This window comes from Oryza glaberrima, chromosome 6 (assembly GCF_000147395.1).
Source record: "Oryza glaberrima chromosome 6, OglaRS2, whole genome shotgun sequence".
In the NCBI taxonomy this organism is placed as follows: domain Eukaryota; kingdom Viridiplantae; phylum Streptophyta; class Magnoliopsida; order Poales; family Poaceae; genus Oryza; species Oryza glaberrima.
Window position 1 is genome coordinate 11,112,175 of NC_068331.1, and position 71,672 is coordinate 11,183,846.

Below are 71,672 nucleotides of genomic sequence, written 5' to 3' on the forward strand. Positions count from 1 at the left end.
GAGATGTGCATATTACATACAAAGAACATGACAGTTAACAAACACCTTAACGTGGTTCTGCCGCTCCATCGTTGCACATTTCAAAGGTTGTTTGCTCAAGATAAAAAAGATGGAAACTCAAAAGCGAATCGTGATTCTGGTGCTACCTGTCTACTTGAAATATATGATGCGTGTAAATAAGCATTTTATCAAACAGGGAAAAACATTGTTTGGAGAAATTTACCTCAGAATTGATTCACTTAGTTCAGCTGTTTGGGGAGCAGACAACCTGAGCGCTTATCAGTCTTGATCATACTCAAGCGAGGAAGCAAGAACACAAATGCTCATGGTATCCATCTCAATCCAAGCAACCGTAGTCGACCAATATATAGCCGGCTGAATTAAAGATCTTGATTTGCTTCTTGAAAGACTGGGGGAACAGTTTGGGGCAAAGAAGGCGAACCGGATGATTGGCTTCCATGCAGCTGCAGGAGTCCATGCGGTGGTCGACAGTTAAAAGCTGGGAGGCGGTTTAAATGCTGTGGGAGTTTTGACAGCCATGAAGTCTGCTCTTCATGGGCGTCGACGGTTCCGTTCCTCCTTAGTCCTGACATGCCAAGGAGGCAAACAGGCTGCAAGGCAGCTGGTGGTAGGCGCGCTTGGCTCGACGTAGGAGGGAGAGAGACGGGCGTCGCATGCTCCGGTGCAGCGCTGGGGACAGGGGAGGCGATGCGGCTGAGGAGGGGCGACCTCGCGCGTCGCGCGGCGTGGGAGAGGGAAAGATGCGGCGCCGTGGGAGGAGGCGATACAGATGCTGCGATGTGCGGATTAACGGTGAAGAACTCACTGCTGTGTTGGGCTTGGGCTATATGTTCTTTTTGGCCCAGTAAGCAAATCGATTGGAAGTATCTTTGGACGCTTGACTTTGATCCAACGGTTGGAAGAAAAAAAAGGTGACGTGGAAGCACCAAAACTCAGAGAATTGCTATTAGTGGGGATGATTTGTATAGGTATGTAGGATAAAAGTTTGTTTCCTATTCTATTTTCTAATTAGTTGTAAATCAAAACTTTTCCCGCCATTACCATTAAAACGTTACATATTTACATATTTATTAAGTTCTTCTGATCCCTGCTTTGACACAAAGCGATACGCGTACATGTTTTAGTCGTGTCGTGCATGAGACACATAGGTAGAAAATACACAAGAAACTCGATTAAGTACTCGATCGATCAATGATAATATAATATATTTATCATGATCATGCGTCGAGTCCGCCGCTATATCTTTGATCGGTTCCTCCGCGTGTCCATTTACATCACCTGCGCCCATTGTCACTCGCACTCCTCCAGCACAATTTCATGATTTCTTTGTGTTGCAATCCCATGGATCTCTCTATTGATTTTTTAATGGATTAGAGTGCAATTTGTTGACAGATCAAAGTCCTTTTCCCTCCGTGCTCAAGTTGGAAATTTGGAAACGGTCCACAGTTGCAGGCATGGTCAGACCCCTAGCTAACCCCATCCTTCTATGTTCATCACACTGTCTGTGACTGAGGCCTGGTTTAGTTCCTAACTTTTTCTTCGAACTTTCAACTTTTTCATCACATCAAAACTTTCCTACACACAAACTTCCAACTTTACCGTCACATCGTTCCAATTTCTATCAAACTTTCAATTTTAACGTGAACTAAACACACCCTGACAAAGGGCGGGCGAGGGAGGGACGATTGGGTTATAAACATCCTGATTTTTTTAAGTAGCTACTAAATATTTAGTTTCTTTCGAATACCCGTTGCAACGCACGAACATTTTTCTAGTAATACTAAATGTAGATAATAAAATTGACCAAAAATGCAATAAGATATATTAATAAGTCATCTTAGGCCCCGTTCCTAAGATGATTAATTAAGTATTAATTATTATAAATGGTGGATATTTTCAACGCACGCGAAACGAGAAAACTCATTAGCACATGCTTAATTAAGTATTAATTATTATAAAATTGAAAAGTGGATTTATTTGATTTTTTCAAACAACTTCTATGTTTAGTTCCCTTCAAACTTCAAACTTTTTCGTCACATCAAATGTTTGGATACATATATAGAGCATTAAATGTAGACGAAAAAAAATCAATTGTACAGTTTACATGTAAATTGCGAGACGAATCTTTTGAGCCTAATTACACCATAATTTGACAATGTGTTGCTACAGTAAACATTTGCTAATGACGAATTAATTAAGCTCAATGGATTCGTCTCGCAGTTTACAGGCGGAATCTGTAATTTGTTTTTGTTATTAATCTACGTTTAATACTTAAAATGTGTGTCCGTATACGTTTAAAAAAATTGGACGGGGAACTAAATACGGCCATATTTTTTTTTTTGTCAAAAACGCACCTTGAAAAGTGTGCTAATGAAAAACGATGAAGTTAAAGTTTTGAGTTGAGAAAAAGAACTAGGCCTTAGAAACATCTTAAAATTAACAATGAAGTAAAACTTTATCTTGAAAAATCTTTTTTTATATGACTAGGTTGCTATATTATATCTTGTTGGGTCTAGGCTTTCTAATGGCGATAAAATGTGTCCATTATCTATCTTCATATTTCAACCATCTATATTAATACAATAGTACAGTAAGATGTGAAGGATCGAAACTGAGAATTAAAAAGAACAGTACAGGCTCTAATCATTAAAAAGAACATACTAAGTGAATTTGTATAAATGAATCATGAATGTGAATATATCAATGAAGGAGAGACTATGTACATTTATCTTAATGTACAGATGTATATGTACAAGTGTGCACTTACTATTATGCCCAAGGCCCTTTTTGGCCCAAACGTGAGGGACACATATACCCTATAAAACCCGAGGGGATCTCAAAATTGGTAAAGTTGCCAGGCTGCTTGCGTTAGCGAAGGCAACATCAGAACAAAGCGTCAACTGCTCAGGAGAAGTAAGAACGTAGATGTCTTTGAGTGTGAAACCATGGACCACAGGTAAGATAACTCCATGCCCCAGCCGTGAGTTCAAATAGGGCATGCAAACCGTGTTCAAGAAAACACGAATCACTCCCTGCAAGTAGAAACTTGTTATCTTTTGGTATTAAGCATGAATCGAGAAAACAAAAACCTTCACTGATAAAGTGATAATGGTGTCCTGCACATGGATAGAATAAGCATCTAGCTATATCACTATAATAGACCGTTGAAACAAAATGATCAGAAATAGCCACTTAGCCAGGCCCAGTAGTTAACTAACAGACTAATTAAGCTCGCTATAATGCTGATAAAAAGCAAACTAGGAAAAATAAATTTGTATAAAGAAAGCTGATCTTTTATTACCTGAATCAATGACATGTGGAAGTTCCCAATTTTGCTCCACTTCAAGGCAAGGGAGAAATTTTCCAATTCAACCTTACCATATAATTTATTGCCTGCTGCCTCTGCGACACCTGAGGCACTTACTACCTACCAAGAAAAAAAATGATTCAAGTAGTTAGAATCGCACCCAGGAATACAGATATATGATCTGGAAGACACAAAAAGAGTTGTTGAAGTAGTGCAAGCAGGGTCAGTCAAATCGTCCGCAGGTACATAAACCGGGCCTTGTACACACCACCCGTCATACTATAGGAGCTTTTCAAGTCATTACCGATCTATAGGGCCTACGCGAACACATACTTCACAAGCAATAAATTTATCAAATTCAAAGTGGATTTGCCCCCGGCCAAGTTCAATCTAGAAGAGTATGGCCTAACTATTCTAGAGGATTGTGCGATAGTATTGTAGAATACTGAGCAAACTTAATTATTTCCAGCCTGATAGATGGCGTCCATTTTCTTATAAGCACCTCTCTATTCAAGATGCATTCAACATGGGCTGCGACTAAAAAGATTGCATTTTTTGCACTTCGTTCAAATAAGAGTTGTAGTAATGGCAGAATCTTCTCTCCTTAGCAATGAACATCATCAAAAGCACAACATCATAAATGAAGTTTAGCAGTTGAGGATTCTTACTACAGAGATGCATGCAACTGGAATTGTCTCTTTGTCATGTAAAACATCAATTATCATGTCCGCATTTATAGTAGCACCAATCTTTTCAGACGCAATCCTCATCACCGGGGGTGAAGCCATTGAAATGTTTAACAGCATGTCATCATTGGGATAGCTCCAGTACAAGCGAGGAATGATAAATTTCCAACTAGCTGTATTTAGTAGAGATTGATCGGGAATTTTGTCAACTACCCAATGCATTGAACCTGCCTGAAGAAAAAAAAAATGGCTGACGCAAAATCCAAGAAACAAGCAACAACACAAGTGAAAAGTAAATATTCATGAATTATTGTTTTAACACAGAAATGTTTTGATTACCTTGAAGTAAACCTCTAATGCAGAATTGAAAACAGCTTCATCAAGTGAAAGCAGAAGCATTTTGGATGCCCCACCACATGATAATGAAAGTTGGGGATGCTTCTGCGAATTGCTAAGCTTAGCAGTTGCAGAAGAGAATAATCCATTGATATCAAACTCAATTGAGGAATTGCCATACTGCGGATCGTTAACAAAAGTCATGTTCAAAGCAGAAATATTGTCCAGATTGACACTCCTAGGAAGACTTTGAAGCAACGAGTCAAGTTTGGATGTGCCGTCAATAATATTTTCTGGTATTGCCTTCTCAACTGCAGCTCTAATATGGTCCTCGAAAGCATTTATTAACCTTCAAGGAAGGAGGGGAATAAGGCACAGTGATTAATCTAGGAGTATAGACATTTGGCTATTGACATGCTTCAGAATTAAAAAGAATAACACGGGATCATTTATCTGAATATACATGTGTACCAGCAAATAGTAATATAGTGAAATGAAATCTTATCTCTATCAATCAACCCCAAAGGAAAGACTCAAACAAAACCACCAAAGCACCAAACAGAAGAGACGTTTTATTTGATATATTAGCTCTGACTTCACAAACATGCCATGACTCCAAAATTCATGTTATAGTAGAAATAATGAAGCAGATACAAAGGAAAGGTTGCCATCACTGTCAGAATGCTCAGACATATGCCAATTTTGTACAGAAGTCTGAACATTGCAATATGTAATTTCCTCGACAAAGGACCCAGTGTAGGCAGAAATCATGGGTTAAAGGAGGCCTCGAATCATCAAAACAAGTATTTCAGATCTTAAACTTCAAAGCAAAGGCTCAGATGGAAAATCGACTTGCCATAATTTAAAAAGTAACATTTATGGATTATTTAACACAAGAGATACATACCCTTGATAAAACCAAGATGCTCCACCATCCAGGGATATCACTAGGTCCTTGACATTACATCCACATTGCAACACAGACAAAGACAAACTCCCATTACAATTCTTAATTTGCATGGTTATACCAACTTCCATTCCTTGAACCTTAGACACAGAAAGCACTTATGAGTTACTAACAAAGAACAAAAGTAAAAGATAGAGCAGAAAATTACCTAAAACAGCTTGTTCACCCTATGATATTTACACAATACATGAATGATACAACATCACATTTCATAAATCACAGCTATATGCATCATTTGCCAATGGGATCAACAGCCCCATCAAGTTGAGCAAACTGTGATAGATGTCTAAATCTGGAGGGTGATCCATGCAGGAAAGAGTGGACAGGGAAGCCACAAAGATGTTGTCCCCCATGAAATTGCAATTAACTATGCAATTTTTTCACTCCTGACCCTTATTACTTAAGACATTACAAATATGAGATTGCTTCAAGAATTAATCAATGGTTCAGTATTACCACGGACCTAATACCTAGCTAAATTTATAAGGTACTATACCAACATACAAATGCCCACCTAAAGATTTAATAAAACAAGTTGCTTATCAAACTCCCGCACAATTCATCGAACTAGTGTCACAGTTCTTTTTTAAGGGAAAAAAAAACATTCATCATGAGCAATTTTTCCTACAAAAGCAACAAAACTAGCAGCATTTGCAGCAAATGCACCACAATTTAATTTTCTACCATGATGCTAAACCAAATCTTGCCCAATCCACATCGAATTGAATCCTTTTCGTAGGCAACAATCAACACAGAAGTGACTAAGGGAGAATTAGGCAATACTAAGTTAGTACTACCAGGATAGAAGCGGTGCCCCTGTCGGAGATCTCGATGGGGAAGAGCCAGGAATCGTAGTAGTAGCTCCATGCCATGCTGAGGTTGGCGCTGACGCCGGAGGCGACGACGACGAGGGCGGAGTCCCCGGGGTGGATGGCGGAGTCGTCGCCGACGTCGAGGTGGAAGAGCGTGATGTTGGTGGCGGCGACGCGGATGGCGCCCAGGAAGGGCACCCGCACGGCCTTCTCCACGCCGGGGAGGCGCAGCGGGGTCAGCGACCGCACCGCCTCCCCGATCAGCACGCCCTTGGCGAAGTCCAGGCCCTTCTCTGCCACCACCGCGGAGGCGTGCACCTCGCCGGAGGCCGCGCCGGCGGGGGAGAGGAGGGCGAGGAGGAGGAGGGGGAGGAGATGGAGGTTGGCCATGGCGGCGGGTGGAGGAGTGGAGAGGCGGGCGGCCGAAGGAAGGAGAAGGCTGAAGGCTGGCGTGCTACTGGTTGAGTCGAGACGACGGCTGCCAATTTTCCGCAAGTATTTGGATTTGTTTTTATGAAAATTTACTAAGACTGTGTTTGGCACTACACTATTTTAATTTCAGTTTCAACTACCTTCTCATTTATTTTTCTCATTTTTCTCAGTAGACTTCCATACTATTATGCGATATGTTTTTTCTAAAAAAAATATTAATCTATTTTTAATATTTTTAACTAATACTTAATTAATCATGAGAGAGAGGGTTCACAACCCGTTGATTCAAGCACACTCTAGTTCAGGTACATGTATAGTTTTCAATAATTTATTACTATGGTTAGTTTCTTTTAGGCCGAGGGCCAACATTTTGTGTAGAAAATTAATGAATGGATCCAACATGCAATCATTGTAGCGTAGGTCGAACTAGTACTCCCTCCATTCTATTTTAATTGTAGCTATCATGAAAATTCCATGCGTAACTTTGACCGTCCGTCTTATTTAATTTTTTTTTAAAAAAATAAAAAACATAAGTCACGTATAAAGTATTATTCATGTTTTATCATCTCATAACAATAAAAATACTAATTAAAAAAATCAAATAAGATAAACTGTTCAAGTTGGATACATAAACTTATGGTTGCATTTAAAATGGGACGGAGGGAGTAGTTATGTGCATAATTAATCATGTGGTTTTAACTTTTATTTATTAATTAAGTGATTGGTAGGAGTACTACATTGGAGTACTAAATTTCATCTCATGATCGATTTACATATTCAAAACTAAAATATCAAATACGTTACATATTTCCTTGTTTAAATACAATAATGCTACGTCACCATCGTGGTGTGGCAATTATATCGTCTTTTTTGGCATATTTGGGTGAAACTTGCACGTTATTCCTTTTCAAGCATGACAGAGGTGATACTTCTAAAGCTAAACAATCTTTGTTTGCATGAGAATGATAAAGTGCTTGAGTGATTGACCAAGGCACTTTTATCACGGAACTTACAAATTACACACGCATGATGAAAGTGAAAAGTACCCACTGATAGCTCACATTTTGTTTCCACGAGTTCAAGCTCAAGGGTCCTTTAAGAAGATAAAACTTTCAAAGATCACGAGTACATATTAATCTAGAAACATGCATAGCTAAAATAATTTTAGATCCATATAGGTCCTGTTTAGTTCCCCTAGCAAAACTTTACACCCATTCACATCGAATGTTTGGACAGATGCATGGAGTATTAAATATAGGCTAAACAAATAACTAATTGTACAGATTGCGACTAATTTGTAAGACGAATATTTTAAGCCTAATTAGTCCATGATTTGACAATGTGGTGCTGCAATAAACATTTGCTAATGACAGATTAATTAGGCTTAATAAATTTGTCTCGCGGTTTACTAACGGATTCTGTAATTAGTTTTTTATTAGTCTACGTTTAATACTTCAAATGTGTGCCAGCATACCCGATGTGACACGCCAAAACTTTACACCACTGAATCTAAACACAGCCATAATACAAGCAAAAATTATCAAATCAAAAATATTTTTTATAATTCAAATTTAAAATCTCAAGTTAAAAGTTTTCAAATCTGAGTAGAAAGTTTTCAAATCTCGAGTTGAAAGTTTTCAAAATTTATCTTGCAAATTTAAATTCCGAGTTGAAAATTTTCAAAGTTTGTGTTGAAAGATTTCAAAATTTGACTTCAAAGTTTAAATCTTAAGTCGAAAGTTTTCAAATCTAACTTGAAAGTTTTCAACTTGAAAGTTTTCAATCTATTAGAAAAAAGAAAAAGTTCTTGTAGGTACTATGATTAGCACTAATCACTAATCACGTCATCATTAGTGCTAATCACATGGTTAGCGACGGGGGCGTAGCGTACGCGTCGGCCTTCGGAGCGCGTAAGCGTTTGGAATCCCCTTCCTTTTCTTCCCAAACTCATTAGTTATGTCCTTGACCATGTCATGGACCTTATCTCCGGACAAATTATTAGCAGCAGACTGAAGTTCTCTCTTACCGTTCGAAATTTTTCTTCTTTCTTCTAAATGCGTGACGTAGTGGGAGCCATCTCCTATGACCCATGTAATCTATCTTTCGTGATTTCTTCAGCCACCTACTACGTGTATCTTCCATACAGTTGGAGCAAGCCTTCTTTCCTTTGACAGTTTGTCTAGAAAGATTACCAAGTACGGAGTACTCATTAATGGTGCAGAACAATAGAACTTGTAGCTTGAAGTACTCCTGACCATACGCATCCAAAGTTTCCACACCTTTCTTCCGAAGAATTTCTTGGTCATCGATAACATGCTCCAAGAACACGTCAATATCATTGCTGGATTGTTTCGGTCCTTGGATTAACAAGCACAACATAATGTATTTTCTTTTTGAAGCACAACCACGGCGGTAGGTTATAATTTGCAATAAGCACTAGCCAAGTGCTATGAGAACTGCTCATGTCTCCAAAAGGATTCATGTCATCCGTACACAAACATATCCTCATGTTTTTAGGGTCGGCTATGAATTCTGGATATTTCTGATCGATATTCCTTCATTGAATCGAATCTGCAGGGTATCTTAGCATACCTTTGTTCAGAACTCCCAAGGGACTTTAGAACTCCCATGTACCTTATCTCTATGGCATGCCAACGTATTAACTCCGCTTCCTTGGGGTTGGCAAAGATTATATTGAAAGAATCAATGATAGGTAATATCACACAACCTTCACCGAACCACCCCGCTTTGAATTCTTTCCTTTGTCAACACTTTTCTTTCGCTTGTGTCAAGAAGTCTTGCAGACAGGACAAGCATCTAAGTTCGCATATTGCTTGAGGTACAATATGTAGTCGTTTGGACAAGCGTGAATTATACGAACCTCTAACCTCAGAGGACACAAAACCTGCTTTGCTTCATATGTTGTCATAGGCAATGTGTTCTCCTCGAGAAGCATGGCTTTAAATATTCCCAAAAGGTCTGTGACTCTTGTCTGTCCATCCACTACTTGCCTCCAGCTTCATTAAGTCCAAGGTAGCTGACAATTTGGTGTATTTTTCCTTGCATCCGACGTTTAGGGGTGTCTCCGAATCACTGATCAACCTGGTGAACTTCATGAAATCTCTCTCGTTGTAAGGCTGTGTTTGCAACCCCTTGTAGCCGAAGCCGGAGCCGAGTATCTCTCCCATCCTTATCTACTTGTAGTCTTGTACCCCCTTCTCGAATAAGCCTCCCATCCCCGTCTCTCTCTCGTCTCGATCTCCCTCCCGGCGCTCTCTCGTCTCTCTCCCTCCCTGGCTCAGATCTGGCGTGAGGGGGCGGGAGGTAGTGGGTGGCGGAGGCGGTAGCCGGCGGTGGTAGCTGTGGAGGCGGTGGCGGAGGCGGAGGCGGCTGCCGGCGGTGGCAGCTGCGGCGCACCACGGCGGCGGTGGCGGCCCCCTCCTCCTCCACCTCACCCTCCGGCGCCCTCCCCTCCCTCTCCCCCTCCCTAGCGCTCTCTCTCGTCTATCTCCCTCCTCGGCTCAGATCTGGCGTGAAGGGGCGGGAGGCGGTAGCCAGCGGTGGTAGCTGCGGAGGCGAAGGCGGAGGCGGCTGCCGGCGGCGGAGGTGGAGGCGGCTGCCGGCGATGGCAGCTGCGGCGCACCACGGATGTTCATATGTGTATGTTCATGTTCATGTTTATGTTCTCTTGTTCATATGTGTGTGTTCATGTTCATGTTTCTCTTGTTCATATGTGTATCGAGAACGAATTGTTGTTGTTATTGACGTGATTTTTCTTTTGGATGTGGGGATATTGATGTGTACCAAGAAGGAATTGTCGTTGTTATTGATGTGATTTTGATTTTGGATGTGGGATATTGTTCTGGATCTGAGGGATTACGAGATGTGGAGGGGTTCTGGATTTGGCTCGGGATTCGGCTCGATTCGAGCCGAAGTTTTTTTTTTTTTTGGCTCGGGTAGACATAATAGGTGCCGGTTCTATTTAACCTATTGGTGCCGGTTCTATGTATTTGTGCTGACCAATTGGAACCGGCCGGGAAACCGGCACCTATTGGCACTTTCCAACCGGCACCTATGACATATTCTGTACTAGTGGGAACTAGTAGTCGGCTATACTATTAAACTTGCTCAGAGGCTAACCGAGCTGGGGCGGTGCAAGGAGGCAGTGATGGGCTTGCATTTTTTGCTGATCGAGCTAGCGTCAATATGTTTTTCTAACCGACTCTTCACCTACAAAGTTTGTTAATTGCTAATTGACTGTGACGATAATAATTACCGACATCCAATTGGTCAATGAAATTGTTGACCGTTGATTCGTCCAAAAGTTATATCACAAAGTCGTAAATCTTTCCCGACTACAGTATGACAACAATAGTGTTTGGACGTGTTTTCGGATACTTTGCAACAGAAATCAGCTTTCAAAACTTGTTTTTATACTGAAGTGAGTAATTTACCTTTGGGTAACAAAGAGCAAAACAAAAGCCAATTAAGAAGAGTAGAAAAAAAAATCATCCATCACATGATCATATTGTGCAATCTATCTCTTTTAAACCGGCGCCGCCGTGATCGACGTGTAGACCTCCGCCATGACCGCCTTGAACCGGTTGACGTCCAAGGTGAGGTTCTGGCCATTGAGGAACGTCGACCAGAGGTGGTTGAAGCCCTTGCGGTGTATGGACACGGGGTCGGCGAACACGGGGTGGTCCATGGGGTACCTCTCCCTGAGCGTCGTCTCGTTGGCCGCCACCTCGTACTCGACGTACCGGAGCCCCATCGCCGGCACCGGCTCGCCGTAGTCGTACCAGCACGGCCACTTCATCCCGCCCCACGGGATGATCTGCACCACGGTGCCGTTCCGCGGGAGGAACACCATGTTGGTGAGCCCGGCCCCGTGCACGCCCACCATCACGTCGCACGAGTTCACCGTCGCCGCGAACCCCGCCACGTCGCCGGCCTCCTCCGGCCCCGCCGCCACCACCTCGAACCCGGCCTCCGCCACCGCCGCCACCACCTCCGCCTCGTTCGTCAGCGCCCTCGACTTCCGCCTCAGCACCATCACCACCCGCGGCCGCCGCGGCGTCGTGCGCGTCACGGCGTGTCGCGGCAGCGAGTAGGCGGAGCGGAGGAAGGCGAGGAAACCGACCATGGTGTAGCCGTTGCTGCCCGTCAGGGGGGTGTCGATGCCGAGGACCCTGTGGCTCTCGACGCCGACGCGGGCCGACGGGAAGCAGCGGACGGCGGCGTCGGCGTCGAGGTCGACGACGGGGTACATGGAGAGCGCGGCGAGGGCGTGCTGGTACTTGGCCGTCCACCGGCGGTCGTAGTTGGCGGCGAGGAGCTGGACGCGGCCGCCGTGCTCGCGCGCCGTGATGTAGAGCGGGAGGAGGATGTCGTTCATGGTGTGGAAGAAGTTGACGCTGTAGCCGCCCGTGGAGAACACCACCGCCGGCATGTCCCGCGCCACCGTGCACCGCAGCGGGATGATGGCGCCGCCGCCGTCCGTGTCCGCGACGGCGGCGCCCGGCGGCGCGGTGGAGCGGATGGTGATCTGGCGGACCCGCTCCATGGTCGCCTGCTCCCACTTGCGCGGGTACGGCCGGATCACCGCCGTGGCGTTCTCCGGCCGGTAGTCCGACGACGCGACGACGTAGACGACGCCGCTCCGGCCGTGGATGCGGATGTCGCCGTCCATGGCGCAGGTGTCCATGTGCGCGCTGCTGAAGTTGCAGCTTAAGTGGCTCGTCTTTGCTGCAGCTACATCTGCATGGATGCATCGATCGATCAGCTAGCTAGCTAGTGATTATAGATCAATCACAGTAGTAATAAGATCGTACGTGATCACGATACTGTTTGTTATCTGGAAAATGCAGATTAATTGCATACCTGAATTTATCAAACGGCTGTCTTTCGACCTGCTCATGGCAAGGATTTGCTGGTTTGGTTGGTTGGAATCTGCAAAACATATTGAAATATAAATGATCCGCATCATGGATCGGTTTCAGAATAAATTCTTATATATATATTTACGACGGTATGTAGAAATTAAACTTCAGAGTCAACATGAAAGCACCAAGTGAAACCAGCTTCCTCCGATTTTTAACCCATCATACCGTTAACTTACGGGTACACATTTGATCATTTTATCTTTTTAAAAAATTTTGTGCTAAACACTTAAGATATAAATCATATTTAAAATTCTTTTAGTGATAGAATAAGTCACAACGATAATTATGTATTTTTTAGATAGGATGAACAATTAAATGCGTGTTTAAAAGTTATTATCGATTAATCGGATTTCATAATTATTGTCAAGTATCTGAAGATCTGACGATACAAACAAGTCAATTGTACAGTACACTTTCATTTGTTTATAATCAAAGGAATGAAAATTGAGATTTTTTTTACTGCATCGATTCGTTGACTCCTTGATTGCGATTGAAACTTTTGTGTGCACATCACGTGCGATCAGTCTTGGAAAAATTAAAAAAATAAATTAACCTTGATTCTGCAGAAAGATTAGTAGTATTTAGTTACCTTCATTATTCGCATCGACGTGGCCGGTCAACTCGTCACTCGTCCCGACAACGGAATCTGAATTTAATGAAGTACACATGGTTAATACTACAAATCAAGGCAGAGTTTACAATGGAAGCTACCATACATAAGATAATTAAGCAACTATAAATATACTAATATTTCCTTGCAGATCTCAATATGCATGCCATACCTTCTAGCTTTGCTACGTCAAGTGTTTGTTGCTGCTGCCATCTTGCTCTGTCTAGACCTGGAAATAATAATGATGAGATCAAACTTCAATGAATTGTTTAATCCCTTAAGAGCTTAATTAACTTCGAGCTGATGAGTAATTAGCGGACCAATGTGTACGTACACGCGATTATTCATGTTGCAACGTACATATGCAATATGCTCACCTAAAGATGAAACCTTCTGAACCATTTCATCTGCAACTTTGGTGAAGCTGGTGTCTCCAACTGCACAACAAACACCAAAGGTGCAAGATTTGTTAGTACGTAAGAGACTCTCTCATCTCCGTCCGGTTACTATAGTACACCTGAACATTAATCTTGCAACACCAATTCAATGTAGTGTAATATATATGATTATTTCTATCCTAAAAAAATGATTATTTCATGCATGGAGGAACACTAATTAACAGAGGATATCGCTGTCTTTGTAATGGAAATAAATTCACATCTTAAGCGCCCATGCCATGTGTTATCTCAACTAATAAGAACAAATATTCTGAAAAATGTTTATAACATTTATATATTATATATGTACTATCATGTTTTGTCCCATAAATATGCATTCAAAATTCAATGTACATAAAAAATAACTAAATTATTGGACTATAAATGAAATTACACATGATTATTACATATGAAATTGCACACGATTATTACATCTTTATTAATTTGGTTTTTGGTTTGTTATTCTACTGTGAATTGTCTTCTATGTGTTTTCATATATGAAGATTGAATTTAACTTTTTATATACATGTTTCTGATTGAAATGTGGCCACTTGGATGGTATACAAGAAATGAGTGCGTATATTTTTAAGGTGTAAAAGTTCATATCTGTTTTAAAATTCAATTCCACTACATAAACTGAAGTGTAAGAAGGGTTTATCCAGTCAAGGGACATCATGGGTCTGAAGATGGAAGAATTCACTGGGTGATACATCCAACACGAAATGGATGGACAATAATGCGAGACGTCAGATGTAAAACACCAACCTTTACAAGAGAATTAGAGATCGAGTAAACAGCCAAAAAGAATACAAATTAAAAATACGAAAGTAATTAATTAACTAAAACGCCAAATTAAGACCAAGAGTGAGTGTGCAGAACAAGACGCAAAACAGTCTCTGATCGAAACTATTGGATTTCTATTTTGCAATGGGCGTGAGACAATTTAACTTACGGCGAGCAACCTGGGGAAGGAAATCGGTCTTGAGGACGATGAGAACGAAGAGAGGCACTAACAGAAGCCACACCGCCGCTGATCCGCTCCAACCCTTCTTGATACGCTCGTGCCTCCCCTTCATATCGATCTCTCTCTCGTTTTGTACTCTAGCTTAATTAGCTAGCTTAGCTTAGCTTGTAGAAGATCGATCTCCTCTCCAATAATCCACTACTCAATTAGATATATACTGTGCACTGTGAGTCTCTTACTAAGCTATACTTAGCGAGTGAGCATCTAAGTTAGCTAGCTACCCAGCCAACGATGCATCAGTGATACATATAGTTTCAGTGCCATCTTCTTTTCAGACGAGTTTCAATGCACAACCTTAGTTTAATCCATCCTTTGTCTTTTTATCGGACTTTATAGGGTTGACCTGCATTAATCAGTAGTTAAATCCCATGCACATGTGCGCTAATCCCATCGATTAGTTTACAGAAAGAGCCAGCTATAGCCGGACTGATTTTGTACGCCAGGCTAGGACTTCAGCCTTTAGATTGCATCGATCATGAGCTAAGCTCGCATCACCGACAGGCTACGCACTATTACTAATACTAATATATACATATCAAATTACATTAACGATCGAGTTAATATTTCAAAAAAATATCGCCGTTAAATTTAGTCTTGGCAGTAAATATTCTCTCTTCTAGTGACTTCAGAATTACACGAGAAAAAACAGTACTACTTAAATATTTTCCCACATTTACTCCCGGTATAGAATGATAATGCAGGGGCATATATCATAGGCTGCGTTTCGAGAAATTTATAAGGATGGAATATCAACCGGTGACACTTGTCATTCTTTAAAAGTAATATTTCTTCACAATTTTCTTCATCAGTATTGCTTAGATAATTTTTTTAATCTATTTGTTAGCTTTAAACTATATAATATTTAATCCATCCCAAGCAATTATGTATAGCCTTCTTCATTATCTAGAAAGAATGTCTTCCTAGACTTAATTTGCTAAGAAAACAAGTCTAGCATATTAACTGTAAATTAAAAGTAAATTGTCCATTAGTTTCAAAAAAAGTAAGGTGTTCTTTTTAATTGAATGTTTAGGGATTTTTTTAACAAATCCTTAATAACTATTATTATTGGTAAATGTATTTTATTTGTACTATCAAGCTAAGGGTCTATGTGGGGACTTCTGATAGCTACAACTTCTTTCAGAATAAGAAACTCTCACAATTCACCTTATCGTTTGGATTTTGAGAAGTTGTAATTGTAGAATCCAGAAAATTAAATGAACTAGAAGCTACCGGAAAACTCAACTTTTCCAAATTGTCAAAAGCAGGCTACTGATCAGCAGCTTCTTAGAATTTTAAGCTCCCCAATAAACCCCTAACCCTTCTTCTAATCGATTCACATTGACACAATTTCTAACATACTTACATATGAATTAACAAAGCGATTCACATTGACAATTTGGTTGAACCACATTAGCCAGTATCGGCATGCATGCTTCTATCTGCATGCATAGATGTTCTCATCATTTTTCATCGATGACGGATCATGCATGGATGCGTGGTTCTAGATCATGAACTTCCTCTGCAAAGTCTTCTAAAGAAAACTGCTGAAACTAATTGGCGCAGAAGTCAGAATGGATCAACGAAAATTATGGATCATGCGGCGAAATCGGATCTCACAGATCATAATGGTTGACTACTGAACAGTAGATTAGCTAGTGGAGAACTGGAACGCCTGCATAAACTAAAGCAGGAACACTAACAACGATGCCAATAGATGGATGCTCCATATATGTTGCACGCATGTACACGAAAATTAACTTTGGATATAGCGAGCATCTCGGGCGGCCCTGTGTGCAGGTATGCTATACCTGTAAGAAAATTGATTATATTATACGCATTTTTATTACTCCAAAAGAGATGTGGTTATAATTGAACCCCATGGCCAGGGATCGTCGAGGGAAACGAGAGCTTTATCGATTGCGCAATAGGATTACTCTCTCCGTCCCAAAATATAAGTCATAATCACTCATAACATAAAAACCAAGAAAATATTTAATCACCTTTTTGATTGGATCACCTTAATTAATGCACGCAAGCAATGTGATTGGAAGGTTTAATGATATAAGATTTAAAACAAATCAATTTTATAGGACCGAGAGATGCTAGTTAATGTATGCATGCATGCACGTCTTATATTATGAGACATGAGAGAAAAATGGTTGTGACTTATATTTTGAGATGGAGGAAGTACAATCTTGCTTCGGATATTGCATAACACAATTCGCTGCATTATCACGCTAAACCGCGCTTTTCCCGATCATTTAGCGAGCTGAGCAAGTTCATGTGCTACACAATTACACTCTCGTCTATAGTGCATCAAACGCACTTCCTGCAGGAATAATGCCATCACCGTCTTTGTCTTGCATAGCAAAAAGGTCCATCTGGACCGCTCTTCTTTCGTAGTCGACAACCTAGCAAGAATTAATGGTGATGCAGTCTGTTTCGACCTCCACTGGCATCGGAATCCATTCGGCCACTAGCTTAAGGCCTTCATAGCAAGCTAGTAATTCTACCTCCTCTCCTCTGCTGCCGCACATTTCCTGACGACTTTCCAAGATGTGAGGAGGGTCTGTCCTGCTGAGTCCCTGACCACCACTACTAGAAAACTCATTTTCGGCGTAGTAGAGGTTTCATTTTCGCAGACGGGCATGTCCTTCGGAGCCAAAACCCCACCAACAAATACTATACCCGGGGTGGAGGGGGCGGTCCGCCTGCGAACATAGGTTATCGCTGGCGGACCATATAAGCGGTGCCTGCGAAGATCAGGCGACGTGCGCCTACGAAGATCAATCTTCGTAGGCGGCGCTTATGTGGTCCGCCTGTGAAGATGCCCCTATATAGTCTTCTTACTCCCGAGCCCTGTTCATTCTCCCTGAAGTTTCTCTCTCCTAAAGTGACTTAAATATAGGGGATAGGTTTTGAACTTCAAATCTTCGGGGGATTTTTCTACGGTGCTTAGATCTACTCATTTTCATCCTAGGTATGCAATTTTTTAAGCTTTTAGACCTTAATTTGTGATGGATCTATGCATGCAAAATTGTGAAGGAAAAGCTCCATGTTTTTTAATTTACTTTCTTTTGATATGTTGATGTTAGATGTATGTGTAATACTTGATGCCTCTTGTTGTAGTGGTTTAATGTGGTAACATAAATTCTCATTTTTTTATTTTGCTATCACATCCACCTCCTAGTCTAGATCTAGATCTAGATCTTGTCATATATATGAGAGAGAATAAAATTTTTAATGTCTATTTATTTGGTGCAATCAAAAAATAATTATATTAGTTTGTAATATGCCGATGGTATGGTTTTGTTAGATTTTCCTAATATACTAATTTGGCATGTCTGTGTAAAAAAATTTGAAATAAACTTTGTTTTTTTATTAATTTACAATTAACCTTCAGTTAGTTTTGAATAACGACATTTTGTTAATAAACCCTACAAATTTGGTATTAATAGTGCAAATATTTTATGTTCATTTTTTTAGAGATATGGAAAGGCGGCAATGGATATATCATTGGCAGAGGTTTTTGTCTCCATATAGGGATGAAGTGTCTAAATTTATTGGTATTGCGAAGGCATACACTGAGAAGAACAATATGAGGAAGATAATTTGTCCATGTGCTGACTGTAAAAATGAAATAGCCTCAGAAGATGCTTCTAAAGTGAAGGAGCACTTAGTAACTCGTGGATTTATGGACAAGTACGAAAAATGGACACGTCATGGCGAAGAACAAGTGGACGGGTGTCACGCCCGGAATTTCTATCCAAAATTCCAAACGCTTACATGTGTGTGAACCCTCGTCCAGGAATCAGCCGAGGCACACAATAACAAATTGATAATAGAGTACAATTATTACTCTAATTAATAAGCGAATAAAATGTCATTACAGAGGTAGATAGTTCCTCTCAATCAATAAAGATCTAAGCAGCGGAAAAAAAAATAAACGGCGCAGACGACTCCACTCCACAGGCAGCTTGACCAAGGCTACACCTAATCCTCCCCACCATCAGCATCACTGTAGAACTCCTCCTCTGATGAATGATTGCAAGGTGAGTATATGACATACTCAGCAAGCCACGCAGCAAATATGCAAGTGCACAGGATAACAAAGGATGGCATAATACGGTTTCATTTGCATAAACAGCATTTAATAAACATTTCAGAATTTAATAAAACAGTTAAGTAATAATTAAACAGTATTAATCCAACGCTATACAACATACCCTGTTGCATAGGCCCAACCATTCTGAACAACCAATCCCGGCTGCACAGTTCTATCTCCAAACCAGGAATATACCATTCCAAACCAGGAGCTAATCAAATTATTACTAGTTATAACATCTTTCATTATGATGAGAGGTGTGAGACTAATCACGAAAGACATTGTTAGACCCGCCCATGACCGCGGGCACGGCTATTCGAATAGTTTTACTCTGACCAGAGGTGTACCACTGTACCCACAAGACACAGCCCCACGACATGTCACCATGCGCCTTGATACCACCACGGTACCTCAGAAAGGAGCTGTGACAGTACCCCTCGCACAACACCATCCACCACAGTGCACCGTTCCTGGATCATAATCACCCCCTTATAAACAAGGCATGGACTCCCCAGCGACCCCCGTGGGCTTATCTCCACCACTTCTCAGTCTGGTGCCCCGCAATGAACCATGCTATACAAAAGGTAAAGCCGTTGCCCACGCTGGCTCGTGGTTGGCACGGTTAATGTTTCACAACCGAAACTCGTGAACCGGTCCTTAATTGTCATGAGCACGACCATCAAAACCATGTGCTCACAACCCACCATTATCAGGTTTTAGTTGGCAAATTAATTAATTAACCAATCATGATTAACCATCATGAGTTATCATTAAGCCATCATTAAATAATAGTGAGTCATAAGTTATCCCAATAGTGTGCTAAAGTTTCTAAGCATGGCTAAGCAATCACATCTAATATCTAGCTGAACCGATATATAAAGCTCAACTAGTCAATTTATAATAACCCAAGGTATCAAGGAATAAAGTAATCAAGAACAAAAGGGCTATAACAAACAATAGGTTAATTCCACCCAATGACATTCGAAAATAATTGCAATAGTTGAATAGAAATAATAGCTTTAAACGGGATCAACATGCTCAAAGGGTTGTTTGGGATTTGTGTGACTTGCCTTGCTGGCCTTGGAACTCCTCAAATTCTTCTCCTGCGAAAGCGGACTCTCCGGAAACGTCGGAATCTAAACAGAAAAGAGCAAAAACACCAAAACAGCACATAAACAAGCATGAACAGTACATGTGGATATTTTTAAAATGTAGATCTCAATTTTAGAAAAATTTAGAGACTTGAACCAACTAAATCCGAGCTAAGATGAATTAGTTATGAATTTTTAAAGATTAAATCGGATTAAAACACTTATATGGATTTTAATTGAATTATGACGCAATAATGAATTATTTTTGAAAAGGAAAAGAGGATTTATTGCGTCAGCGGCTAGGGTTTGCGGTGGACCGGGTGCACGACAGCGGTTCACGAGATTGGACGGCCGAGATCGATCCATCCAAAACGAACGGCCGAGATCGACCGGTCCACGGCCGGACCACGGCGGACGGCATCGATGACGTCGGCGATGACGTCATCTCCGGCGGCGACCGAACCGCGCGAGCTCGCCGGCGAACGACGGCGCGGCGGCGCGAACGGAGAGCACCTACGGGTAGCGGACGGCACGGTGAACTCACCGGTGACCAAAGAAGCGGCGGAAGAACAACGGACGGCGACAGCGGCGAAGAAGAAGCGGCGGCGACCTTCGGCTTGATGACGGCGACGGTGTTCCGGCGGTCGACAGCGACGGCGGAGGGGCGGACGAGGACGGCGACGCGACGGCGACCACGACGGCGGCCTTCCCGAGCGACGGCGACGACCGGAGCGACGACGGCGCACGGCTGGAGCGACGACGGCGACGGCGGCGCTAAGCTACACGGTGCTAGAGCTCTACTGGTGACGAGAGGCGAAGGCGAGGGTGGCGACGGGTAGCGGAGACACCGGGGATCCTTTTATAGGGGCAAGGACACGGCGGCGAAGGCCCACGGCGACCGGCGACGAGAAGGAAAGTCTAGGGTTCGGAGGAGAGAGACCAATCCGATTCGACCTCGAATCCACGAATTTCCAAACGATTTTAGCCGATGATTCCAAAAGAGAAAAGATAGAGGAGATCGAGAAGATCATTTCCCCTCTATCGATTTCATCGGAAACGGAAAGGATCGGCCGGATTTGGAAGGAGACGGCGGCGGCGCGGCGCTAGGGTTTCGGGCGGCGGCGGCGCGAGGAAGACGAAGAGTCCGACAGGTGGGCCCCACCTGTCAGCGAGCGGGAGCGCGCGCGCGAGCGGCGGCTCGGCTGCGGACTGGGCCGGCTTGGGCCAGAGAGAGAGAGAGAGAGAGGGTTTTGGGCCGACTTTCGGCCCAAAGCCAAAAGAGACTTTTTAAAACTTTTTCCAATTTAAATTATTCATGAAATGCAATTCCATTTATTAAAAATACTTCCTTAGCTCAAATAAATCCCAAAAAAATCTAGGAATTATAGAATTAAGCAAAGTATTTAATGAAATTTTATCTGGCCCCATTTTATATTGGAATTTATTATTTAAAATTAGATCTTCTCTTCTAGGCTTTTAAAATCATTTCTAATAATTCCAATTAAACAACAATTTATATATTTAGGATTTTTAGGGTGTGACAACGGGCCTGAAAATGTAGTTCCGACACAAGTAGAAGACATAGTGCACGACGATGGTTCTGTTGAGGACAAAATCGATCTAGAGGAAATGTTACGTCATGCAGAACCCGAGGTGCTGATGGGGTCGGCTAGAGGTTTAAATAACTTTAAAGCTTTACAGAAGGCAGCTAAGAAAGTTTTGTACGATGAGTCGAAGGGCTGTGACAGTGAGTTCACAACACTACGGTCAGTTCTTGAACTTATGAGGTTAAAGGCGAGACATGGATGGTCTGATAGTAGTTTCGATAGTCTGCTGGAACTTCTACAGAAAATGCTCCCAAGGCCTAACTCACTACCATCCAGCACATATCAAGTGAAAAAACTCATATGTCTCCTTTCACTTGGTGTGGAAAAGATTCATATGTGCGTTAATCACTGCATACTACACAAGAAAGAGTACGCTTCTTTAGATGAATGTCCAACATGCGATGCTAGCCGGTACAAATCGAATAGCAACACTGGCCTAGAACGGTCTGACACAACTGATAAAACTCAAAGAAAAATCCCGCAGCTTGTGACATGGTACCTTCCTGTCAAAGACCGCATTAAACGGATATACTCAAATCCGCGAGATGTGGAACTAATGCGTTGGCATCAAGATCGACACCCGGCAGATGCTCGTTAGTGGATAAACTTTGATGCTCAGTATAGAGAGTTTGCTAAAGACCCACGGAATATTAGGTTTGCCCTGAGTACTGATGGAGTTAATCCTTTTGGAGACATGAGCAGCTCACATAGTACTTGGCCAGTGCTTCTCACCATGTATAATCTTCCTACCTGGCTTTGTCAAAAGCGAAAATACGTACTACTCTGTATCCTCATACAAGGACCCCGTCAGCCTGGTATTGATATTGACGTATTTCTTGAACCATTGTTGGAAGATATGACTGATTTATGGAAAGAGGGATTGAAAGTGTGGGATGAGTACTTAAGAGAATACTTCACAGTGAAGGCCATCATCTTTGTGACCATTAACGACTATCCAACAATGTTTTCAGTTTCAGGTCAAATTAAAGGTAAAACAGGATGTGTGATCTGCTTGAATGGAACATACTATAGGTATCTCCCGGGTTCCAACAAGCTTGTGTATATGTGGCACCGGCAGTTCCTACGCATAAATCACAAGTACCGCAAGATGAAGGCGGAGTTCGATGGCACTGAAGAGAGTGAGCCTGCACCAAAACCTACATCCGGGGAGACACTGTGTGCAATGACTGAGAAAATTATTTGTGAATTTGGAAAAGGGACTAAGAAACCATCAAAGGGGACAAAGTGCAAGAAACCCGAGAAGACTACTAAACCAGAGGATAGTAAGAAGCCAGATGATAGTACGAAGCCAGATGATAAACTCCCTCCCCCATTCAAGAAGCATTCCATATTATTTAAGTACCTCCTGTACCGGAAAGATCTGGAGGTTTGGCATGCCATAGACATCATGCATCTAGAGAAGAATGTGTTTGACAATATAGTTGGAACATTGTTGGACATGCCGAAGAAGACTAAAGATGGTCTGCAATCACGGATAGACCTAGTCGAGATGGGATTTAGGGAAGAGTTACACCCTCAAGAAGGAGAGAAGAATGGCAAAGTATATCTTCCACCAGCCTGTTTCACATTGACACCTGAGGAGAAGAAGTCATTTTGCTAATCACTGCGATGTCAGAGTGCTCATAGGTTTCTCATCAAACATCAGTCAACTAGTTTCCATGAAAGATTTGTCGGTATTTGGTTATAATTCACACGACTGTCATGTCTTGCTCACCGTGTTTCTTGCAATTGCAATAAGGGCCATAAAACCGGAGCATTTAAAGGTTGCTATCACAAGGTTGTACTACTTTTTCAACGCAGTGTCACAGAAGGTTACTCACGAAGAGTTAGCAAATCTCCGTACATTCGCACATGAGACACAGTGCCAACTTGAGATGTGTTTCCCTTCATCATTTTTTGATATGATGGAGCACCTCATTGTTCACATAGTGCCACAGATGGTTGCGCTTGGCCCATTGTACCTCCATCAAATGTGGTCATACGAGCGTTACATGGCGGTTTTGAAGGGTTACGTCCGAAATCATGCACATCCGGAGGGATCAATGGTTGAGGGTTATAGTACTGAAGAGGTTGTCGAGTGCTGTATCGATTACCTCAAAGATGGATATGCAATTGGAGTACCTGTGCCCCGACACGAGGGCAGATTGAGTGGCAGGAGAACCATAGGAAAGAAGAGATTCGTCACCCATGATCACAAATCATTTCAAGAAGCTCACTTCAGCGTGCTTCATCAGTTTGCTATTGTTGAGCCTTACATCGATCAACATATCGAACTACTACGAGCTAACAATAAGGGTCGCACCACCGAGTGGATAATGAAAGAACACAAGCGTCTCTTCATAGATTGGTTGCGAGACCTAGACTTACCTGAGGGACAAACTACCGATGAAATAATTATGAAGCGGTTGGCTTGTGGTCCATCAACTACATTAAATTCTTGGCAGGGATATGACATTAATGGATACTCGTTTAGTACAAGAGCCCGAGATAGTATGATCTGTACGCAAAACAACGGTGTTCGTGTGGAGGCAATTGATGAAGCAGGGGAAAAAAATCATACTTCGGGTTTATTAAAGAAATATGGGAAATCGACTATGGGCACACAATGCAATTCACCATATTTAAGTGCAAATACCCGAACGGGGTCAATGTTGATAAGTTTGGTCTTACTGTTGTTGACATTGCGAGTGTGGGTCACAAGGATGACCCTTGGGTACTCGCCAATCGCGTGGCACAAGTGTTTTATGTGAAAGACCCTTTAAATTTGAAGAAAGAGATAGTGCTACAAGGAAAAACAAAAGATATTGGGAGTGGATGGGGTTGAAGATGTCGAAGATTACAATCAACACGATAGTATGCCACTTTATAATCAGTTTGTACAAAAGATTAAGCAGGTCGAGGCATCTACTCAGAAGATGTGCACAGACGGTGTGGGCAAAAATGTTGAAGGGTAATGATTGTTGAGTGGCATGTAAGCATCTAAGAAGTTCTTAGTTATGTAATGATGGTATGTAAGGGGATATGTGTGCTCATATTGCAAATTTGCATGTTATAATTGACGAACAATTGTACTTAACATCTTGCATATTAGTTTGTACTAATTTTTATGTGCACTTACCATTTATAGGGTAAAATTTACAGTTTTTTTTATTTTAAAAGTTTTTTTAAAAGAGGTCTCAAAATTTTATAGCAATTTTTTATGTACACTTACCATTGTTTGAAAACTTTTTTAAAAAAAATTAAAAGTGGTAATATTAATGTTTCAAACATTTAAGTAAGATTAACATTTGAAAGGTAATAATATTAAGGTTTGTATATTTGTATGTACAATTACCATTTTTATTACAACTATTGTAGACATTTTCTAATTACAAAAATAAATTAAAAAAATTTCAAATAAATATAGTCAGGTCTTTAACAATCTTCGCAGGCAGGCCGTTCGCTTGCGAAGATAGTTATGCCGATTAGGGTCTACATCTTCGCAGGCGGACCGTCCGCTTGCGAAGATCGTTTCCCTATATAAGGGCAAGCCCGCGACGCCAAAATTTCTAAGTCCAGGCGGGAACCTTAGAAATTTTGGAGCCGTCAGGCTGCCAAATTTTTTCGCCGCCGCATGCCTCCGCCGTCCTCCGCCGCCGCCTGCCTGCGACCATCGCCCTCCGTCCGTCGTCCTCCTCCGCCGCCGACCATTGTCCTCCGCGCGCCGCCGACCGTCGAGCTCGCGCCGGCCGTTCCACTGCACCAGCCGTCGATCGAGCTCCACCGCCGAGCTCCACTGTCGAGCTCCGCGTGCGCCGCCGCTCCACCGCCGCCGCCGACCGTCGTCCTCCACCACCGCGCGCGAGCTCCACCGCCACCGGCCGCTCCACTGCGTGCGAGCTCCACAGCCGCCGGCCGCTCCACCGCCGCCAAGCGCCACCTCTCTCTCTCTCTCTCTCTCTCTCTCTCTCGCAGTCGTGGTCTCGCAGCCGAACGGCTTCTTCGGCCGGTCATCGTCCACGAGCGAAGTCGTCCTCGGCCGAACGACGTCTTCGGCCGGTCGTCGTCCACGGCCGAACCTCGTCGTCGGCCCTTCCTTCGTCGTCGGCCGTTCATCTGTGCATGTGGGTGTTTGTTTTTATATGTGTGTGCATGTGGCTGTGAGGGGGTTTATATGTGTATCCATGTGGGTGTGAATGGGAATGAGGGGTGGGTGATATGTGAATGAAATTGGGAGGGTATGTTCAATTTTGCAGGATATGTGAATTTGTCAATTTTTTTAATAACATGTGGGAGGGTATGTTCAATTTTTTTATGACATGTGGAGGATATGGTCACCTTATTAATTTTTTTAAACAATATGTCGAGGAAATGTTATTGTGAATTAGTGCACTACTTAATAATAACATATCAAATTTCGTACTAATTTAGCAAATTAGTTAGTACTAATTTATAACATTTTACTATTATGTACACAAGTTTTTATTATAACATTTTGCAATTATGTACACAAGTTTTTATTATAACATTTTGCAATTATGCACACAAGTTTTTAATATACAGTTTCGCAGAGTGTTCATATAGAGTTTATTTTTTTATGTTAGAAGTTTGAAACGATGGCCGATAGTATTAAAGGGATTGAAGAGAAGGGTTTAGAGGAGGAAGAGCCGTCCCTTCCTATTGTGGTTGCTCCGGAACCAACGGTCCCACCGGCATATAGTTCCGACAGCGACGTAGCTGATGAGGACGATGAGTACTCGTCGCCAAGCGATCCTTGTCCAAGCCCGAAGAGAAGGAAAAAGGACGAGGGTGAAAAATGCGACAAGGACTACATTCCCCCTAAAGAAGGGGTAAGTAAACTTAATATGTAAACTATTCGACTGATAGCTATTAGCCCGATCTAATTTGAAACTTTGATATATACCTTGTCGTAGGAAACGGCGCCACGGCGATCAAAACGGAAGTCGAAGAAAAAAGATAAGTTGAAAGACGATGAGGTCCCAGCTAAGACAACCGGCTCAAAGAAAAGCAAATCATCAGCAAAGGCGAAGAAAAGAAGGGGCGAGAGAAGCATGAATAGAAAGGACGAAGGGTTTCGTGTTGTTACCCATGTTGGGCCAAAAGGAGAGCCGCTCGCCCCTAAGACGACACGTGCAAAATTCAGTTCATAGTGTGGCATAATAGTAAGGGAAAAGATCCCCATCACGGTCAAGGACTGGGATCATGTATCAGATGAGGATAAGTAAGTGCTATGGAAAAAAGTTGAAGAAAATCTTCCAGTTCCCGGATGGATCAGAGGCAGCAGTGAGGAATTGTGCACTGCAAACAATGGACAACTCCTGGCGTGGTTGGAAAACCACCTTGAACAAGAATTTCGTGAAGAAGGGCCTTACACCGTTTTCGACGTATGCCAACATAACCGCGAAGTAGTGGGACGACTTTGTGACATTCAAGAACTCATATGAAGAAATTGAAAGGAGCAAAAAGTTCTCAGAGTTGGCCAAGAAGAACAGATTTCCTCATCGCTTAGGCTCCGCGGGATATGCACCAAAGGTGGAGCAGTGGACAAAAGAGGAGGAAATAAGGAAGGCGGGGCTCCCGGTACCAATGGAGGAATGGACACAGAGATCAAGGAACTGGGTAAGAGCTAGAACTCCAAAGATCACCGATGAGGGCAAAGTATCATTTGAAGATCCGGAGCTGCAGGGCGTTGCCGATAAAATAGAGAATTTATCTAGTACACAGAAGAAATGATCTTTCAAGCCTAAGAGGGAGAAAGATGTGCTAAGTACGGCACTGGGTACTCCTGAGAATGGGGGTAGGGTTTGAGGTGTGTCGTCCAAGCTTAGTTGGAAGGAAGGGTTCAAACATGACCCCCACAAGAAGCGTGATGCGTACAAGGACAAACTAAGAGATGAAGGGGCTGCGGATTTTGAAAGGCAAATGATGAATTTCTGTGTCAAACACATGCTTTTGCCTGCCCCCGAAACAGAAGAACCTGAGCCAGATTACCCCTTCGATAACCTCAAGGAGAATACACCCTGCAGATTGCATGTTCCCATTGGACGCTCCGGGAAAACTCTTGAGGCCGCTACAACCATTGCTATCCCTGGGAGAACATATAATGAAGAGTTCATACCCGATGCGTATGCCAAAGTGCAGCTGCAAGTGGTCCACGAAGGGTTTGAGTCCTACGACATTGACTTCCCTTCTCAAGATGGTGTATCCGTACTTGGGGATGCGGTCGATCTTGTAATTCTCTGGCACAAGAATGACATATCATTTGGATTGGGCACCGACGCCACGCGAAAACCTGTGGTGCCAAAACTGGGGTTGGGAAAACCTCTGAGACCTCCTCCGAAGAGGCAGGTGACTGATAAGGCGGAGGAACCCGAGATGCATAAGGAAAATCCAGTGCCGGAAGTGCCACCGGAGATTGTAGTGCCGGAGGTGCCCATGGAGATTGCAGTGCCGGATGTCCTAATGGAGATTACAGTGGCAGAACCAGAGGTGCAATTTGTGGCATAAGTTGGGATAGATATAGAAGAAGTACCAGGATTGGAATGGGATGGTATAGAGCCAGAAATATTAGAAGACCCTTCTCCAGCGAAAGACCCCGAGGTGCAAGAAACCCCGGTCCCTGAGAAAGCCACTGACAATTCTGAGGTGCCTAAAGTGCTTAGGAGTCACGACTCCAAGTCCAAAGATGAGAACAAGGAGAAGTTCACGGTAACCATCTTTAGAGGGGGTAAAGAACGTGCCAAACTCAGAGATGATGACCCCCAGAAGGCCGCTGAACTAGCCGGGCCAACATACTTGCCAACAGATGATTGCCCGGAAAAATATGAACATGGGAAAGCACTCTTGCAGGATTGGGCACTTAACGAATGTCCATGGGAGATGAGAAGGTTACATACCTTCTACATGGATGCCAGCAAGAAAGGCTTGGACAATATAACAGCTCGATCACCAGCAGATTGTTTCGGCGCCGAAGGTTACGTATGGCTAGATTTCAAAGATCTCCACGCCATATATCGTCGGGACGAGATGGACGTCAACTATGTCGCTGTTTGGTGCATGTGAGTATGAGTTTTAATTAATTAAATGAAAAATATGTACAATACAAATCCATGTGATTATTACTAACAAACTTCTTCTGTAGGATGCAATACATGGATGCTATGAAGAAAAATGAACCTATCGGCTTCTTGGATCCAACTCGGATCTGTCAAACACAGCATACCGTGAGACTAGCACCAGGGTCAGACCATCTGAAGGGCAAGACTCCAAAAGAGATAACTGAATACAAGAAGGGCTTGCACAAGGAGAAATTGATTACTGTCGCACAGTACATTGGACAAGCCTTCTTGCACTTTCAAAATAAGAGAGTCGTCATGGCCGCTTATAATTTTAAGTCCGGTGCATTTATCTTCTATACATATGTCTTATTTTAGCTGGTACTAACTAACTAAGCTGTTGTTAATATGTAGTGATCATTATATCTGTTTATTCATCCACTCTAAGGACGGAACCGTGGTAGTCTTGGACCCTCTCAATTTCAGACACTAGTCATACAAAGAATTTCTAACAATCGTACAGTAGTAAGTGATTCTAACTCTTGCATTTTTTATATGAATGTATTATAATTAAATATCCTCCTTAATGTGAAACGGTACGATATCCATATAGTGCGTACAACTACTACAAGTTCAAGGGTGGAGAACAGACCCGAACAAAGGAGAAGCTGCTAGTACGTACCTATTGGCCGGTAATACTCCACTCACTTAATGTATTCCAATTGTTTCACTAATTGCAAAATTTAACTATTTTTTCTATGATATGTTCTGAAGTGTCACAAGCAACCTAGAGGAACTGTCATTTGCGGGTATTACGCGTGCGAATTCCTTAGGGTTAATGGGAGGTACAGGGTTAACGCAGAGGATGTAAGTCTATATACTATGGACTAGACAGCTTCACATATTTATGATACTAATATTTTGTTTATCTTCAATGCATGCAGTTGCCAAGAATAGAATGTCGAACAAGCTTTGACGATACATGCATCACAAATATCCAACGCGATCTGTGCCACTTCATCCACCATGAGTGCTGTCATGTGAAAGGAGATTTCTTCGACCCAGAGGGTGCCCTAGCGACAAGTGACAAATTCAGGCAACTTCGGGAGTGGAACACTGTTATGCCATAATGTAACTAGATGGCGTATTTGAAGTGACAATGTAAAAAAATATTGTAATATATATTTTGGCAGCACTTTTGAGTTATGCAATATATGTAGATTTCTCAGTACCAAATGCTTGATTATCTTGCAATATATGTACATAATAATCTACCTGCAAGAATTTCTGTTAAATAATTTAAATGTAATTTATGGGTAAGTTATTATTGTATCAAATTTTAAAATTTTCTACCTATCTTCGCAGGCGGATGTTTTTTTTTCAGACAGCCACTTCTTATTTTCGCAGGAGGATCGGACTAGCCAACGTCCGCCTGCGAAAACTATCTTCGCAGGCGGACCGCCGGCGATAATGCATTTTCCCTATTGCTCATTTTCCATCCTCTGTGTTGAAAGCATCCGGCGACATTGAGTTTTTCCCAGCCATTTGCCGGTGGACGCCAATGCATCTCATGGCTCCTTGAGGTGCTAGGGAGGCCTGACATCTTTAGCCTTCCAATTTGGCTAATAGCTTTTCCTTTCGGGTCATTTGATTTTTGCCGGACGAGGAACAATATGTTTCTGCCAGCGACTGATAACTGTTCGTTGTTAATAACAATTCGATTCCGCAGATACCAAGGTCGCCATAAGAGCAAGTATAATAATAGGCTATAAATCGGCTAAATGCTAAGGTGGAGGAGAGAAGAGAGGAGAGAGAGGAGAAGCGGGCTGTAAACTTACAGCTGGCTTTGACACAAGAACCAAAAAACTCTGTGAAAGAGATAAATGGACCCTGTATTAATTGTGAAGAGCTAACTATTATATGGATAGGTTAAGAGAATGCTACAAAGAACCTTGTAGCTAACAGGTCGACTATATTATTAACATTGCTCTAAGAGGAGGAGGATTACCGCCCTCCATTCGGGATCAAGCTGGTTTAGAAGGATAGCAGCCAATCAAGTCCCGAACTCCCGATTGAACAAAGTCCTCAGCTGGCAGCCACTATATCTGGTGTAACCCAGAACGTAGGGCTGTAGCCTTCATACAGGTTACCGTCGCATGGAATGCGTCTTCCACATATCTCACTATTTGGTTTCTCCATGATTCGTATACGGTGTTTATTGTGTTGTGTAGCCAGACAGTCTCTTGCTGCTCTGCAAGCAAAGATACTGATATTCCGTGGAACTTGTGTTTTCTGTGGTGTTTGAATCTTCTAAAGATGAAGATGAAGATAAAGATTAAGTGTTGTAAGTAAAAGAGGTAAAATAACATGTGATTAATTGAGTTTTAATTATTACAAACTTGAAAATAGATTAATATGATATTTAGAGCAACTTTCATATAGAAAATTTTCACACAAAACGCACCATTTAGCAGTTTGAAAAACGTGCCACGGTAATCTAAAATTTTATTCTCTGCTACAAGCAGAAATGAACAGGGATCTCCCGTTGAATTGCAAGCTAGAGCACCCTTGGTCCGCGGTGCCATGCTATAAAATCATCGTTGGGCGAATGTGGAACCTGCAGCCTGAGAATTTCGTTAGCATCAGGGGGATAAATTAAGCAGTTGCCGAACTAGCCTTTCATCCCGTTCTTGTTGATTTTTATACTATATTAGCTAACTTGCTCCCTCTTTATACTCAGAGTGATACACTCCAGATCAATACATCTAAACTAAAATAGGGATATTATCGTTTTCGGGGTATCTGAACCAGTATAAAAATCATTGTCCCATGCTGTCTTATTCCATACATGTATATACATTGGTATCAATTGATATAATAATAAATAATTTTTTTTCTCAATTGATATTAGATGAAGAAAAGCTTTATACCAAAATTGTAGTCATCGACAAGGTCTTTCTCTTCTCGTGAGCTCGCCTCTCTAGCTTGCTCCTCCGCACTAGTAGAGCTGGACGAAAAAATAGTGGCTTGTTAGCTTATTCGGGTTGTTATCTTTTGCGAACGAGGCAAGCTATCATTTCTACTTAGCAAACTTAACGTCACAGCTCGATCGAGCTACTCACGAGCCAAACTGAGTCAGGATGCAAAGAAAAACTAGCATCTGACCAGCCATCAGGCCAAACAAGCAAAGCTAGTCCAAGAAAACAATAAGCCCACATAACTAACATAACTCATACTCTTAAAGCCTACTTCACCTATCGGCTTCTTCTTCTCTTTTTCTTTAAAAGAAAGATGTTGACCCGTTGCTATCTCCCTACCGTTTGCCCCACTTCTTGGGTCCTTCCCCATCGTCTTCCACGTCGAGGTCGAGGAGCTTTGCCCCGCCGCCGCCCCATGCTAGGTGCCAAGTATGGAACCGTTGTTACTTGTCGTTCGCCGGCATCCTGCGCCCTAATCACCAACGTGCATCACCACCGACGAACGCGGGCAACACCAGTCACCAGCATCATCGGTGAGCATGGGTGCTTTCCTGAAGCGGCCGACGAGCTCGAGCTCGTGCCATACAGGGATTCGTCGGTCCAGTGAGGTTCCTAGCCACTAGTGAGATCCCCCCCTCTCCTGCTCGTTCCTATGCTTGACTTCGCGCGAGGCGAGCACCATTCTCTCTTGCTCTCTTGCTTCTAGCCATTTGGAAAACTTGAGGTCATCTCCTCCTCTCGACCGAACCACGACTTACTCCCTTGTCTCTAAATATAAAGGATTTTGGTTGAATGTAACGTACCATAATATTGTAAATTTAGACAGGGAGCATATATAGATTCGTAGTTTTAGAATACATCCTATCCACCAAAAATCTCTTATATTTCGGGACGGAGGGTGTACCATCTAAATGAGCTGGCAAATGAGCCAAAAAAGATCCAGAGCCTGTTCACTTTGATGCAAAAAAAACCTTACCAAATTTTGGCATGCCAAAATTTTAGCATAATTGCCAAAATTTTAGTAACTTACCAAAATTTTGGCAGGATTTCTTATATAGTTACCAAAATTTGGCAACAAACTAAATGCAGCGATTTTTTTTAGCAACTTTACTAAAATTTGGTAAGGTTAAAAATGACATCAAATTGAACAGGCCCCCAAGCTTTTAACTTGTTAGGATAACTAGCCGAGCCAAACCAGCTCGGCGCGAGGTTATGGGCTATGGTCCAATTCGCGAGCCCATCAAAACTTGTAAGCCCATTGCTTTTGCTTTTTTGCGTGCTATCGTGGGTAAGCGGATCACTTGCAACAGCTCTCTCTCTCTCTCTCTCTCTGTCTCCCTCCTGTACATTCCCCAATCCATGGCCAAGTTCTCCCTGGACGACGCCGACGACGACCCTCCCGTCGCCACCGCCCGCGACAAGAGGAAGCGCGACGATGGCCCTGCCGACGCCGAGGACGAACCCCCCAGGGCCCGGGGTTCGGCGGTCGCGGGCCGCGAGCCAGCGGCGCCCGGCGCGGAGGCGGAGGCGGCCGGGCGGTGCGGGCCGGCGGAGGAGATGGCCGACGGGGAGGTCGAGGGTGGCCTCAGCGTGCAGATCGACCCTGACGTGCTCGACTGCTCCATCTGCTTCGAGTCCCTCCGCCCTCCCCTCTACCAGGTACTAGTCCAATTCTGCGCAGGAATTTGGTGTTTGCTTGCAATTTGATATGTTGGTTGCTTAATTTGATGTGCCAATTGAACTATGCAAAGGGAATTCCCAGATGGTGTTGGTCAATGCTGTTGTCTCGGGTATGGGTACGAAACTATCAGCTCAACTTAAATAAAAAAAGAACAAAAAAATCTCTAGCATTTTTTGTCTAGCTATGTGTTCAGTACTTTTGGATGCAATAGTACTAGCATCCATGCACTTCCAACGAATTAAGTTGAAACAACTAAAATTACCGTGGAACTAGAATTGGTTAGCACTATGCTTGCAATGCATTGAACTGAAATTAAGCAGCTAGCGCTCTTAGTGTATTTTGATAAAAAATAATGGCCATGGATCACAGACTGAATGGTTTTGTGTTCCAATCATTCTTCAGCTTATACAAAACCAATCATGGTAAGTTATTTCATTACAGTGCGTGGTGATTCAAGACTAATAGGCTTCTGCGTTGTGCTTGTAATTGATGTACTCTGTCAACGGTAGCCTTCCAAACATATTTCCACTGTTTATTTTCCAGGCTTAACTCACAAGTAACCATATTGTTCTGAAAAGTGGCCTACTGGGTCAATTATGGCCTGTTTCAGCACTTGCATGGCTGCATTGTTGGAGTTATAGGCCCTCACATATGAAATTCGATAATTTCACTTGTTTTTTTTTTGGTCGAGAAATCCAAAAAATCCTAACAGGCTTGCATGCGTCGAACTAACCAATGTCATATATAAAAAAGGAGGGAGTATATGAAAAGTTCAGATGACCACAACTGTATACACAATTTTGTAATGAGAAGGGAATTTATTTGTATATATTAGCAGTTTAGCACTCAATTGTTTGAGCAGCAAATAATTGGCTGGTTAGGGTTACACATCTTACCTTGTAATTGCATGTTTCCACCAGTTAATGAAAAGAATTTGAACTGATAGGGAGAGGGGAAGGGAATGTGTAGAGGGTAGATGGAGATGGGAAGAGAGGCAGAGGGATAGGGAGAATAGGAATTGGACGAGGTGAATGCAGCTAATGCGAGTGCGAGTCACTCGGTCACAACTGGGGAGTTGTGAATCTCGCAAGCAGTGACACTCATGAGGAGGAAGGGAATACTAAAGATAGGGATTGAGATGGAGCAGCTCTGGGTTCATGGTAACGGCATGCTAAACCAGTCAGCTTAGGCTGGAGTGGCTTTTCTGGTGGATTGTTCTCCCACCTTGCTTTGTAACTACACCAAGTGTGAACCAAAAAGTAACAAATGTATCCGCTTACCACTGTTAATGGGATATGTTACAAACCACTGAACCAAACACCTCAGAAGCCAGAGGAGCTTTCTCAAGACCATGCTGAACCATATTTGCCCAAAGGTAAACCAATAAAAATAATTTTTCTCAGAAACCAGTTCATTATTGCAACCATGTTTAGTAAACTGTTCCTTTACCTGCTATAGATACAAGCACATAATATTTATTTGACTGAAAACATATGCAGAACTGATGCAAAGAGTTAACACATTGTATCAAAGCAATTCTCTACACTCTTGACAATTTACTACAAACAGACTAACACATTGGATTGGTTTCTGTTGTAATTGTAATCATACTTCACCTGACTATACTTTAAGCAGACTATTTCTGTTATAATAAACATACTCTTATCTTCCCCTTGCATGTTCACAGCTTATTTGTATCATTTTCAGTGCCAAAATGGCCATGTAGCATGCTTTTCCTGCTGGTCCAAGCTCAGCAATAAGTGTCACATTTGTTCTCGCGATGCCAAATTTGCTCGAAATATTGCATTGGAGAAGATAGTTGAGTCAATCAAGTCCTCTTGCTCATATGCAAAGTGGGGTTGCTGCAAATTTATCAACTACGCACAAAGAGATGCTCATGAAGAAGCTTGTCTTTTTGCTCCTTCGATGTGCCCAATCTCTAATTGTGGATATAGAGGATTCACTGGACGTTGGTCAGGACACTTCCTTACCAGCCATAGTTCAGATGTTATGAGGTTCAACTATAGCCAGCCTTTTGAAGTAAATATTGAGGTATCGGTGCCTTTTCTGGTTTTTCTTGGAGAGGATGACCGCCTTTTCCTTCTCCTTAACAATAACCTGACACCCTTCGGGCATGCGTTTTCAGTAGTTTGTCTTAGGAGTGGCAATCTAAATTGGATGTTCTCCTACCAAATTGAAGCAACTAGTAGAAAGAAACCTGAAAATAGACTGCAACTGAAGGCTTCTGTCACAAATACAAGGCAGTGGACAGGTATTTACCCTTCAGAAGCTTTCCTTTTGGTCCCGTTTGACTTCTGCCATTCTAGCAACATAGTACTCAATATCTCCATTGAGAGACATGCCGTTGTATGATTTGAACTTGTTATGTTCTAAATATTTAAAATGTAAATTAGTGTGTAGAAGTGTAAATACAGCGTCTGCTTGTATGTATATAATAAAAAAAATACTGTACAGTAAAAAAATACTTGAGCCCTTTACTGTATGTGAAACATTTTAACATTACTCCTCAAGAAATCTCATAAGCTATGGGCCAAAATAAACTCCCAAGTCTCAACTACTTAAACTAGACTCTTCAACTTCCAAGATGCAGGGCCACCATCTTTAGACGGCAAAATTTGCTACAGGATATTGTTGTCACTTGAGTAAAGTGGATTCATGGTCCCTAAACTTCTCAAATGAACGTGTATAAAACTTTGAAGCTTGTTCTTCCTTTGAATAACCGGACAACATCTTTGGATCTGTTTGGACTGTTATGTAGCATTGACAAGATTAAGCAAGCTTCTTATACCACAAGATGAAGTTTTTGATTGAATCAGCGCTGGGTGGACAAAGTTCTTAAATAAATTGTTCATACTCTCACTCTAGGAGGTGCTTATGAAAGGGAAGAAGCAATCCATGAAAAAACAGGGAACCCACTTATTTTTGTTATCATAGAGGTGCTGCATATACTTGTTCTCATGCAACTCATGCGTATCAATCATCGCATACAACTTGCATTGAATTCTGGTTCATCCAATGAGATATCAATACACGACTTCAAATCAGTTTCAAACCCTTCTTGTTCAACAATACTCCAAGGTTGTGCATGCCACATATAGCGCCTATGAACGGTGTTTGGCATCACATTTGCCATTGTAATCTCCACTGTTTTGTCCTGATCAATCATGATGCGTTGTAGTACTTTCTCATCCATCACTTTCAAGAAATTTTCAAACACCCATTCAAAAGTTTCAACCTTTTAATGTTTCAGGAATACACACCTAAAAAACCACAATTTACCCATGACACCATTGATCGGAGCAAATGGGAGGTTATACTTATTGGTGCAGTATGTTATGTCGAAGATGATACAATCACCAAATTTCTTGTATGCTTCTTTTGAGGCTCCATCCACCCAAAATAAGCTATCAATTTGACCATCTGAGTTCAACTCCATGCTATAAAAATATGACGGGTCTTCTGCTTGCAATTCTTAGATTACTTGACGGTTTCAGTCATGTCTCCATTGGCAATAGTCTGCTTTCTCATGGATGTCCTCGGGTTGCTAACATCTTTCTTCGTGAATGGGATGTTACGCATGATACCATACAGGTCAGATAGGACACACATGATCCTTCGAGTGGGGATGGGGATGTTGTTGTGCAGTAATTCTATCAGCTTTATAGTCTTCCCTTGACACATTACGATGGGATTCTAGGAACCTGAGAGAAGAGGGGTTCAAATGAGGATGGTTGTGATCTAAATCCACTATAGTCACCACCCACTTGTCAGCCCTTTCAACAACCACAATTCTTGCTTTGCAATTAATTTTCCGCAAGCTGTTGCATTTCCTTGATCTTCTACCAATACATAATTTTGCATTTTGCTCCTTACTTGTGCACTCAGAGTAGCCAACGAACTCATTTTTATTGTAATCTTTGATGACATTGCTTTTTTTGCAACCTGAAATTGATGTTACGAAACCCTAACTTTTTGCATAATAATTGTAATAATCACGAGCCTCTTTCTCTGAAAAAAAAATCCCATAGCCTATGATTGGACCCCCTCCACTTCAGTTTCTTTTTCAGTTGCTGCTTCTATTTCAAATCCATCCTAAACATCAACATGAGAAATGCTCATGGCACCTGTAACTACACCAGCTTCAGTCAATGCTGCCCTCAGCAATCATCAATTGCATTTTGCTCCTCATTCATATCATACTTCTTTTAGCAGAAACACCATCCTTCTTGTTTGGAACATCTTCCATTCTTCTTTCAAGAGAACTATCTGAGGAGTCCATACTCGTCCCTGCACAACGGGAAGTACAAAAAATACAACTCATAGTGTTGTGCAACTGAAACAAGCACAATAGAATCAGATCAGCAGAAACAGGCACAACTTTCAGGGGTCTATATCACATCGATACAACAAGCGGCAGGCGGTGGAGGATACGAGACCAATCTAGACAACACAAACGAAAGTATCATGCATGATGAGCTTACTCAAGCGAGGTATCGTATAGGGGGGAGGCGATGACGTACTTGGTGGGCATTCTACAGCTTATCGGAAGATATTGCGGCGCAGAAACAAAGCCGGCGAGGTATCGGGCGAAGACACGTGGTGGAGGAGGTATCGTGTAGATGCAGCGGGGCGATAGCGGAGCTGACAAGGTATTGCGCGTGGAGGCGCGTGATACCGAGGAAGAATCTGGTATTGGGCAAAGTCGAGCATTGGCGGCGCCAGCTAGGTATCGGGTGGAGTCGCGCGACGGAGGAGGAACCTTGTGGGGACACACACAACTTCTTCTTTGGGGTGTAGATGCGGTGACACGTGGGCGGGTAGATGTAGCGCTGCGATGGCAAAGCAAATGAGGTATTGCACACGGATGCGCGTGATACCGAGGAGGAATCTAGTATTGAACGGAGTCGGGCGAAGGTGGCACTGACGAGGTATCGTGCTCCGCGCAAGATATCGAGCATGGGCATGGTCTCAGCGGCAGTTCCGGGGTGGATCGAGCAGTGGCGGCCGGTAGTCGTGGTGTACGGTTGGAATGCGAAGAAATCAGAGGTGCCGAAGCGTTAAACCCCGTTAAGGGCCGCACCTTTGTTTATATGAGGTGATAACAACCATCACCGTGGGATTACAGGTTGTTGGCGCAGTGATAGGATGGATTAGCCGGCAGCTAGCTACGCTAACTAACCTGACCATATCTGATTAGCCAGACTAACTAACTTGATCATATCTAAACAACCTATCCATCCAATCACATGCGCACATACATATACAGAATATGAGACTATTTAACAGCCCCCCTCAATCACAACTTCCCTAAGTTGAGATTGTGTTTAAAATTCTCTAATTGTCGAACAGGCAACACCTTTGTAAAGCCATCTGCAACTTGATCTCCTGTTGGTACAAAATCAATTTCTAAGAGCTTTCTAGAAACTCTCTCACGAACAAAATGATAGTCCACCTCAATGTGCTTTGTCCTGGCATGAAAAACAGGATTAGAAGATAAATATTCTGCACCTAAATTATCACACATAACTTAGTCATTGGAGGACTTGATATTTGCAATTCTGCCAACAAAGTTTGTGCCCACATAATTTCTGCAGTTGCATTTGCCAAAGCTTTATATTCTGACTCTGTACTGGACCTTGAAACTGTAGCTTGTTTGCGTGCACTCCATGACACAAGATTCTCTCCTAAAAATACTGCAAAACCACCTGTTGATCTTCTGTCATCTAAAGAACCAGCCCAGTCTGCATCAGAGTAACCATTGACTAGCAATGACTTGGACTTACATATCCTGAGACCAAGACTGGTACATTGTTTTAAATATCTCAAAATCCCCAGTGGTGTGTAGTTGGAGCATGTAAGAACTGACAAACCTTATTTACTGGAAAAGCTAGGTCAGGTCTTGTTAAAGTAAGATATTGCAAAGCTCCTACTACACTTCTATAATGTGATGCATCATTCTGTCCTAGCAAATCTCCTTCATTTATAGTCAGTTTTTCACTAGTAGACAGAGGTGTACTAACTGGCTTGCAGTCAAACATATTAACTCTTTTCAACAAATCACAGGCATACTTGTCTTGTGTTAATATTAGACCATCACTAGTCTTATTTACCTCAATACCAAGGAAGTAGTGTAGATCTCCTAGATCCTTCAGGGCAAAGTCTTTCTGAAGATCTTGTAGCAATGCTGGCACTGCCTCCTGTCTAGAACTTGTAACAATTATGTCATCCACATAAATCAAGACAAATATGATTAGACCTTCTTTATTATAGAAAAACAAAGAGGTATCAGCTTTAGATCCCTGAAAACCAAGATCATACGATTTTCTGCTAAGTCTAGAATACCAGGCTCTTGGAGCTTGTTTAAGACCATACAGTGCCTTGTCAAGCTTGCACACATAGTTTGGACATGAAGCATCTTCATATCTTGGTGGTTGCCTCATATAAACTTCTTCTTCTAGGATCCCATGGAGAAAAGCATTCTGCACATCTAATTGTCTCATGCACCATCCCCTAGAGACAACAATAGATAACACAATTCTAATAGTAGCTGCCTTGACCACAGGACTAAAAGTATCCTCATAATCTATACCATATCGTTGTTTAAAACCCTTTGCAACCAATCTAGCCTTATATCTGTCCAGACTTCCATCTTGTTTTCTTTTAATTTTATATACCCACTTACAGCCTATAATATTTCTGCCTTTATGAGGAGGAACTAAGTGCAAAGCCTTATTGTTTAGTAATGCCATATACTCTACATCCATAGCCTGTTTCCAATTCTTATCCCACAGTGCATCTTCTAAATTTTCAGGTTCTCCAGTAACAGTAAGAAAAGTAGTTTTATATTTAACAGTACCATCGGTATAAACTTTTTCTTTGTGAATACCATGTTGTAAACGAGTAACTGGTCTGGGTACTACCTGCTGCTGCGGTACCTGATTGTTGTTTTCATCTCCCCCGTCGTCAGCTGTCCCATCATGGCCGCCAGAGTCATCATTGTTGGTGTGGCTGAAGTGCGACGGAACAGGCGAGAACGGCTCGGTGTCAGCAGCTGATTGGAGGATCGGAGATTCCATCCGTACAGAAGGAGCAGGAGATGACACAGGAGAGTGAACGGCTGGTGGCGTGGCGCCCGTGCTATGTCTGCTGGATGATGTGTCGCCGCCGGCAAAGGGATCTGCACCGAATCCCGTGGGATTTTCCGTGGTAATCTCTGCTTCATGTGACGAAGAGTCCCGGGACACATTTTCTTCAACAGATTGATTAGCAGGGTTAGTAGGAATATTAACCACAATGTCACTAGATTGTTGCACCCTGGGATTAAACAGATGTGTGGGTAGAAGGAGGACTTCAGACCGAAGTCGAGCGCCAGCATTTGGATTAAGCTTAGAGAAAGGAAACACCGTTTCATCAAATATTACATCTCGGGAAATATAAACTCGGCCAGTAGCAGGATCTAGACATTTGAATCCCTTATGGAGAGTGCTATAACCTAGAAAGGTGCACTGTTTGGATCTGAATTGAAGTTTATGAGAATTATATGGTCTCAAATGTGGCCAACATGCACACCCAAAAACTCTAAGAGAGTTATAATCAGGAGTTTGATGAAACAATTTTTCCAAAGGTGTTGCAAACTGAAGTAGTTTACTTGGGGTGCGATTTATGAGATAGACTGCAGAGGAAAAAGCTTCATCCCAAAACTTTAAAGGCATGCATGCATATGCAAGAAAAGCAAGGCCAACCTCAACAATATGACGATGTTTTCTTTCGGCGGATCTATTTTGTTGATGGGTATGAGGACATGACACATGGTGTGTGATGCCGATTTTACTGAAGAAAGAGTTGAGTTTTTTATACTCACCTCCCCAGTCGGTCTGCATGGTTAGAATTTTTCTATCGAACAAACGCTCAACAAGAGCCTGAAATTCATGGAATTTTTGGAAGACTTCAAACTTGTTTTTGAGCAAATAAAACCATGTAAACTTACTATAATCATCAATAAAACTGACATAATATTGTTTTCCACCAACAGAGGTAGATGCAGGACCCCAAACATCAGAATAAATAAGTTCCAAAGGATGACTAGACTTGCTAGTAGATCTAGAATAGGGAATTGATGACTCTTTGCCCTTTGACAAGCATCACAGACCGACTGTTTATTTGATTTATCTAAACAAGACATTATTTTTACTAATGACCTTCTCCACAATTGGAGAGGAGGGATGACCAAGACGACTATGCCACCTCTCGAAGGATGGCTTGAAAACTCCATGAGCTTCTTTATTTGGATGCAGATGCGGCGATGCAGGTGGCAGAACATACAGGCGTCCACGGCTGGGTCCTCTAAGCAGAGTTTTCTTCGTGGCCAGATCCTTAAGATTAAAATATTCTTTGTAAAGTTCCATATAAGCAGAATTATCAGAAACAAGACGATGAGCAGAAACAAGGTTTTTGCTGGCTTTAGGAACATAAAGAATATTTTGTAGATGAATATCACGACTCGGGGTTTTAACAATAGAGTGACCAATGTGGCTAATTTCCATACCTGCACCACTCACAGTGTGGATTTGATCTTGTCCCTTGTAGCGATCACGCACGGTGAGTTTATTCAGCTCCCCCGTCACGTGATCTGTTGCTCCAGTATCGACATACCAGTTGGTATCTACTCCATAAGATGCCGCTCCTGCATATTTCTCATCTGGGACAAAATCTTCATCATAACGATACCAACAGTTAATTACCGTGTGTCCCCTCTTGTAGCAGAGTTGACACTTGGGTCTGTTGTCGTTGTAGTTGCCGCCCTGCCGAAAGTTGCTGGAGCCGCCTCCTCGTCCTTTGCCGCGGCCAGGATTGCCGCCGCCGCCGCCATTGTTGCCACGACCGCGGTTAGCAGCAGGATTGCTACCACGCGCCTGCGCTGTTGTCCACCAGACCTGCGCCCCTTGTTGGCCAGATTGACAGACGCATCTCCTGCTTGACGAAGATTCTGACGCTGCTCAAAGCTGAGCAGCTGGGAGTACGCCTCTCCCACGGTCATTGGCTCCGTTTTTCCAACGATGGAGGACACCACTGGCTCAAAAGTTTCATCGAGACCAGCAATGATATAAGAAATTAGATCATCATCATCAACTTTCTTACCAGATGCGCTTATTTCGTCAGCTAGCGCCCTCATCTTGGCGACGTATTCCGTCACGGAGAGATCCCCTTTCTTTGTGTTAGAAAGAGCAATCCTTGTGTTGATGAAGCGCGCCTGCGACATCGAGGAGTACATCTCCCCAATCATCCTCCTTGCAGCAGCTGCGGTTTCACATGCCGCAACCTGTGTCAGGATATCCCTGGACAGGGTTGACAGCAGAAAACCAAGGACTTGCTGATCAGTCGCCATCCATTCTTCATAGTTTGGATTTGGCGCTGAAACCTCCTTCTCGCCTTCCTTGACTGTCGTCGTGGTTGGAGGGATTTTTGTGGCACCGGTGAGATGGCCCTCAAGACGGGCTCCTCAAACCGATGTCAGAACCTGCACTTACCATAGTGTATGGTTGTTCTTCGAGAGCTTCTCCGAGATCACGCTACCGCCGAGCGCGTTGCCGGCCGCCGTCTTCGACGAACTCACCATGAGTCGGTATAGATATGATTTGATAGGTAGGCTCTGATACCATGTAAAGAAATCAGAGGTGCCGAACCGTTAAACCCCGTTAGGGGCCGCACCTTTGTTTATATGAGGTGATAACAACCATCACCGTAGGATTACAGGTTGTTGGCGCAGTGATAGGATGGATTAGCCGGTAGCTTAGCTAGGCTAACTAACCTGACCATATCTGATTAGCCAGACTAACTAACTTGATCATATCTAAACAGCCTATCCATCCAATCACATGCGCACATACATATACAGAATATGAGACTATATTTAACATGGAACACCTTTTTGTTTATCCCGTTTTGATGAGATACCGTTTTGTAGCAGCCGTCTTATTTTAATATCCGTTACAACCTAAAGGCCTTGTTTGGCAGCCTGACCTTTGTTTGGCAGCCTGACAAAATGCCAGGATTGAGGCCAATTTACCGGCCACGAAGTGGAAGCCAACTATGAGAGAAGGAAAATCTCTTGACTGCTTTGAAAGTGCATCTTCTAAATGTGTTTCTGACAACAATAACAATATAATTAGGGGACTAATGGTACGATGAAGTCAAAGTGCTGGTTTTAGTCGGAAAAGCTAGCTCGCGCGCACGGGTCACCAGCGTGCGTTTTCCGGCAAAAGTTAGCTTAACTAATCAGTTAGTTTAGGATAGTGACAGTAATTAAGGGAATAATTTTATTTTTTTGGGAGAATTTTTTTTAACTAATAGATTGAAAAGAAATCTACAGTGAAAGAAACCTTTTACGTAAAATATAAAACTTTCTATCAAAAAAACTAAAAGCCATACATGAAATTTAAAAATTTCAACTAAAAATTTGAAACTCCGAACTCATTTTTTTAAAACTTTTAACTCAAAACTTGAACTTTCAAGTTAAATTTAAAAACTTTCGACTCATGTTTTAAACCTTGAAGTCAAATTTTTAAAACTCTCAACTCAACCTTTAAAAGTTTTCAACTCGAAATTTAAATTAATAAGACAAATTTTAAAAACTTTCAACTCAGATTTAAAAATTTTCGATACGAGATTTGAAACTTTCAATTCGGATTGAAAAATTTTTAAGTCAAGATTTAAAAACACGTGTGCGCTGAAGATTAAAACAAAATCAGCAAAAAGAAAAAAGAGAAAATCGCAAAATAAAAGAAAAAAAAAGAAAAAGCGAGGGAGGGGTGCCAGCTGGCGCGTGCGTGACCTCCGTGTTGTCCCTGGTTTTAGTCCCAGAATAGTTATGAAATAGAAAGAAACCCCATAAATGATTTAATGCTGTTATAGATCTCAATGATGCACTTCTAGACATTAATTTTTGACTTAAGTCCTAGGATCGTCTTACTATTAATAGGGGTTCATGACGTTAGCCAAAGTTGGTGTCAACTGTCAAGTACTCAAACCACGAACAAACATCGACAAGTTGGTCAGAACGTACATACAAAGTTCCATAGAAAGCAGTTCATCTAGAAGCATACTAGATGCCGAAATTACAATACTGATGTACCATGCGCAAGTGGCAACACAGAGACCACCTATCTCCTCCAACGTTCGCCTCATCACCTGCATCCTTCAATCCAAACAATTAATGGTACTACTGGAATTGCGCAAATGCTCAATAATTTAGTAGGGAATACTGTTTGATCGCAGTTCAAAATACCCGAAAGAACTGATTTGGGTTGCTCTCCTACTAATGTTTAGGTAGGGCCGAAGTTCTGAACCCTACTATACGGATATTTTGGCAGCGCTCACACTTTTCTATTGTTGACGCAAATTGGAATCATATCAAACTAATTTCTTTTCTCTCTCACATGCCAAAATGCCAGAAAAAAAACTGAACTTTGGCACTACGAAAATTCTACTAACCTCCATTTTTATTGTAGGCCGTTTTTTACTTTTCTTAAGTCAAACTTGTTTTGACCAAATTTACAGAAAAATATAGTAATATTTTTAACACAAAACAGAGAAATTATTAAAATATGTCCAATGTTAGATGTAATGAAACTAATTTGGTGATATAAATGTTATTATAATTTTCTATAAATTTGATCAAACTTTTAATAAGTTTGACTTAAAAAAAATCAAAACGACTTATAATACGAAGCACAGGGGTACTAGGCGGCTACTAAATCGAGCCCATCATCGTTGTCACGGGTTGTCTCCGGCTTGAAGCTCAGTTCCTTAGAGAGTTTTTAAAAATTGAGTTAAATTAATTAAACCATTAGTGTATAATTAATTAAGTATTAATCATGGTAAATTTAAAAATTGAGTTTTTTTAGTTTTCCAAGAGAACTTGTATACCGAAGTTTTGCTGTGCTCATTGAGGTTTGTTCGATATCAAATCGATATAAAGTTTTGCTGTGTATCAGTGTATCACCTTCAGGAGGAATGTAGTGAGATAATGAAAACCTTGAAATTAAGTCAATATCTATCTAGTGACTTTTGAAAAGAAAAAGGAGGTGAATTGGAGTACTGATTCATATAATCACTTTTATATAGGGACAATTTCACCAAGGGTATAAATGTTATTTTATCTACAACTAACACCGTTAAAACCGGCTGTTAGAAATGGGGGTAGACGGTTGTTTCAGATTAAAAAGTGGGGGTAAAACTGCAAACCCTAAATAAATAGAGGTAAAACAGCAATTGGTATCGAAAGTGGGGGCACAGATGCAATTGCCCCTTTAATTTTAGCACAGATGGGATGGGATGAGTCTCAAGAAGCAATATTCTCTTTAAATTTGGGTTATCTCCAAACTAAGGCTTCGTTCATTCCTGGGTGATCTGGGGGATTGAGAGAGAGAAAAACATCTCGTTTTCCGCGCGCACGCTTCCCAAACTATACTAAACGGTGCGTTTTTTACAAAAAATTTCTATAGGAAAGTTGCTTTAAAAAATCATATTAATCCATTTTTGAAGTTTAAAATAGTTAATACTTAATTAATCATGTGCTAATGGCTCACTTCGTTTTGCATATCTTCCCAATCTCCCCAATTCCCTTCTCCTCAAACACACCCTAAGAAACCGATGGATCAGTCCAACCTATTGCATGTTTCTCATTCTTTCCATGCTAAAAACATAGAACGAATCATTAATTCCATGCTAAAAAAATATAGAGATGGACTAAGGACCTGTTTGGTTACATGGGCTAATGTTTAGCCCTCACCTTTTAGCCTCAAATTAGCCCTCAAGAATCCAAACAGGTGGACTAATTTTGAGCTAATATGAATTAGCCCCCCTTAAAACATTAACTCCTCCAAGGAGTGCTAATGGGGCTAATTTTATATAGGGACCATAAAAAAACAGTCCTCTCTCTTCTTCTATCTCCTCTCTTTCTACTCTCTCTTTACCTTTTAGCCTTGAATTAGCCCATAGATCCAAACATACCACTCTAGGCTAATATTTAGTCTACCAATTCATGACTAAATATTAGCTCTCAAAATTAACCCTGAGCTAATCTTACAAATAGGCCTAACTCATTTCACCTCGTCCCCAAACTAAAACACGCTAGGGGCAAAGTGTCTTTCAGTTTTTAAGGCATCTCTGCCAGCGTGTCTACGTGCGTGTTTGCGTCTTTCAGATCGAAACGGTAGTGGTAGCAGCGTACAACGGCCGACGCCATCGAAACGAAACGAGACATCACCTTTGTGGTACTAGAGTCGATGACAACGCCAAGCCACACCAGTCAGCGAGCCACCATCCACCACAGGCCCACACCCAACGCTCCGCCTTCGCCCGCGCGCGGCGTCGTCGTCGTCGGCGGCGGCGGCGGCGGAGCGATGCGGCAGGAGAGGCGGCTGTACAGCCTCCTCGGCCTCCTCCTCCTCCTCGCCGTCGTCTACCTTACCTGGTTCCCGACGACCCACGACGGCGTCGGCGGGGGGTGGGTCAAGCTGCCGGTGCCGTGGCTCCAGCCGCGGATGCCCTTCGCGGCGCGCCGCGGCACCCACTTCGTCGACGCCGACACGGGGTCGCCGCTCTACGTCAACGGCTGGAACTCCTACTGGCTCCTCCCCGCGCGGTCCACGGCGCTCGCCGCCGAGATGCTGCGCCGGGGACGCCGGATGGGGCTCTCCGTCTGCCGCACCTGGGCGTTCAGCGACGGCGGCCCCGGCGCGCTCCAGATCTCCCCCGGCCGCTTCAGCGAGGCCGTCTTCCAGGTGCGGGATCCCCCTTCTCCCCGCGTCCTCAAATCGGCGCAGTTTACCATAATGTTGCCTGCAAATTGTGGCGTGCTTAGCTGATGCGCTTGATCCAAAATGGAGGCCACAGTATGCAATCTGGTGGATTAGGATTTGCAGTTGGCGAATGATTCGAACTTGTGTGGGCACAAGGCACATTTTTTTTCGTGTTTGTAGTAGTGTGCCACAGTAGAGGGGCTTTGGACACCATGCTGACGATATAAAAGGGGAATGTGTTTGTTTGACGACGAACAAGCAACGAATTTAAAGAATGATGGACCGTGAATATTACAAATCATGGGGAATTGCTGTCCCCCCGCCCCTTGAAATTTGCTAAAATTTGAGTATTATCGGATGGAAAATTGGAAACCCTTTTAGTTTACTCCTAACCAGCTTTAGATTTCTGCTACCGTAATCTATATGATGATATGCACATCGTGCTTTTTAGGATAGGAGCCCCACATTTTTATTGACATGTAGTAGCGCCATAGCGTCTTCTGTAACAGATTGGACTATGCTATTTTCAGATATGAGCTTCGGTAGTCTAAATCCATAAATTCAGTGCCTCCATAATATCCTCCAGGCCTTCCATTATCAACAGGCAACAGCTATTTTAGCAAACTACCATCATGTCTGTGCTTGTGCATTGCTGTGGATCCCAAGCAAATATATTATAATCTAAAATAGAATTTGTACTAGTAAATAAATAATTATCCCCAAATCTAATTTATTACCTACATATTACTACATATTACTAGTATGCAATATTCTATAATAATCTTACAAATAACACAAACATGAAAGTAAAATATGATAAATTCAATGGTTAGCACCTAGCTATTTTAGCAATTGAGTTGTTTTCTCTCTATTTACCTCCCACTGATTAGTGTAGTCTGATATGTTAATCCATCTATGAGGGCAGTGCCCTATATTAGCCTCCCTCCCCTTTCCAAGGGAAGCCCCTATGTTTTGAAGTCTTTGGTGGCACTGGCCCTAGAAGCTAGTTACCACTTAATCTGTATTGATGTTGGTGCCTTGTTGGGGAACAGATTATTTGTATATGTGGCTTATAATTGGGCTATTTGTGGATAGATATTTGGCTTCAAATCCACCTTGCAAGTTTAGAACTTTTATGATATATTTATTTGAAATCCATTGCAATACACATGCACCTAGCTAGTTTGCTTATTCTGGATTAATTTTTTCAATGTATCATTTTTGGAGGTGCATTTAATTTTTTTAGAGCACTCTGAAACTCTCAGGACCTCAGCTAATAAGACTTTTTAATGGTTATTCTTCGTACACATTTAACTGGCCTTTGTTCATTTTAGGTATTGGATTATGTCATATATGAAGCCCGGAGAAATCATATTAGATTGATTCTTTGCCTTGTGAACAACCTTGATAACCTTGGAGGGAAGGCTCAATATGTCCAGTGGGCACAAGCAGCTGGAGCTAATGTGACAAATTCAACTGATTCGTTTTATTCACATCCAACTATTAAGCGTTACTACAAGGATTATGTGAAGGTAACTGATTAGCTCAAAGATTGTTGGTTTTATGTTGTCACAGCATTTATTTTGTTGTATATTTGCTGTAATTTTTTTGAGTGCTGTTACATGACAAAGATGCAACAGGCAGGAGCAGATCCCAGTGTGTAGCATTAACAGTGATAGTTCATATAATATGATATCTTTACCATAGATTACTTGTATGTGAAGTTATGTTAGAAAAATGTGTTTTATATAAGGAGTATGGTTTCTGTGGTACAAATAAATGTATCTAAGATGTCAGTCTTTATATCCTCAATGTTTTATCTAGGAGTGATTTACTGGGAGTATGTGTTGTGGACTTTTGGCCACCATTAGCTGACTGCCATGACTTTGATTAACTGATGAGACACCACTATGGCCAATCACAATGGCATTTGTTTGATATCCAACTTTTAAGTTTTTAAAACATTCTGTTTGTTGTGCTTATCTTCATACCTATACTTTTGCCACATATTAAGCATGCCAAGGACCTTCAACATTCTTTTGCTAGGTCTACTAGGGGCTTTCCTGCATACAGTTTGTAACTTATTTGAAAAAAAAATGACTACAGTCCACCAAGTAAAAAGAAATTTGCGCCATGTTTGTGTAGCTTCTATTTAAGCATTGGATGCTCTCCAGTCTTGACCAAAATTGACAAATCATTGTAAGTGTAACAAAATGTATTATTGACAGGCAATATTGACCAGAAGAAACTCTTACAGTGGAATAAGATACTCTGATGAACCTGCTATATTTGCCTGGGAACTCATGAATGAGCCTAGGTGTGTGTCCAACTCATCTGGCCCCTACCTTCAGGTAATATGATACTATCCATTTCCATTTTCAACAACAATGCAGTTGTCAGAGTGGAAACCCTGATGGTTCCTTAACAGGCTTGGATTGCAGAGATGGCTGCATATGTAAAAAGTTTGGACACTAATCATCTAGTTACAGTTGGAACTGAAGGGTTTTATGGTCCTGGAATAGCTGAAAGACTGGGTGTTAATCCTGGGGAATGGGCAGCTTCACTTTGCTCAGACTTCATACAAAACTCAGCAGTTGAACATATTGATTTTGCTTCTGTTCATGCTTATCCCGATAGCTGGTATGTATTTCTTTCCTGAGGTTTTCCTGGTACGTATCATGCCGTTATAATGATGTTCATTGTATTTCTTTTGTTGTCAGGTTACCAAGGGCAAACTTGGAAGAAAAAGTCAGATATCTTTCCAATTGGGTTGATTCACACCTGAATGACAGTGAACAAATCTTGAAAAAACCTGTCCTATTTACAGAAGTAGGCTACCTCCAGCATTCAGATGCAAACAGTAACAGCACAGTTGATAGAGACATTATTCTAAGAATTGTTTATGATAAAATCTATGATTCAGCAAGAAAGCTGCAGGCAGGTAGTGGTGCTCTTATCTGGCAGTTGATGGTTGAAGGAACACACATGTATGGTGATAATTTCTCCGTTGTGGCACGGGATCGTCCCTCGACTTATAGTTTGATAACCAATCAGTCATGTCGTTTGCAAAGGCTGTATGGAGAAGGAGACCCCGGGTGGCAATGCTCAATACCACCCTAAAGACTGCTGCTACTGGTACAGAAAATTCCCGTTCTATAAAACGCAAACTCTTTTTGCAGCATCATTCCAGAAGCAAACCATGGACAGAGAAGCCTGTATAGTAAACATGCTGTCGAGTGCTGATAGCTTGAGTGACAGACTGCCAGTAGAGAATCAACTTCAAGTCTTCAACAACGGCAGGGAGGCAGTTCTTTGCCGGTGGCTATTGAATCTCAACGTGGTAATGATATATATTCACATGGTTTAGCAGTATTCTTGATTCTCGACCACATTTTTATGGCCGTCAGCAATATATATACCTATAAACGATTCTCTCAAGGTGCATATTAAACTTAATTTGCTCAGTCAGTCACAGGAATAGCAAAGATAGTTTTAGAAACGTTTCTGTATTGGCCATATGAGGCCAATCATGACGTTTTATTCGTTGTTTTCTTTTTCATGGCATTCTGTGGTTGAATTGCGCGTGAACAAAAACATGTTTTGTAACCCTGTACTAGTATGCGCTACATGCGGTGCAAGATATGATCCCGATTCTCGAGACCAGAAGTATACGCGACTTTGGCAGGGCAGATTCAGTCCGTTAACTTTTTAATCAACGTGTGACTACTCGTCTTATTCAAAATTTTTATGCAAATATAAAAAATACTTATGTTATGCGTAAAGAACTTTTGATGATAAATCAAGAGTAAATTTCATAAAATTATAGGTATTTTGACCAAATTATCACAAAACTACAGGAGTTGTATCACAAAACTACACATTTAGCATCAAATTTATCACAAAATTGCAGATTTTAGGTTAAGTATCACAAAAATGCATATTTAATATTGAACTTATCACAAAACTATAACTTTGAAGTTTAAATCCCTAGCACCATTGTTATGGTGGAGCTATAAATATTATTACTTTGTGATTAAATTGGTTCTAAACCTGTAGTTTTATGATAATTTAGTTACTAAACGTGTAGTTTTGTGACACTTCATCTAAATGTATAGTTTTGTGATACACCGAGCTAAATCTGTAGTTTTGTGACAGTTTGGTCATAGTATCTATAGTTTTGTGAAATTTACTCATAAATCAAATCACAATAAAATAATGTGATGATAACATATTTACCACTCCTTGTCTATGACATATGGACCCTCGGGGTGTCTATGACATGCGAGCCAGTGACAAAAATGTTATTATCCCTTGTAAGACTGGCAAATAGTTAATTATTCCCCAAAGTACTGCACATGCGTTCATCAGAACTATACAGAAACTTGGTAAGGCTTCAAAAGAAGCACTAGCGTATTATTCCTTTGTCTTACAATAATTGGTAAGGTTTTTTTTTCCAACAAACTATGTACTCCCTCCGTATTTTAATGTATGACGCGTTGATTTTTTGACAAACGTTTAACATTTCGTCGTATTCAAAAAATTTTAAATACCCTGTACTCCGGACTACATGCATCCTGTACAGGAAAAATATATAGCGCAAATCATTTCCATTACATATGTAGTTTCCATTGCATATTTTCCCCTGCATCCGTCTTTATGGGTATCAAAACAGGAGCCACCGAAGATAGGCATCATCGCCAATAAAATGTAAGGTCCAAACTATTTGGTATCTTGTAAGTAAATACTATATGAATTAGAAAGGTAGCCCGCGCACATGCGCGGGCAGCTAGGCACCTTCTTATATAATGTGAGTGAAATTTTATTATAAATATTTATATGCAGGTGGTTTTTTATTAAAATATTTTTATTATATTCTAAACTAAAATTAAACTTATTTTGTGTGCTTTTAACCTTGGTTATTTTCTTATAATTACCCTTGCAACGTATAAATAATAAAATAAAATTACTTGATATCATGCGATTTTGAATTGATGAGAAAATATGGTGTCGAAATAGTGGATGTGGTTCCTATGAGAAAATTTAGGAACTACCTAGAAAGATATCTTACAACCCTAAAACAAATCCAATAATATCAATTTTTTGATTTATTGTATTTTAATATATATATTTTTTTCATTCTAATAGTCCTCGTAAAATGTTTGACTTTTTCTATTTGGAATGGGTTTTAGATCTAGCAACATTTGTTCAATTTTCAATTTATGTCATGTCCATTTTTATTTTTTTTGGAGATTATCATTTTATAAATCATCATTGAAATGATCTGATCTTTGCAAATTGAGACAAAAATATAAGTGCATATAACATGGCATAGGGTAAAGGCATACGCTCTAAATTTCTCTCATGAAATATTGAAGTAATGGTCATAGTGTTTTTAGCAAATCATCACTAAAGTGGAGTATCTTATAACAAATACATGTTTCTAGATTGTAGAAAATCATCACTAAAGTGGAGTATCTTATAACAAATACACGTTTCTAGATTGTTCTACGTCAAGATTTTCCAATTTACTGTAGCAAGTTTTACCAAAATAGAATAATGGATATGGTATTTAATTCCTATATGGAATTGACTTGATTTATTGCTAAGGCCACCTCAAGGTTGTTTAAATATTAAGATTCCTAGGTGCAAACCACATGCTTATTAGTATGATGTTCAACTGGACACATCTTTATTTTCAACCTATTATCTATATTTTTAGATGAATACTTGTTATGATCAGTGACTTCATAGATCATATGTGTAATTCGGATGCTATCATCATCTTTCTTTTCAATATTTATTTATCTCCTAATAAGATCATTTTAAAAGTATCAAGGTCAATTTGTATAGGTACATAGCCCTCATATGCATGTCAAGAGAAATTAATTAAGCTGGTAGAAAGTCGTTACATGCCTAACGGGATATAACTAAGAGATGAAGGTACATTTGTGTTTTTTTTCCATATAGAGAATTTTAGTTTCAATTGCCAAGGAGATAAAAAGCAGAGAGAAAAGAATGGCGCACAATGTACATGGGCAGAGAGGAAGGGAGGTTTGGGATTTTTTTTCTAAATGATTAATCTAACAATCTAAAATAATGTGTAAGATGTTTAAGTCGAACCTGATGGTAAGAATGTTTTGTTTTCTTGTTAGAATTGTTAGGATTTCTTTTTACTTAAGAAAATGATGTAATATCTTAAGAGCGTTCTCTGATTTAAGAGAATGACGTAATATCTTAAGAGCGTTTGTAAGATGTGTAACAGACTTTTCACACCGCATGCCGCAAAGAAGAATGACGGAGGGAAGGGTTGGATTTTTTTTCCCAAAATTTCTATGATTTTTCTATAATTTAAGAATGTCAAATAGCAGCTTAGAAGCATTTATAAGATGTTTAACGGATTCTAACGCCGCACTGGGATGGGGAAGAAGGGCAAGAAGTTTAGGTTTTTTTCTTATTACAAAAACCTACAAATCGATAGTCGGATGCTTTGCTCTTTTTAAAGATTTTCTAGTATTTTCTCTAATTTTATAGCACCACGTAGCAGTTTAGAAGCGTTCATAGGATGTTTAGCATGAAAGAGCGAGAGCTGCTAGACCTAGCAGGTGGAGGTCTATTTGTGATTTTTTAATGTAAAAGTAATTTTGAATTTTAATTTCTTATGAAGATGGCTCATTCGTACGTACGTGACGGGGGAAGGTTCCGGATGTATCTTTTTTTTCTGAAAAAAATGATCTAACCTTCTAAAATAAAATAATGGATCCACTTATTTAAATGAAAATCGATGATCCAATTAGAGTACCACTTGGCGATCTAAAAGTGTTTTGTACGGTGTCACTTGGCGGCTTGGCGATCTAAAAGCATTTTGTAAGATGTTTAATGGACTTTTAGTATATAATAGTCTTTTTTCTATAATTTCTAAGATTTTTAATTTAAGAATGTCATATAGTAGTTTAGAGACGTTTATAAAATATTTAATGAACTTTAACACTGCACGGGGGTGGGAAGGGAGGGAGAGAGGTAGGGTTGTCAACGAGCCGAGCTCGAGCGAGCTCATCTGCTTTAAGCTTTCCGACAGGCTTGGCTCGAGCTCGACTAACGAGCTTGATTTTTAATTTAAACAATATATATTTTAAAGATAATATTTAAAAAATAATTAATTTCTAGATCATCATATTAATAGAAGAGGAAAAAAGAATAAAATGAATATATCATGTCAATATAAGGCATACAAATAACATATTTAATCTCCTAATTTATTAAATAACAACAAAAAATCATATATTACTAGGCTCGTTGGAAGCTCGAGCTCGGCTCGACAAAGCTTGCGAGCTTAGGGAGAGGCTTGGGCTCGGCTCGTCTGGAGCTCGAGCCGAGCTCGAATCGAGCCTAGGACGAGCCGAGCTCGAGCAGCTCGCGAGCCTCGAGCTTTTTTGACAGCCCTAGAGAGAGGTTTAGAATATTTTATTAAAAGAATCTAACAACCTAAATGTATTAATCAATTTAAGTAGAAAACGATGGTCGGTTGCTTTGTATTTTTAATATTTTCTAATACTTTATCTAATTTAATTGCACCATGTAATGACTTAGAAACGTTCGTAGGATGTTTAAAACTGTGACGGAGGAAGAGCTGCTAAACCTAGAAGTTGGTCGTTTGTGATTTTTTGAATGAAAAAATAATTTTGATTTTAATCTCATAAAATAGAAAATAACAGATGAAGGAATAGAAGGGAAGTACCACAGTACGTACGTTCGTATAGTACATACGCTGGTTAATTAGTTCGTATGAAGCCAAAACTATGATATTGTTTGTTTGTACATTGGTTTCGGATGTGACTTTCTCTTTTCTAATATACCGAGATCGTGGTCGAGGTATACTTGGATTGTCACAAAAGAGCTATATCGATAAAGTTTTGGAAAGATTTGGCATGCAAAATTGTAAACCAGGAGACACCCCTGTAGCTAAAGGAGAAAAATTCAATCTCAGTCAATGCCACAAGAATGAGTTTGAAACTAAGCCAATACAAAAGGTTCCTTATGCAGCATTGATAGGGAGTCTGATGTATGCTCAGGTTTGCACATGTCCAGATATAGCATATATAGTTGGAATACTAAGCAGATTTTTAAGCAATCCTGGATTGGATCATTGGGTAGCAGCCAAGCGAGTGTTGCGGTATTTGCAAAGAACAAAGGATTATATGCTCACTTACAGAAAATCGGATCAATTGGAGATCATTAGGTATTCTGATTCTGATTTTGCCGGATGCCAAGATAGTCACAAGTCAACTCCAGGATACATTTATCTGCTTGCTGGAGGAGCCATTTCATGGAAAAGTGCTAAGCAATCACTAGTTGCTTCATCCACCATGGCTGCAGAGTTCATTGCTTGCTACGAGGCATCAAATCATGGTTTGTGGCTGCGGAATTTTGTCACTGGGCTGCGCATAGTGGATTATGTTGATAGACCACTAAAATTATATTGTGACAACAAATCCGCGGTTTTATATTCTAACAACAATAGGAGCTCGACAAAGTCTAAATTTATCGACATCAAGTTCCTTGTTGTGAAGGAAAGGGTTCAGAGTGGGCAGTTGTCAATAGAGCATATTGGTACAAACTCCATGGTTGCGGATCCGTTTACTAAAGGTTTAGCACCCAAAGTTTTTCATGAGCATGTTGCTCGTATGGGTGTAGGCTTAATTGAAGAAATTCAATTTTAGTGGGAGTTTGTAATATTTTTAATGCACATGTGACATTTTTTCTTTAGTTAAAAGCGTAAAGCTATTTGTTCTGCAGAAACACTATTTTTTCTCACTCTGATTCATACATTTATCAAGTGTGGTTAATGAAATAAATTGATCTCACTAAAGAATTAAGTTGGACCCATTGGAAATAGATATGTTATGATCACATTCATATAATTTCCATGCTACACGTCCATGTTTGATCCATGTCATTCAGTATGTTAATATATGTGACCATTGTTTGGCTGAGTTACTCTTACTGTGACAAAAGCCACTATGATCCTTTATTGATATAATTGATGGACCGGATTGTTGTAGGTGCTTAATACAATAATAGCATTTTTGAGCTCATAAAGATTATTTTGTAATATGTGTTTAACCATGTGATCCAAGTGGGATATTGTTAGAATAATTTCCTATTAGGTGGATGCACATACACATACACATACACATATTATGGCTATTATGACAGTTGGCCAAAAATAAAGTGATCAACTAGAATTGTATTAGGGCCAAAGCATCTAATTATAGAAACATGGATTTGTATACGTGTAGAGACCGGATGTTGTTTCCTATTCTGTGATGGGTTAGAATAGGAATCCAACAACTCAAGTTCTCCTATAAATACAGGGTCAGGTCCCCAAAGCAGGGCACGAACCAATACACTATATCCCGTCAATAGTTGGAGAAATTAGGTTTGCCTATTGTTTTGGAAGATCAAAACCCTTGGCACCGATTCAACTCACAACCATGGCTACAGTTTCGGGTACGCGTCCGCATCTTAAGTAATAATATGGATTTATGATGGTGTTCTAGTTCTTACAAGTGAGATTCATAGATTATTAATTCTAACAAGTTACATATGAGGAGGTCACTACAGCTAAGGTTTTCCTTGAAACACTTCACAAGAGATTTGCTAGAAATGAGAAGGCTGAAACTAGTATGAGCTATAATTGTTAGAAGGACAAATGGACACTTAATGAGCTCATCTCTCACTGTGTGCAAGAGGAAGAAAGGTTAAAGCAAGATAGAACAGAAAGTATTCATTTATTTATGACCTCAAATAACAAGAAAAGAAAGAGCAAAGAAGCTGCGGATGTCCAACCTCCTTTGAAGAAAAGGGAAAATAACCATGGCGAGGAGTCCTGTTATTTTTGCAAGAAGGAAGGACATATGAAGAAAAACTGCACCAAATATCACGCTTGGCGTGCTAAGAAAGGTACAATTTTTTGCTACAATTTGCTCTGAGGTTAACTTAATTTTTGTTCCCAAACACACTTGGTGGTTAGACACTGGTGCAAGTGTTAACGTCAGTGTAACAATGCAGGGTTGCCTGAACTACCAAAAGCCAAGTGATGCTGAAAGATTCATCTTTGTGGGCGATGGCAAACCAGTGGAAGTGGAGGCTTTAGGCACATTTAGGTTATTATAAAAGACTAGTTATTATTTAGATTTAGAAGAGACTTACATTGTACCGTCATTTAGACGGAATTTGGTTTCTATTTGCCAATTGGACAAATCAGGTTATCATTGTACAATTGGAGATGGATTGTTTGGTATTTTCCAGAATTCTAATAAAGTTGGTACTGGTTCTTTAATATGGAATGATAGCCTATATTTATACTTGATACTGTTGCCTCATTTAATGAAGTCGTCCATACTTGTTCTCGTGGTGTAAAGAGAAAATTAACCAATAAGAATTCTAGTTCCTTATGGCATAAGCGTTTAGGTCATATTTCTAAACAAAGAATTCAGAGGCTTGTGTCTGATGGGGTTCTAGATCAACTTGATTTCACATACTTGGATGTTTGTGTTAATTGCATAAAGGGGAAACAGACGAATACAAGGAAATTAAATGCCCAAAGAGCTACAGATGTCTTAGAACTGTTTCATACAGATATTTGTGGGCCATTCCCTACGGCTTCCTGGAATGGTCAACGATATTTTATCACGTTCATAGACGATTTCTCAAGATATGGCTATATATATATATCCAATTCATGAGAACTCTCAGGCACTGGATGTGTTTAAAAATTTTAAAACCGAGGTGGAAAACCAACTTGGCAAAAGGATTAAATCTGTCAGATCAGACCGTGGTGGTGAATACTATGGTCGATATGATGGATCAGGTGAACAACGTCCAGGGCCTTTTACCAAATTTCTTGAGGAATGTGGTGTCGTCCCTCAGTATACCATGCCAGGTTCTCCTAGGATGAATGGTGTTGCTGAGCGACGAAACAAAATGCTTAAGGACATGGTAAGAAGCATGATTAGTCATTCTACATTACCTGAGTCACTATGGGGAGAAGCGTTAAAGACTGCAGCTTATTTGCTTAACAGAGTTCCAACTAAAGCAACTAACAAAATCCCGTACGAGCACTGTCACGTCCTGATAAATTCATCCCGAAATAAAAATCATTCTCTAAAAGAAATAATAGAATTAATTAAAATTCAAAAAGAAATTGGCAAACACTAAAATACGTACAAGAAAATTTCGAATGTGGCCCGGAGAATTTTTGTTAAATTCTCCTTGGTCTAAAAGGAGCTCTCAAATTTTACTTAAATTTTCAGAACACCGAAAATAATTATTAAGCAACAACAACCTTTATCAGAGTTTACTAAAAAGAAAACCTAAAAATAAATCCTCCTTCTTTCTTTGGGCCAAGTCTGGCCCAAGGCCTCCCTCTCTCTCTCCCTCGGCCCGTGGCCGAAGTCCCTCTCTCCTTCCTCTCTTTTTCCTTCCCTCCCTCTCTTGGACCGCCCCTCCCTCCTTCCCCTCGGCCCAACTCCCTCCTCCTCCCTCTCTCCCCCGGGCCGCCTCTCCCTCCTCTCCTCCTGGGCCGGCCGCCCGGCCCAAGCCGCGCCCCCTGCCCGAGCCACTCCCCTCCCGCGTGCGCACGCGTTGCACGCGCGCCCGCGTGGGGCCCACGCGCCGGTCGTCGTCTCCTTCCTTCAGCCGCCCGGCTCCTCTCTCTCTCCCGAAAAACCCTAGCGCCGTTCCTCCCTCAAATTCACCCCATTCAAGCCGGCTCTTTCCAAATTAATTAGGGAGAATTAATCCCCTTTCCCTCCTCTCTATTTCCCCCTTGATTCGTGCCCTCAGTCGCCCGGAATGACCGCGCCAATCCCGGCTGCTTTCTATGGCCCCCGGCCGACATTTCCGCCGCCGTTCCCACCTCTCCCGTGCCCAGCTCCCTCCCCCATCCTATAAAATGGAACCCCCTCGCTCCGTTCTATCGTTTTAGCCCCCTCCCGCGCTCTCCCGTGGCCTCACCACCTCTCCCCACCTTCTCCTTCTCTCTCTCCGGCGCCGGCCGATCTCCAGCCGCCCCTACCGCCTCGCCTGCGCGCCGTTCGGCCGTGCCATCGCCTCCCTAGGCTCTGCAATGCCTCCCCCTTCACCGGCCTCACCGTCCCCTCTCCCGAAGCTCGCCGGAACGGTGTCCTCGTCGACGTCTAGTGGTGTCGCCACCACTCCACCGCCTCCAGCCGCCTGTGCCGCCTCGCCGGTGCGGCGGCTGTCGTCGTCGCCTCCTTCCCCGGCACTGCGGCGCCATCCTCTTCCCCGGCCAGGCCACGGCGTCGCCCGAATTTCGCCGGCACACCGTCGCCCACGCCGCCTCTCCCTCGTCTCGTCGGCACCCACTCTGGCAGCCCCTTCCGCCGTGCCCGTGTGCCGGCCGACGTCGCCGTCTTCTCCGGCATCGCAGCGGCAAGGTCGCCCTCGGCCTCGCCTCCCCTCCACCTGAACCCCGCCGGTGTTTGTCGTCGTCGTCTCCGTCCGACGCCGCCATCCCCTCCTCTGGTCGGTCGTTTCTCCTTGCCGGCTCATCGTCTCGCTGCGCCGCCACAGTCGTCGTCATTGCAGCGGCGTGTTCCGCGCCGTCCTCGCATCCGTGCAGCTGCTGCCGGCTGCCCTCGTCGCCTCCTCGCCAGTTCCGGTCGTCGTCCTCCCGTCGTTCCCGGTCGTTGTGGCGTTCGTCCCTCCGTCAAGCCGATCGCATTCGCCGTCCGTGGTTCGTCAAGCGAGCCGCTGCAGCCCCGTCGTCGTCTTCGTCCTCGGCTCCGCGTCGTCAAGCCTCGTGCCGGCCGCGTCTCGCCTTCGTCCAAGGATCGCCACCAAAGTCGTTCGCCTCCGTCGTCCCCGAGCCGCCTCCGCCACGCCCGTTCGTCGTCGTCGTGCCGTGCCTTTTCGCATGGTGGTAAGGGTGCCTCCTCTCTCTGCCCCGTCCTCGTCCTTTCGGTGTTGCCCCGTGCCCGTTGTGCGGTTGTTGACCCCGGTACCCGTGTACCGGTGTCGGTAGTCGTTGGTGGGTGCGTGTGGTGACCGTGTTTGTGTGCCCGCTCGGTAGCTGCGTGGTTTCCATGTGTGCAACCCGCGTGGTGTCTAGTGGAGTCCGTTTGTCGGCCACTCGCCTCGATTGACACACGGGATCCACTTCCGTCGACCCGTGGACTGTCTTTGTGAACTCGGTCTACCGCGGTCCTTTAGGTTGACATGTGGGATCCGCATGTCAACGGCGCAACCTTCCTGTCTTTTCCAGGCTAGCACTTACACATGTTTTATAGTTGCAAAGTCTAATTACAATAATCCGTAAATCTCCATGTAACAACATTAAACTTCGGATGATCATATCTTGGTCATACGAACTCCGAATCGACCCGTTCAAGTCTCTTAATGTTTGTCATAACCTAAAGAACCATGTACTTTCTTTTTATGTACTGTTATTGCTTCTTTATAGGCTTGTAGCTTTGCTTGTGTGCTTCGCGTAGCTTCTTTCGTTCCGGAGGTTTCCGAAGCGTGCTTCGCGGTTGTCGCCGAAGGTTTGGAAGGCCGTTCTCTCTGAGCAAGGCAAGTCACATCATCCTTGAGCATATTGAATCCCAGTTTATAAAATTATTTTGATTTAAATTATTGTATTACCGCTTTATTTAAATTCCCACGTTATCACTGTTTTATTTAGCAATGCCTATTTACCTTTGTTATGACCTTATTATTATTGGTATTGTTATTATAACCTTGTTCACCCTAGGATAAACAAAACCTCAACTAGTGGGTACTCTATTAATGGTTCCACTAGTATGAATTTAGGTAGATGCTTCGCTGATTAATTAGGCAACACTAGGTGGTTTTATAACTTTAGACTTTGGGAGTTCTCATATCATTTGGATACTGTGGAATGGTTGGCTTGTGATGGAATTGAACACACACCTCCCCCCCTCTATTCAAAACTCCCAAAATGGTTTTAGGCTGGGCTCGAGGTGCATGGTTTTGCTAGGAGCACCTCGGCTATCATAAGGACCGGTCTTCGGGCCTCTGTTGCAAAGCACTACCGTACTAACCACATGTCTAATGGGTAAGGCTTAACTCGGTGCTCAGTCTAGTCCTGAACAAAAGGACACGGATAGAGATGGATGAAGTCGTTGCGACGATGGATATCTCTGAGGCAAATGAAGGCTACACAAGCTGCGGCTTGGTAATCGAGATGTCTAGGCAAATGAAGACTACACGGGTCGGTGCCCGTTAGTCGAGATGCCATGGCACTGGTCTAGTACGCGGGTGGTCTCACCCCTATGTGTGTGGCGCACCCGGTCTAGATCCTATTGCTAGGGGCTCAATCCTGGCCTGCCTGTCCGGGATACCGGCCGTAGGCAGGGTTGGGTCGGTACTTTTGTTCACGGCTCGGATGGGTGAAGGGTTATGTCACATGTTTACGACGGGTTCCACGGCCATGGAATGCGGAGTAAAGATGTGTCTTGTGGGTAAAGATGTACACCTCTGATCAGAGTATAATCTATTCAAATAGTTGCGCCCTCGGTTATGGGCAAGCCTAGCAATGTACCCAAGTTAGTGGTTTAATTCTTAAAATTTGCTTAACAACTAAAATGTGGAATGGTTGGCTTGGGTTGGCTTGGGACGAGCTGGGACCCAGGTCGGGTTGCCAGTTCGGTCTGAATCATTATAGGCCTTGGGTTAAAGCAGGTTCGTGCGGGTTCACGGCCTTGATTAATAATACTGTGTAGCTCTACGATCGTCTTTATAAAATAGCTTTGGGAAACTAAGTGACTTTTAAATGCTGTTTACTGCAAAACTTAACCCCTATATTATTACCCCTTGTACTCCCTTGCATTAATCATGCATCTCCCGGTGTGGCTTGCTGAGTACTGTGGTTGTACTCATTCTTGCTCTATCTCTCCCCCCTTCAGTAAGAGAAGCTTTGGAGAAGAAGTCTTAGGTGGAGTCTCAGCTTATACCCCAGTTGAGCGCCTGTAAAGATGGAGCCATAGGCCCGCTAGTCCGCTGCTGTTTATTTTTGATTGTCAGGCCTGAAGCGCCTTTGTAATAATGTAAATATTATCGATATAATAAAGATGTGTCTTTTATATCATGTTTGTGTGGTGTACCCCGGCTTTTCCTGGGACAGAGATTAATACACTAGCGTTCGTAAAAATGCAAATTTTCTCGGTCGCGACACACTGGACAAATAAAAAGCCTAGCTTAAATCATGTCCGCGCGTGGGGTTGTCCATCTGAGGCTAGGCCTTATAGGCCTAATGAAAAGAAATTGGACTCCAGGACAGTTAGTAGCTATTTTGTTGGATATGCTGAAAGATCCAGGGTTTATAAATTTTTTGATCCTACTACTAAGGCAATTTTTGAGATGGGAAATGCCAAGTTTTTTGAGGATGTTGAGTTTGCGAGGGGTGATAAGGTTAGGGACATTATTTTTAAAGAAATTCATGAAGAGGAATTTTTTTCTTTTCCTTTGGTTATTGACAATAATCAGGATCAAGTTACTTTACCTGATTTTGTTGAAGCAAATCAAGAAAATGTCCTAGAAAATTCTTCTCAAAATCAGGAAACTACAGAAGAACAAACTCAACAGTCTCAAGAACTAGTGCCATTAAGGAGATTCACTGGAGAAAGGAAAAGTGCAATTCCAGATGATTATATTATCTTTCTTCAGGAGCATGAGGGTGATGTTGGAATAGAGGAAGAAGATCCTATCAATTTTCAGAAAGCCATGCAAAGCCCTAATGCACAAAAGTGGATCAATGCCATGAATGATGAGTTTAAGTCCATGAAAGACAACGACGTTTGGGATCTTATTCCGTTGCCGGAAGGTGTTAAACCCATTGGTTGTAAATGGATATTTAAAACCAAGAGGGATTTAAAGGGCAATGTGGAAATATATAAGGCTCATCTTGTCGCAAAAGGCTGTACTCAAAAAGAAGGTATTGATTATAAAGAGACTTTCTCTCCGGTTTCTTCGAAAGAGTCTTAAAGAATTATTATGGCACTTGTAGCACATTTCGATCTTGAGTTACATCAGATGGATGTGAAAACTGTGTTTCTAAATGGTGACATTGATGAAAAACATTTATATGGTGCAACCGAAAAATTTTGTATCTGGCTATGCGAATAAAATGGTCTGCAAATTAAAGAAATCCATCTATGGTCTCAAGCAAGCATCCCGTCAGTGGTATCACAAATTTCATGAAATTGTCATCTCATTTGGTTTCGAGATAAATGCAGTGGAAGATAGTGTGTACCATAAATTTAGTGGGAGTAAGGTTGTTTTTCTGGTTTTATATGTTGATGACATATTGCTTGCTAGTAATGATATAGGCTCATTGCACGAAACTAAGAGATTTCTATCAAAGAATTTTGAAATGAAAGATCTTGGTGATGCTTCTTTTGTATTAGGAATTCGGATATACCGAGATCGTGGTCGAGGTATACTTGGATTGTCACAGAAGAGCTATATCGATAAAGTTTTGGAAAGATTTGGCATGCAAAATTGTAAACCAGGAGACGCCCCTGTAGCTAAAGGAGAAAAATTCAATCTCAATCAATGCCCCAAGAATGAGTTTGAAACTAAGCAAATGCAAAAGGTTCCTTATGCAGCATTGATTGGGAGTCTGATGTATGCTCAGGTTTGCACACGTCCAGATATAGCATATATAGTTGGAATACTAAGCAGATTTTTAAGCAATCCTGGATTGGATCATTGGGTAGCAGCTAAGCGAGTGTTGCGGTATTTGCAAAGAACAAAAGATTATATGCTAACTTACAGGAAATCAGTACAATTGGAGATCATTGGGTATTCTGATTCTGATTTTGCCGGATGCCAAGATAGTCACAAGTCAACTTCAGGATACATTTATCTGCTTGCTGGAGGAGCCATTTCATGGAAAAGTGCTAAGCAATCGCTAGTTGCTTCATCCACTATGGCTGTAGAGTTCATTGCTTGCTACGAGGCATCAAACCATGGTTTGTGGCTGCGGAGTTTTGTCACTGGGCTGCGCGTAGTGGATTATGTTGATAGACCACTAAAATTATATTGTGACAACAAATCATGATCCCATCTCTCATATTCCATATTTTCATCTTTAGTACTTTTGTCTGAAAGAATAGGTTGTTCCTTCCGAAGTGCAAGGTCCAGATCCATAACCCCAAGAACGATTAAAACATTCTCTTTCCAAAACTTTATCGATATAGCTCTTTTGTGAGAATCCAAGTATACCTCGACCACGATCTCGGTATATCCGAATTACTAATACAAAAGAAGCATCACCAAGATCTTTCATTTCAAAATTCTTTGATAGAAATCTCTTAGTTTCGTGCAATGAGCCTAGATCATTACTCGCAAGCAATATGTCATCAACATAAAAAACCAGAAAAACAACCTTACTCCCACTAAATTTATGGTACACACAATCTTCCACTGCATTTATCTCGAAACCAAATGAGATGACAATTTCATGAAATTTGTGATATCACTGACGGGATGCTTGCTTGAGACAGAGTGGGCAGTTGTCAATAGAGCATATTGGTACAAACTCCATGGTTGCGGTTCCGTTTACTAAAGGATTAGCACCCAAAGTTTTTCATGAGCATGTTGCTCGTATGGGTGTAGGCTTAATTAGAAGCAGAATTTGCAGCTGGAAAAGGATTAAAAAAATGCTCATAAGTATATTTTAAATTAATTCAAAATAATGATACTTCCCATCACAAGATACCATGCAACCGGAAGTGTTTTCCTTGAAACACTTCATAAGAGATTTGCTAGAAATGAGAAGGCTGAAACTAGTACTCTTTTAGCAAAGCTCATCTCAATGAGGTATAAGGGAAAAGGAAACATGATGGAGTACATCATGGAGATGTCTCATCTTGCTTCAAAGTTAAAGGCACTTAAGTTAGACTTATCTGAGGATTTGCTCGTGCACTTAATTTTGATATCACTTCCTGCACAATTTAACCAGTTTAAGGTGAGCTATAATTGTCAGAAGGACAAATGGACACTTAATGAGCTCATCTCTCACTGTGTGCAACAGGAAGAAAGGTTAAAGCAAGATAGAACAGAAAGTGCTCATTTATCTATGACCTCAAATAACAAGAAAAGAAAGAGCAAAGAAGCTGCAGATGTCCAACCTCCTTTGAAGAAAAGGGAAAATAACCGTGGCGAGGAGCCCTGTTATTTTTGCACGAAGGAAGGACATATGAAGAAAAACTGCACCAAATATCACGCTTGGCGTGCTAAGAAAGGTACAATTTTTGCTACAGTTTGCTCTGAAGTTAACTTAATTTCTGTTCCCAAACACACTTGGTGGTTAGACACTGGTGCAACTGTTAACATCAGTGTAACAATGCAGGTTGCCTGAACTGCCGAAAGCCAAGTGATGCTGAAAGATTCATCTTTGTGGGCGATGGCAAACCAGTGGAAGTGGAGGCTTTAGGCACATTTAGGTTATTATTAAAGACTGGTTATTATTTAGATTTAGAAGAGACTTACATTGTCCCGTCATTCAGACGGAATTTTCCAATTGGACAAATCAGGTTATCATTGTACAATTGGAGATGGATTGTTTGGTCTTTTCCAGAATTCTAATAAAGTTGGTACTGGTTCTTTAATATGGATTGATAGCCTATATTTACTTGATACTGTTGCCTCATTTAATGAAGTCCTGCATACTTGTTCTCGTGGTGTAAAGAAAAAATTAACCAATGAGAATTCTAGTTCCTTATGCATAAGCGTTTAGGTCATATTTCTAAACAAAGAATTCAGAGGCTTGTGTCGGATGGGGTTCTAGATCAACTTGATTTCACAGACTTTGATGTTTGTGTTAATTGCATAAAGGGGAAACAGACGAATACAAGGAAATTAAGTGCCCAAAGAGCTACGGGTGTCTTAGAATTGATTCATACAGATATTTGTGGGCCATTCCCTACGGCTTCCTGGAATGGTCGACGATATTTTATCACGTTCATAGACAATTTCTCAAGATATGGCTATATATATCTAATTCGTGAGAAGTCTCAGGCACTGGATGTGTTTAAAAATTTTAAAGCCGAGGTGGAAAACCAACTTGGCAAAAGGATTAAATCTGTCATATCAGACCGTGGTGGTGAATACTATGGTCGATATGATGGATCAGGTGAACAACGTCCAGGGCTTTTGCCAAATTTCTTGAGGAATGTGGTGTCGTCCCTCAGTATACCATGCCAGGTTCTCCTAGGATGAATGGTGTTGCTGAGCGACGAAACAGAATGCTTAAGGACATGGTAAGAAGCATGATTAGTCATTCTACATTACCTGAGTCAGTATGGGGAGAAGCGTTAAAGACTGCAGCTTATTTGCTCAACAGAGTTCCAACTAATGCGACTAACAAAACTCCGTACAAGCACTGGACAAATAAAAAGCCTAGCTTAAATCATGTCCGCACGTGGGGTTGTCCAGCTGAGGCTAGGCCTTATAGGGCTAATGAAAAAAAATTGGACTCCAGGGCTGTTAGTAGCTATTTTGTTGGATATGCAAAAAGATCCAGGGGTTACAAATTTTTCGATCCCACTACTAAGGCAATTTTTGAAACAGGAAATGCCAAGAGCATCACCAAAATTATCTGTATATGATTCCCAATCCTGGAATTTGGGGATTTTCATTCAAAAACTGTCTCCAATAGACTCCCTAGCAAAGCTCCCAATGGATGAAAATCCCAAACCGGCAAACCCGGATTGTTCGGTCTCCACTTCTGGGGATGAGGTCCTGCTCCCAATCCATCGCACTTCGCTCCTTGGCGCGTTGTAGGCAAAATGTTCCCGCATAGCTTCCTTTGCACCCTCATACGCCGCTGGTTCAATCTCTGTTTCTCCGTCGGCGTCGTCTTCCCCATGCTTCCCTAGCGTCGGTTTTCTTCCCATTCCCGGTGACGGCGCATGGTATGGCGGCAGCAACACTTTCCATCGAAGCCTGGTGGAGGACAGCCATCACCGCTCCCCCAAGCACCAGCGATGCCTCAATTCTAGGCGTCGGCATGAACCACCTGGTGCCGTACATGGCCTATCCCATCGACTATGAAGCTCCCAACATTGATTAACTTGTTGATGGTTGCTACTTGCTGCCCGAACATGGGTATATACTGAATTTAGGGGTATGTACTGAATATAGTTTACAGAAGTATGTGCTGGAATTTCTCTCCCATGGGTATATACTGAATTTGACACTATATACAAGTATATGCTGTAATTTGGTATGCACTAAATATTTTGTGCACATGTAAATGCTAGAATTTTTGTTGCCATAGATGGGTATATAGTATATACTGAATTTTGTTATAAAGAAGTATATATTGATTTGTTTTCTCTGAAGTATATATATGCTAAAGTGATGAATTGTGATCCATGGATAGGAAGTATGGATGCTTCTTGCCAGATTTGTTGCTGGTGCCTGCTTCCTGATTCTTCGTACTGCTGGAATTGGTTGTTGCTTCCTACTAGAACTGTTGTTGCCTGCTGAACTGAAGTTGGTGTTGCTGATATGATTGTGTGACAATTGCAGCTGCCTGAACTCGATATAAAATTGGAAATAAAAGGATTTCCAGTCATGAAATTTCTGCACATAGCAGCATTTCTTTTCCTTTTGATATACTTAGTAGTTTGCAGCAGTTGAACCCTGATATGGCAAGTGCACAGCTTATATGCTGCTGGAATTGCTACTGGAGCTGGTCGCTTGGCCGAGCACAATCTCGCAGCAATGAAAGGGAAACAAATTTCTGTTGATAGTTTTGTGTGGGTCCACTTTTAGTTTATAGGAAGTCAATTTTAGCTAATCTTTTGGAGGGATCACTATTTTTACACCTTAAACTTTGTTTGGCATTCCCATAAAAAAAAATTTGGGGATGAAATATAAGGATACTGTTGGTGATGTCGTAGTTTTTTTTCAGCATTGGCTTTTACTAAGTAACTAGGAACACGTATATAAAAGTTTTATCTATAAACTATTACTTATTGATCGCTATTAAGCGTTATTGCTTATAACCAGCAATAGAAAAGGCACAAGTGTATCATCGCTTTTAAGTACATATCTCTGGGATTTAGGTATTTTATAGAGTGTCTCACATTGATTCTTTGATAATGTGACATCAAGGCTCCTAATTCTACTTTGCTAAAGTTTCTTTTATTTACTTCTAGGGCATGATCAGTAAAGAAAAGATCAATTCCTTCTATACATACCCTCTCATTGCCCTCTGGGCTCTCGATAAGAACGTAAATAGGATCATAGAAGATGAGGGTTCATTTGAAATCAACAAGAGTATACTGATCCAAGAGTATTCAGTGGTGTGGACATATCCTTTCTCAACAAACTATGTACTCCCTCCGTCCCATTTTAAGTGCAGCAATGGTTTTCCGTGTTCAACTTTGACCGTTCGTCTTATTTGAAATTTTTTTAAAACAATTTAAAAACATATGTCACGAGTAAAGTACTATTCATGTTTTATCATCTCATAATAACAAAAATACTAATTACAAAAAAATTTCAAATAAAACGGATGATCAAAGTTGGGGGCGGAAACTTATGGTTGCACTTAAGATGGGACGGAGGGAATAATTCACACCTGAATCTGCGCTGCTAGTCTCGAGAATTGGGATCATATCTTGCACCGCATGTAGCGCATACTAATACAGGGTTACAAATACATGTTTTTGTTCACGCGCAATGCAACCATAGAATGCCATGGAAAAAACTATAGAATCAAGGAGTTGACTTAGATTTTGTGATGAAAATATTGGTGGTTTGTAATGCTAATTTGGAGTTTTAATAAGATAGTTGATTTTGTGAAGTGTGCAGTTTCGGTTGACCCTGGCGGTCAGACCGGTCGTGTGCCGCCGGTCAGACCGCAGGTGTTGCGGCGGTCAGACCGGCCGACCCGATGATCTGACCGGCAGGATCCTAATCGTGTTCGATTTCAGGTTGTTTTGTTGGATTTGGATATTTCCTTCGGGGATTTGGTTTCTAGATGGTTTCTATGCGTATGGATACTGATGTTATACTAATGTTAGTCAAGTTGGGACGAACTTGGGCTCGGAATATGGTTTCTTGGTTGTTGCATGTGCAGGTGTTGTTTGAGGCCTCGGGAGAGTGTTGCCGGTGATAGATCGGAGTCAACTTGGGAGAAGTTAATGTCCAGGGATCTAGAGATCATGCGGGATACTAAAGGCTAGAGGACAATGCACGTGGTGATGAAGAAATTCATATGGTATACAAGAGGGATTGTGTACGTATAGAAAGAGGAGTCGAATTTGGAAGGGAGTCTGAATTCGGGAAGTATAAATTGAGATAAGGAAAGATATGAGTTGTTTACTTGCAAGAGAGGGTTTCCTACGTGGGTTAGGAGTCCTAAGTTGTGTTATATTCGTGGGCTTTGCACAGCCTACCTCATGTATAAATAGAGAGGGAGGGTGAGGCCTCCCGGTATCAATTTTAGAGAGACTAGAGCTAAGAGAAAGTTAGGGTTTCAAGTTTAGTTCGAGATTTTGGTGAGGAGTGCTGTTGGTGCACTTTGTAAAAACTAGTTGATGCAATAATTAAAGTCAAAAAATTTCAATCTATATCTTCGAGTTTGTCATCTACCGGTGTTTCTGGGTCCCGACGGTCTAACCGCAGGTGTGTGCGCGGTCTGACCGGTGAGGCTTCGGCTGTCTGACCGGTGACAGGAGGGCGGTTTGACCGGCGGCGACAGGACTTCGTCATCAACTTCATTCGAGGGTAATCTTTAATTCCGCAAAAGATTTTTGGGTTTTTGGTCAACAACATGTGTGAAGTTTCATTGCACCCATTGTAGTAAGGATGGGCATTTGATACAGTTTTGCTTTAGACTTGCAAGAAAACAAAAAAAGAACAGGGAACGGGAACATGCAAGGTTGAGGTGGCACAGACCATGCTTTTGTTCAGGTGGCTCGATCAGACCGCAAGCCAGTGGGCGGTCAGACCGGTTGCCAAAGGTGGTCAAACCGAAGGTGTCTACGCGGTCAGACTGGCCTAGGGCACTTTTTGTGCAACAATCAAACCGATCTTCTGTGAAGCGTCAAGGTAAGTTGCCAGGTAAGAATGGTTCTAATTTTGTTTGTGCATATGTACCTACTGGTTCTACTGGTCATGTGAGTCAGTATTGGATTCCAAAATTTCTTATTTCTAACCCCAACACGGAGGCCTCGACATCGTCTTGTTCGTAGGTATTTTGGCGGCATACTCTCCATGTTCGTTCAACATTGAGATGACGATTGCTTTTCAAGATAACATCAAGGTAATTTTTGGATTGATATAATTTTGTTCTACTATCTCGATTATTAGTTTTTCATATGCTAGTGTTTGAGGTAGTAGTTTTTATTAATACAAGTAGTATCAGAGCCATGTTTTTGTATTTGATCTTTACCGGTCTTTAGATTTGTTGCCATGGCTGAAAAGTTTTCAAGCAAACCTCATATTTACAATGGAGTTGATTTTGATTATTGGAAGAAAAAGATGGAGTCTTACATTACATCTCAAGGCTATGATATCTGGATGAAAGTTTCTAGAGTTTATGAGATTCCTGATCGTATTGAAACTATTGCCCAGAAAACTGACTTTGAAAACAATTGTAAGGCATGAAATATTCTTCTTAGTGGGATTTCTCGTTCTGATTTTGATCATGTTTCACATCTTGCAACCTCTAATGAGATTTCGAAAGCTTTGAATAATTTTCATACTGGATCTACAAACATTAAGGAGTTGCAAAAAGATGTTTTCAAAAAGGACTATATTAAATTTGAGATGAGTTCTGGTGAGTCTTTGGATGATTATTTAGGGCGTTTCAATAAAATCTTGAGTGATCTTAGATCTGTTGATGATTCTTATGATGTTAACTATTCTCAATATGAGATTGCTCGTCACTTTATGAATGGTCTTGATACGAGAGTTTGGGATGTTAAAGTGACTTCTATTTAGAAATCTGTTGACATGAACACTTTGACTTTGGATGTTCTTTACACTAAATTGAAAACCTATGAGATGAATATTCTTTCAAAAAGAACAGATTCGAAATCTGCTGCTTTGGTGTCTTCTTCTGGATCTTCTTTGGATACTTCTCCCAAGGATGTACTTGCTGTTGTTAATGCCTTGTCCGATGATCAACTGGAAGAAATCAGCGAGGAGGACTTGGTGTTGGTTGCTAACAGTTTTTCTCGAGCTATAAGTAATGTCAGGTACAGGAAAAGAGGAGGACCACGTCGTTGCTTTCATTGTGGAGGACTTAATCACCTTCGATCTCATTGTCCCAAGTTTGGAAGGAGTCCAAAGGAAGATCCCCAAGATGATTCCAAGAACACCAAGCAGAACAAGAAGCAATTCAAGAACATAAAAAGGAAGAAGTTCTATCAGAAGGCGCTTGATCAGGCATTTGCAGCTGTTCAAGAATCAAGTGATGTTGAGTTTGAAAGTGATGAAGATGATGACAATGGGAACAAAGGCAAGAATGACGTTTGTCTCGTGGCTAGAAGCATGGATGAAGATTCTGACTGTGATAATGAGGTAACACATACTCCTAGTGTTGAATATCATCAAGAAGTGATTGCTAGACTTGGTTATAAAATTTCTAGATTTGAGAAAAAAATTAATCAACATGAAGTTACTATTGAATCTCTTAATGCTGAAAATTCTAGAATAAAATCTCTTGT

The 71,672-nt window shown here is 41.6% G+C and overlaps 4 protein-coding genes and 1 non-coding gene across 8 annotated transcripts; 2 read left to right on the forward strand and 3 right to left on the reverse strand.

The window, feature by feature from the left end:
• Positions 1 to 1,913: 1,913 nt before the first annotated feature.
• LOC127775584 (putative BPI/LBP family protein At1g04970) lies at positions 1,914 to 6,595 on the reverse strand. Its single transcript, XM_052301842.1, has 6 exons — positions 6,115 to 6,595; positions 5,258 to 5,397; positions 4,354 to 4,699; positions 3,997 to 4,245; positions 3,323 to 3,448; positions 1,914 to 3,053 (listed from the first exon to the last, which is right to left on the reverse strand). Exons 1-6 carry the CDS (start codon positions 6,517 to 6,519, stop codon positions 2,838 to 2,840), a joined length of 1,482 nt encoding a protein of 493 aa, XP_052157802.1. The 5' UTR covers positions 6,520 to 6,595; the 3' UTR covers positions 1,914 to 2,837.
• Positions 6,596 to 10,974: 4,379 nt separating this feature from the next.
• Positions 10,975 to 14,843, reverse strand: LOC127777666 (beta-1,2-xylosyltransferase XYXT1-like). Its single transcript, XM_052304275.1, has 6 exons — positions 14,506 to 14,843; positions 13,494 to 13,553; positions 13,289 to 13,345; positions 13,096 to 13,152; positions 12,445 to 12,513; positions 10,975 to 12,321 (listed from the first exon to the last, which is right to left on the reverse strand). Exons 1-6 carry the CDS (start codon positions 14,627 to 14,629, stop codon positions 11,108 to 11,110), a joined length of 1,581 nt encoding a protein of 526 aa, XP_052160235.1. The 5' UTR covers positions 14,630 to 14,843; the 3' UTR covers positions 10,975 to 11,107.
• Positions 14,844 to 32,733: 17,890 nt separating this feature from the next.
• LOC127778018 (E3 ubiquitin-protein ligase SINA-like 10) lies at positions 32,734 to 35,676 on the forward strand. Of its 4 annotated transcripts, XM_052304659.1 has the most exons (3): positions 32,734 to 33,093; positions 34,823 to 35,167; positions 35,262 to 35,405. In XM_052304659.1, the coding sequence occupies exons 1-3, from the start codon at positions 32,794 to 32,796 to the stop codon at positions 35,262 to 35,264; spliced, it is 648 nt and encodes a 215-aa protein (XP_052160619.1). In that variant the 5' UTR covers positions 32,734 to 32,793; the 3' UTR covers positions 35,265 to 35,405. The 4 variants fall into 4 exon arrangements, with proteins under 4 accessions (XP_052160619.1, XP_052160616.1, XP_052160617.1 ...); XM_052304656.1 differs by having other exon boundaries at positions 32,736 to 33,093; positions 34,823 to 35,676; XM_052304657.1 differs by lacking the exon at positions 32,734 to 33,093 and adding an exon at positions 33,101 to 34,490 and having other exon boundaries at positions 34,803 to 35,676.
• A 6,454-nt stretch (positions 35,677 to 42,130) lies between these two features.
• LOC127778185 (small nucleolar RNA Z247) lies at positions 42,131 to 42,269 on the reverse strand. Its single transcript, XR_008018451.1, has one exon. It is a non-coding gene; the product is annotated as a small nucleolar RNA Z247 (small nucleolar RNA).
• Positions 42,270 to 46,361: 4,092 nt separating this feature from the next.
• Positions 46,362 to 50,576, forward strand: LOC127777951 (mannan endo-1,4-beta-mannosidase 6). Its single transcript, XM_052304572.1, has 5 exons — positions 46,362 to 46,920; positions 48,273 to 48,470; positions 49,167 to 49,289; positions 49,367 to 49,578; positions 49,659 to 50,576. The coding sequence occupies exons 1-5, from the start codon at positions 46,423 to 46,425 to the stop codon at positions 50,056 to 50,058; spliced, it is 1,431 nt and encodes a 476-aa protein (XP_052160532.1). The 5' UTR covers positions 46,362 to 46,422; the 3' UTR covers positions 50,059 to 50,576.
• Positions 50,577 to 71,672: the final 21,096 nt, after the last annotated feature.

Bases quoted from the DNA above. Each gene is read 5' to 3' on its own strand.
- LOC127777951 (XM_052304572.1), top strand. From the start codon at position 46,423: ATGACAACGCCAAGCCACACCAGTCAGCGAGCCACCATCCACCACAGG. The intron at 46,921-48,272 runs GTGCGGGATCCC...TGTTCATTTTAG, and splicing joins TCAGCGAGGCCGTCTTCCAG to GTATTGGATTATGTCATATA. The intron at 49,290-49,366 runs GTAATATGATAC...GTTCCTTAACAG, and splicing joins CATCTGGCCCCTACCTTCAG to GCTTGGATTGCAGAGATGGC.
- LOC127777666 (XM_052304275.1), bottom strand. From the start codon at position 14,629: ATGAAGGGGAGGCACGAGCGTATCAAGAAGGGTTGGAGCGGATCAGCG. The intron at 13,554-14,505 runs GTAAGTTAAATT...TTTGTTGTGCAG, and splicing joins CCTTCCCCAGGTTGCTCGCC to TTGGAGACACCAGCTTCACC. The intron at 13,153-13,288 runs GTATGGCATGCA...CATTAAATTCAG, and splicing joins TGACGTAGCAAAGCTAGAAG to ATTCCGTTGTCGGGACGAGT.
- LOC127778018 (XM_052304656.1), top strand. From the start codon at position 32,794: ATGGCCAAGTTCTCCCTGGACGACGCCGACGACGACCCTCCCGTCGCC. The intron at 33,094-34,822 runs GTACTAGTCCAA...TATCATTTTCAG, and splicing joins TCCGCCCTCCCCTCTACCAG to TGCCAAAATGGCCATGTAGC.
- LOC127775584 (XM_052301842.1), bottom strand. From the start codon at position 6,519: ATGGCCAACCTCCATCTCCTCCCCCTCCTCCTCCTCGCCCTCCTCTCC. The intron at 4,246-4,353 runs GTAATCAAAACA...TTTTTTCTTCAG, and splicing joins CATTAGAGGTTTACTTCAAG to GCAGGTTCAATGCATTGGGT. The intron at 3,449-3,996 runs GTAAGAATCCTC...TTTTCTTGGTAG, and splicing joins CAGTTGCATGCATCTCTGTA to GTAGTAAGTGCCTCAGGTGT.